We start from the raw sequence: 72089 nt of genomic DNA on the forward strand, positions 1-72089 counted from the left end.
CATAGCAAGAGTGTGGCGGTGGTGGCACACGCCTTTAATCCCATAGATATCTGTGTGTTCAGGGTCAGAGCTATTAGAGCCATAGCAAGAGTGTGGCGGTGGTGGCACACGCCTTTAATCCCATAAGATCTCTGTGTGTTCAGGGATACAGCCAGCATTGGAGACATATGCCTTTAAGACCTAGGGGGCTGTACATTCAGACAGTGACGAGGCAGTCATGTGTTTGGGTTTACAACCAATGAGAAGGCAGAACAACATACTTTAAAAATACGAACCGAGAGGAAGTAGGTCTCTTTTCGCGAAGCTGGGACAGCAGGAGGAAGGGTGAGATTTTAGCTCTGAGCTCTGACTTCTTGGCTTTCTCTTTTACATTGTTTCTGTGTTTCTTATTTAATAAGACGGTTGGTTACATCTACAGGCTTACAGAATGGATAGGAAAGCAGGACCCATCTTTCTGCTGCATACAAGAAATACATCTCAAATTCAAAGACAGACACTACCTATGAATAAAAGGCTGGGAAAAGACTTTCCAATCAAATAGTCTTAAGAAACAATCGGGTGTACCCATCCTGATATCCAACAAAATAGACTTCAAACTAAAATCAATCAAAAGAGATCAAGAAGGGCATTACATCCTCATCACAGGAATGATCCACCAAGATGAAGTTTCAATCCTGAACATTTATGCCCCAAACACAAGGGCACCCACATATGTAAAAGAAACATTACTAAAGCTTCAACTACATCTAAAACCCCACACATAAATAGTGGGAGATCTCAACACCCCACTTTCACCACTGGACAGATCTCCCAAATCGAAACTTAACAGAGAAGTAAAGGACTTAACTGATGTCATGACCCAATTGGACCTGATAGATATCTACAGAACATTCCATCCTAACAAGAAAGAATATATCTTCTTCTCACCACCCCATGGAACTTTCTCTAAAATTGACCACATACTTGGCCACAAAGCAAATCTCAACAGATACAAAACAATTGGAATAACCTCCTGTGTTCTATCAGACCACCATGGTTTAAAGTTAGATTCCAACAACAACAAAAACTACAGAAACCTACAATCTCATGGAAACTGAATAATGCTCAACTGAATCACCAATGGGTTAAGGAAGAAATAAAGAAAGAAATTAAAGACTTCCTAGAGATCAATGAAAATGAAGACACCACATACCCAAACTTATGGGACACTATGAAAGCAGTGCTAAGAGGGAAATTCATAGCACTAAATGCCCACATAAAGAAGTTGGAGAAATCCCACACTAGTGACTTAACAGCACACCTGAAAGCTCTAGAACAAGAAGAAGCAAAGTCTCCCAGGAAGAATAGATGCCAGGAAATTATCAAAGTGAGAGGTGAAATTAATAAATTGGAAGCTAAGAGAAAAATACAAAAATTTAATGAAACAAAGAGTTGGTTCTTTGAGAAAATACAAAAGATAGACAAGCCCTTATCCAAACTAACCAAAAGACAGAGAGAGAGAATCCAAATCAACAAAATCAGAAATGAAAAGGGGGACATAACAACAGACATTGAGGAAATCCAGAGAATTATAAGGTCATATTTTAAAAACCTCTACTCCACAAAACTGGAAAACCTAAAAGAAAGGGACATTTTTCTGGATAGGTACCACATACCTAAGTTAAATCAAGACCAGATTAACTATTTAAATAGTCCAATAACCCCTAAGGAAATAGAAACAGTCATTAAGAGTCTCCCAACCAAAAAAAGCCCAGGACCAGATGGTTTCAGCGCAGAATTCTACCAGATCTTCAAAGAAGAGTTAATACCAATACTCTCTAAATTGTTCCACATAATAGAAACAGAAGGAACATTACCTGACTCCTTCTATGAGGCTACAATTACCCTGATTCCTAAACCAAACAAAGATACAACAAAGAAAGAGTACTACAGACCGATCTCCCTCATGAACATTGATGCAAAAATACTCAATAAAATACTGGCAAACAGACTCCAAGAACACATCAGAACAATTATCCACCATGATCAAGTAGGCTTCATCCCAGGGATGCAAGGGTGGTTCAACATATGAAAGTCCATCAATGTAATACACCATATAAATAAACTCAAAGAAAAGAACACATGATCATCTCACTAGATGCAGAAAAGGCATTTGACAAAATCCAACACCCCTTCATGATAAAAGTCTTGGAGCCATCAGGAATACAGGGAACATACCTAAACATAATAAAGGCAATTTACAGCAAGCCAACAGCCAACATCAAATTAAATGGTGAGAAACTCAAAGCAATTCCACAAAAATCAGGAATGAGGCAAGGCTGTCTACTCTCCCCATACTTATTCAATATAGTACTTGAAGTTCTAGCCAGAGCTATAAGACAACATAAGGAGATTAAGGGGATACAAATTGGAAAGGAAGAAGTCAAGCTTTCCCTCTTTGCAGATGACATGATAGTATAATTGAGTGACCCCAAAGATTCCACCCAGGAACTGATAAAGCTTATAAACACCTTCAGCAACATAGCAGGATACAAGATAACTCAAAAAAATCAGTAGCCCTCCTATATACAATGGACAAAAAAGCTGAGAGGGCAATTAGAGATACATCACCCTTTACAATAGCCACAAATGACATAAAATACCTCGGGGTAACACTAACCAAGCAAGTGAAGGACCTATATGACAAGAACTTTAAGTCCCGGAAAAAAGAAATTGAAGAAGATGTCAGAAAATGGAAAGATCTCCCATGCTCATGGATAGGCAGGGTTAACATAGTAAAAATGGCAATCTTACCAAAAGTAATCTACAGATTCAATGCAATCCCCATCAAAATACCAACACAATTCTTCACAGACCTGGAAAACAAAAAACCAAGGATAGCCAAAAGAATCCTGTACAATAAAACAACCTCTGGAGGCATCACAATCCCTGACTTCAAGCTCTACTATAGAGCTACAGTAATAAAAACAGCTTGGTATTGGCATGAGAACAGACATGTGGACCAATGGAATGGAATTGAAGACCCTGACCTTAACCCACACACCTATGAACATATAATTTTTGACAAAGAAGCCAAAAGTGTACAATGGAAAAGAGAAAGCATCTTCAACAAATGGTGCTGGCATAACTGGATATCAATGTGTAGAAGGCTGCAAATAGATCCATATCTGTCACCGTGCACAAAACTTAAGTCCAAGTGGATCAAGGACCTCAACATAAATCCAGCTACTCTGAACCTGCTAGAAGAGAAAGCAGGAAGTACTCTTGAACGCATTGGCATAGGAGATCACTTCCTAAATATAACACCAGTAGCACAGACACTGAGACAAACAATCAATTAATGGGACCTCTTGAAACTGAGAAGTTTTTGTAGAGCAAAGGATATGGTCAACAAGGCAAAGCGACAGCCTACAGAATGGGAAAAGATCTTCACCAACCCCACATGTGACAGAGGACTGATATCCAGAATATATAAGGAACTCAAGAAATTAGACATCAAAACGACCAACAGTCCAATTGAGAAATGGGCTTTAGAACTAAACAGAGAATTCTCAACAGAGGAAACTCAAATGGCTGAAAGACATTTAAGGAATTGCTCAACATCCCTAATCATCAGGGAAATGCAAATCAAAATAACTCTGAGATACCACCTTACGCCTGTCAGAATGGCTAAGATCAAAAACACTGAAGACACTTTATGCTGGAGAGGATGTGGAACTAGGGGAACTCTCCTCCACTGCTGGTGGAAATGCAAGCTTGTACAACCACTTTGGAAATCAATATGGCGCTTTCTTAGAAAATTGGGAATCAATCTCCCCCAAGATCCAGCTATACCACTCCTGGGCATATACCCAAGAAATGCTCAATCATACCACAAGAGCACTTGCTCAGCTATGTTCATATCAGCATTGTTTGTAATAGCCAAAACCTGGAAACAACCTAGATGCCCTTCAACTGAAGAATGGATAAATAAATTGTGGCACATATACACAATGGAATATTACTCAGCAGAGAAAAACAATGACATCATGAGGTTTGCAGGTAAATGGATGGATCTAGAAAAAATCATCCTGAGTGAGGTAACCCAGACTCAGAAAGACAAATATGGTATGTACTCACTCATAGGAAGATGCTAGATGTGGAACAAGGATGATTGGACTGCTACTCACATCACCAGTGAGGCTACCTGGAAAACAGGACCCCAAGAAAGACACGGAGAAATGGATGAGATCTACATGAACAGCCTGGACATGAGTGGGAGCAATGAAGGGCGAGGGTCGAGGGAAAGAGAGCGGGAGATCCTAGCTGGATCAAGAAAAGAGAGGGAGAACAAGGAATAGGAGACCATGGTAAATGAAGACCACATGAGAAAAGGAAGAAGCAAAGAGCTGAAGTGGCCCAAAGAAATCCACAGGGATACCCCCACAAAGGACTGCTGGCAGTGGTTGAGAGACAGCCGGGACTGACCTACTCTGGTGATGGGATGGCCAAACACCCTAATGGTTGTGCCATAAACCCCATCCAAGGACTGAGGAACCTGGATTCAGACATCCACGGCTAGGCCCCGGGTGGAGCGCTGGGAGTCTAATTAGTAAGAAAGAGGAGGGTTTATATGAGTGAGAATTGTTGAAACCAGGGTTAGATAAAGCACAGGGACAGATAACCAAATGAATGGAAACACATGAACTATGAACCAAAGACTGAGGGGCCCCCAACTGGATCAGGCCCTCTGAATAGGTGAGACAGTTGATTGACTTGATCTGTTTGGGAGGCATCTAGGCAGTGGTACCAGGTCCTGTGCTCATTACATGAGTTAGCTGTTTGAAACCTGGGACTTATGCAGGGATGCTTGGCTCAATCTGGGAGGAGGGGACTGGACCTGCATGGAATGAGTCTGTCGGGTCGATCTCAGTCCTCGGGGGAGGCTTTGCCCTGGAGGAGGAGGGAATGGGGGGTGGGCTGGGGGAAGGGGAGGGGTGGGGGGGGAGAGAGCAAGGGAATCTGTGGCTATTTTCTGGAACTGAATAGTATTGTAAAATAAATAATAATAATAAAAAAGGGAGGTATATCAAGTTTTTGCTAAATGCTTTTAACTAAAGAAAGTAAATATTATTAAAGTTAATTTTATTCAAATATGTACATATCAAGTAGTAAATATTTATCTGCAAAACTTTCAGAAGAAAGCATTCAAGTAAAAATAACAATCAATGTACTCAGAAGGATAAAGAAAGCTATGACATCTATTACACAAGAATAGAATGCTATATAAAGAAATATAAGAAACAGAACTTGAAAATTAAAACTACATAGCTGAAATAAATAATACCAGTTGACTACAAAACAGTCATTCACTCCTTAAGTACCAATTGTTTTAGGAAATAAAGGGATATCAGTAGTACTTTGTGTCTCTAAATTAGTTATTGTGGTTATAAGTTGAAAAGATAAAGAAAAGGAAGAAATCACAGTGAGATTACTAATTAGTATTATTAGGTTATTATGTAAGAAATAGAAGAGTGGGGCATACATAGAATAGGGAAAGGTAAGGACAGATAGAGGTGGGTCAATGGTGGGGTGCACACTTTGATCTGGAGAGCTTATATGCAAATTCCCTTGGCCTTCTTTCCAAACTCTGATCTCACTTCAGGACCACAAAACTAATTTGGACTTCTTTATTCCTCTTCCCATAGTAGCCACATTAAATAAATCTTTTTTCTTTGATTTCTGCTTTTATTACTTTTGATTGTTCTATTTCATATGTGTGGGTGTCTTGTCTGCATGTATGTCTGTGTACCACATGAGTGCCTAATGACCACAGAGGCCAGAAGAGGATGTTGGATACCTGTAATTGGAGTTACAGACAGTTGTGAGTTGCCATGCGTGTGCTGCAAATCAAATCCAAGTCCTCTGGAAGGGCAGCCACTTCTCTTAAAGTCTCGGCCATCTTTCCACCCTTTGTTTTCCACATTTTTTTAAATTGACGAATGCGAATTGTTATAATTCTCTTTTTTTCAATGAAAATGATTTTTTTCATGAAATATATTCTGATTATGTTTTCCCCTATCTCAATTTCTCTGCGATCCTTCTCACCTCCCCTCCCATACAAATCCTCACCCTTTTCTGTCTCTCATTAGAAAACATACAGGCATCTAAGGAATAATAGTAAGATAAAAACAAACAAATGAAAATATGACAAAACAAAAAGAAATGAGTCAAAGACAAAGCACAAGAAACACTTTCAGTTTGGCTCTTTAATTGCCTTGTTGAGGATAGGTGACCAGACAAGTTATGACAGCCAAATTTCATGACAAACTCAGGTGTGCCAGAAAGTCTTAACAAACTAATCCAAACACAAAGATCTCAAAGAGGATATGAAAAGCATATGAAATGATTCAAACAGGATACAAATAATTGCCTAAATGAATTCTCATAAAATACCAACAGCTCAATGAAATAGGAACGCCAATTCAGGATATGAAAATGAAGTTTGTGCGACTGATATTGATGGAAGTGATGTGAAAATAAAAGAAAGAATGCAGGGATCTCCGGAAGCAGATTGTCCTTTAGTCAGAACAGTGAAGGACAATGGTCTTTTTAGGGAACTAGAGACTGTACATAGGGGTTTGGGATTTTATGGGGCAGATAAAGGGAATTTAGGGGTGGAAGATTCCATCTGCAGGTAAGTTCCCCTGCAGTCTGAAATTGCTAGATAGCAAGAGAAGGCTGTTATGCTGATCCTCCCTTTTTAGAAGCTACCTGGATCCTAACAGTCCAGTATTATCAGTCAAGTGAACTTTCCTGTCAGTAGTTTCTCAGCTTACCTGAGGATTTTAGGTCATTAAGCCTTAACAGTTCAACAAAGAGATATAATATGAAAAAAAAACTGAAATTATATTGGAAATGAAAAAAATCAATGAGCCAAATAAAAATTTCAGTGAAAAATCTCACGAAAAGAATAGTCTATGAAGAACAGAATATCAGGACTTAAGGATAATATAGAGGAATTAGATCATTTAATTACCAGTCAGTGACCATTATTTAAAGTATATGAATAGAACATAACAAATTTGGGGACTCTATGAAAAGACCAGATTTGCAAATTGTGAACAAAGAAGACTCCTAGGCCAGATGTTACAGAGAGCTCACCAGGGAAGACTACTCAGATACAGTTTATAGTCAATTGAAAGTCTGCATTTTAGCCAGCTGAGACTACACTAATGTATAAGTGTAGCACTGAGTGTTTAGAGTAAGGGACTTTTAAAGGCAAAAGCTACATGCTGTTATCTCTCTCCTGCTACAGGGGAAGGTTTCTCAAAAGCAAGCAGTTTAACAGAAGCTAAGGTAAGTAGTTAGTTGGAGAGGTTTTTCACAAGCAGGCAGTTTAACAGGAGCCAAGGTAAGTTAGCTGGGGCATCTTGACCTTGGGTTCCTAGAACAGAGATGGGCAATTTTCCACAGTGCTTTCTATCAAGTTAATCAAATTCTACTCAAACTGAAAATGGCCTTAGCAAGAATAAAAGACGGAGAAAGCTCTTCACTCTCTTGTCCTGTCACGCAAAGGCTTAATATATAACATTTTCAATAAAGTCATAGAAGATAATTTCTCAAATCTAGAGAAAGAGACACCCATCCAGGTACAGGAGACCTGCAGAACACAAAAAAAGACAGGACCAGAAAAGAAATATTCCAGATCATATTACAGTTAAAATACTAAATATACATAATTAAGAAAGGGTATTGAAAGCTGCAGGAGTTAGAAGGCTCAAGTCACATACAAAAGCAAGCTGGTCAGAATAATTCTCAACAGAAACTTTAAAAGAAAATAAAACTTAGAGCAATGTGCTTCCTATTAATTTTCTTCCATGAAAAAAAAATTGAAGAAACAGAAAACTTCCTACTCTTTAATGTTTGCAGGTCCTAATAATGTGTTGTTCAAGATAATCACAAAGCACCAGTCAGGTGTTTCCTTAAGGAAACTAATCTGTAGATAGCCTTCAAGAAGGTATAATTTTAATTGTCTTTGGAAAAATAAATGTCCCTTACTTTGGTCAATTAATGATGATGGTTTAATAATTATCATCCTAACTGGCATTTATTTAAAAAGGTGATTTGCAGTAGAGAAAAGGTGATTTTAAAGTTCTTTCTCCTTAGCAAGACAACAGTAATTTGTTATAAAGCAAAAGGTTTCATTGTCTGAAAATAAAATTACATTCCTCTGTGCCATGCTTTTAACAATGAAATAGAAAGACATTGATTTTGAGTATTTTTAAAGCATTATGCAAGTCTAATAAGGTATTAATATTATAATGTTCTTTTGTTTTTACATTTAATAAATTTCTTTATAGATCAGATGCAGCTAGAAATAGTGATTAATTAGTTACATAATCATGTACACAAAACAGGTAGAGAAATAGAGTAAATGTCAGTAATTAAGCAACTTGTGTTGTGGTAATGGTGGTGGTGGTGGTGGTGGTGGTGGTGGTGGTAGTGGTGTGTATTTCCAATAATATTTTATGCATTATAAAACTAATACAAAATACTTAATTAAAACCAGATGCCTGTAATCACAGAACAAAGAACTAAGAGACAGGAGTTGAAAAGTTATCCTCTGCTATATAGTGAGTTCAAGGCCAGCCTTGGTACATGATACTCTGTCTCAAAATACCAAGGAAGTGAAAGAAAAAAATAAAATCTTAGTAATCCTTTACATTTATTTAAAAGCACATTCAGAAGAAATTGGGGAATCAGATAAACAAATAATAAATATAAATCAATGTTTACATGGATGACCATTTACATGTATTCAGTGTATGTCAAATTCTGATAGTTTTTCAAGTAAACTTTTAATGTAGAAAAGTTTAAAGTTTTCAGAAAATCACTAAGATTGTACAAACTTTCTACATATCTTATCCCGACTTTCTTCTATTACCATCTTACACTACTATAGTCTATTTGTTACAATAAATCAGCCAATATTTTCAACTGCTGTTTTCTATGGAGGCAATTCTATTAATTAAGCTAAACACAAATTTGTCCACGTGACTCTTAAGTTTTTCTCATTACCATATTCTCATCAGTGTACTTCTCCTACTGTAATTGCTGGTTTATGATTTTGATCACCAGTGGGGGAAAATTTGTCTCTCAACAATCATTTATTTACTTAATTATTCAATTCCAGTACATATAGGTAACAGTATCATAACTGTTCATCTAATACCCAGTATCTCAACTAGAGTAAAATGTATAGGCTAAAGTTTCTGTCCTATCCACCAGCTCTGAAATAACTGGCATGGAGACTTAATATTACTTACAAATGCTCAGTTGATAGCTCAGGCTTATTACTAACTAGCTCTCACAACTTAAATTAACCCATTTTTATTAATCTATGTTTTGCCACATGGCCCGTGGCTTTACCTGTCCTATAGCATGTCTTGCTCCCTCTGTGTCTCCTGGTGACTTCAGATTCTGTCCTTTTTCCTCCCAATATTCTCAGTTTGGCTCTCCCACCGAACTTTACCCTGTTCAGCTACTGGCCAGTCAGCTTCTTTATTAAACCAATCTGTGTGACAAATTTTCACAGTGTACAAAAGGATTATTCCACAGCAAAAATGCATATTATACCATTGCTTTTAGTTTTGTAGACTTTAATGATTTCTGAAGTTATCAGTTTTCATATTTCATACCAAATTCAAGGTATTAGTTAACTCCAGATGACTTTATCAAAACAGGGGACATAACATGGACTGTAGATTTAGCTCAAAGACTGAGTGCTTGCCCAACATTCATGGAGACCTGAATTCCATTCCCAGCACTAGAAAACTGCACATAAAATTTTCCTTCTGTGAGCTGGAGGGAAGCGTCAGTAGTCAAGAGTACTTGCATAGAATCTGGTTTGGTTCCCAGCACCCACACAGTGGCTCATAACCATATGCAACTCCTGTTCTAGGGGATCCTATGGTCACACCTGTGGTGTACCGAAATGTATGAAGACAAACATGTTCATGTACATAAAGTTAATCTAAAAACATGTTTTTAATTCTTGTTTTGTATTCTTAATGTAGATGGAATCACTAGTATGATACCTTGCCTTTATTTCTGTTGTTGATAGTTTATATCTCTTTTTTAGGTTAGATAGAATTTTATTTTTTCACTTTTTCACAAAACTAATTTGTAGTTTCATTTATTTCTCTATTGTTTTAAAATTTTTAACATGTACCTCAAAATACAGTTTGTCTTTAAATCTGAGATGATTTTGATGATATTCTGTTATAATTGAGATTAATACATATTTTTCTAGAAATGAATGGAGTGCTCCATAAAGTCAATGAGATATATATGTTTACTTATAATATTTTTAAGTCTGCTACATCCTTACTTTCTACTCAATTTGGCTATCAATTGCTGAAAGAGGGTTGCAGAAAACTACAATTAACTTGCCTATTCTTTCCTTCCATTTTATCTACTTCATGTATTTTCATATCTCATTAGACACACACACAAACACACACACACACACACACACACACACACACACACACACACACATATATATATTCATATTTACCCAAGATACTTTTCATTTGCTGTGAGGTGAACTGTGTATGATTTTTTTTATAATTTTTTTTTTTTGGTTTTTCGAGACAGGGTTTCTCTGTGTAGCTTTGCTCCTTTCCTGGAACTCGCTTTGGAGATCAGGCTGGCCTCGAACTCACAGAGATCCGCCTGCCTCTGCCTCCCGAGTGCTGGGATTAAAGGCATGCGCCGCCGCCACTACCGCCCAGCGATTTTTTTTTATAATTTATCATATTATTTTGTTTAGTGTTACCATGATATACCTTGTTCCATCGTTTTACATTTAATCTGTCAGATTCTTGATATTTAACATGAATTTCTATACACAAGCATGTAAATAATCCTCTCTTTTGATTAGATCTTTAAATAATCACATGTTCAGTACATTAACAATTCACTTTTGAGGTAATCATTTATACAGAAGGACTGACAGCTACCACAGTTCTTCTGGTGTTTTTTCCTTCTTTCACTGCATTCTCTTTTAAAAGATTTATTTGTTTGTTCATTTGATATGCATGTGCATGTACCTGGATAAGTTTGTGTGTACCATGTGCATTCAGGAGCCCATGGAGGCCCAGAAGAGGGTGATGGTTCCATGGAACTGGACCAGCAGGCAGTTCTGATCTGCTATGTGGGTGTGGGGAACTGAACCTGTCCTCTGAAGGAGCAGCCAGTGCTCTAACACGCAAGACATCTCTCCAGTACCCTGCATTCTCTTTTATAATGAAAATTTTATGTGATCCTATTTTCTTTTCTTGTGACATATAAATTAATTATACCTCTGAAACAAAACAAAACAAAACAGTGTGGATTGTAGGCTCAGCAAGGAAGACTGACATATTCTTCCAGAAGACTACAGTCCAGTTCCCAGTACTCATGATGGATAGCTTATTGCTACCTGTAACTCCAGGTCCAGAAAGCCAGACACCCTCTTCTTGCGTCTGTAAGCACCTGGTCACATGTGACACACACTTAAACAAACCTATACATAGATATAAATAAAAAAAAAAACTAAATAGTAGTTTTATTAGAGTTTACAACATACATTTTAACAAATATCAGTGTGCCCTCAAGTAATAGTATAGCAGTTTATATGCAATGAAGGTAACATAACTGAATATTTCCTTTCCTCCCTTTTGGTCTTATCACCTTGACACACTTCAATAAAGAATTTTATTTTACCGTCATTTTTGTCTTCACCATACAATGTTGTTTTTTTTTTTTTTTTGTATGTGGGTTTCAGTTTCTGACCTACATAACTTTCATTCTCCCTAGAGAACATTTCTTAACATTTCTTGGAGGTCAATTCTGCTGAATTTTATCAATTTTTTTCCTTGAGTAAGTCCATATTTCTTTTAATTTTGAAGAGTAATTCATTAGATATAGAATTCTAGGATGAATTTTTCTTTCAAAACCCAGCATTTATGCAGCATTTTCTTGTTATTTTATGATCTCTCATGAGCAGGCCTGTATAGTCATATTTGTCTATAGTTAATTTGTACCCACACACACCCACTTATAATCTGACTTCATTCAGGATTGATTTGGCTGCTTTCTTGTGAATTTTCTTTACCACTATTGTGTGTGTGTGTGTGTGTGTGTGTGTGTGTGTGTGTGTGTGTGTGTGTGTGTGTGATGGGGAGGTTTGCACATGCCATGATGTCATGATGTACAGTTTTGGAGGTTAGAGGACATTTCTGTGGAGGAGATCAATTTTTACCTTACACATTTACATTGATACCACAAACCAAATTAAGGCTGTCAGCAGACTTGCATAGCAAGCCTTTTTTTTCCAGAGCCATTTTACTAGCCCAGTATTTTCTTTTCTTAAACATTATTTTAGCCTACTTTGTTGCTTTCTTCCTTTTTTTTTTTTTACAAAATAGTAGATTTCATTATGAAAGCACATGTGCAAAATGTACATTAATCATATTCACCTTTATTATGCTCTCTTGCCTTCTTTGTCCCTCCAAATTTTCTCCCATCCTTCAAATGGTCACTCTACTATTTCAACGTCTTTTTTTTTTTTAATAAATCAAGATACATATAAGAGAAATGTGTATTTGTCTTTCTGTATTTGGTTTATTCTGCTCAATATGACTTTTTCCAATTTTATCTATTTTCCTGAAAATGACATGTTTTCTTTTTTCCTTTATGGCTGACAAAAACTGTATTGGATGTATAGAACAAATTTTCTTCATCAGTTCTTCAGTTGATAAGTACACAGGCTGATTTTATGTCTTTGCTATTATGAATAGTGATGGGAAGAAAGTAAATACACAGGTATCTCTCTTGTATGGTGACTTTAATTCTTTGAGTATGTGAATTAGAACTCTTGAAAAAGAGTTGTATCTGCTGAAACTGATTGGCTGATTAAAACCAGTTCTGTGAAAAGACTGAACTAACATTCTAATACTAATAGATAAAACTATTGGAATTTATTAACTTAGCAAACCCACTTATCTTAGTTCAGGTTTGTTATTGCTGTGAAGAAACACCATGACTATCACAACTCTTATAAATTGAAACATATAATTAAGATGGCTCACTTACAGTTTCAGAGGTTCAGTTCATTATTATTAGGATGGGGAGAATGGTACCATGCAGGCAGACATGGAGCCAGAGCTGAGAGTCCCACATCTTGTCTTAGTGGCAACAGGAAGTTGACTGACTCACTGGATGGTATCCTGAGCATATGAAACTTCAAAGCCTACCTCCTCAGTGACATATTTCCTCCAACAGAGACACACCTCCTAATAGTGCCACTCTATTTGGAGGCCATTTTCTTTTTTTATATGCATCTTAGGCATATATAAAAGCCTCTTCTATCTTCTGTAACAACCTTTCTGATGTACTGACAATTGTATTTTAAACTTGCCTTGATTTATAACTTTTCTTTGTCCTGTATAACTATAAAACATCATGAAGAAACTGCTTCTTCATTGGAACGTGGAATTTGGGGTAATCAAAATCTGTGTTCCTGGGTCATGGTCACCCAAGACAGCCCCAGAAAAAAACTATCTCTTCTTCCTTTAAGATGAGAGCTGTGATGGTTTTGTTGTTTGTTTTTGTTTTCATTTTGCATTGTCAGTTATATTTCCAGGAGAGGTATTTCTAGATCACATACTAGTACTGTTTTTAGTTTTTGAGGAAACTCTACACTGTATTTTTTTTTTACAGTAGCTGTTATAATTTATAATCCCACAAATAGTGTATAAGTGTTTCTTTACCCCCTTATCCTCACCAGCATTATTCTTGTTTGTTTTCTTGGAGATAGTCATTCTGCATACACTGAGATGAAGCTTTATCCCTTAAGGATAATGATAATAAGAACTTTTAATGTAAGTACTGACCATTTGTGTTTCCTTTGAAAACTATCTTTTGAATTCATTTGCTCATTTATTGATGCCATTTTGCATTCTTTTGAAATTTAGTTGTTAAATTTGAAACTCAGGGCAAACTCTTCCATATCTGAGCAGTCATACCATTTCCTTTCCTTTTTATTTCTTTTTATTTTATTAATTAAATATTCATTAATTTTGAGATCTTTATGAATTTTTGATATTGGTTCTTTGTCAAGTGAACAGCTAACAAATTTTCTATTGTGTAGCTTGCAGCTTTGCTCTACTAATTAATCTTTTTAAAAGAAACCTTTGTTATTTGACTCAATACCATTTGTGAATTTTCATTATTAGAATCTTTCTTTATTCCCTCTTCTATGATTTAATACTACATCTAATATACTTTCTTTGTTCATTTTCTTTCTCTTTTGGGGTGGGTGGAGGACTGTTCATTGAATTATGTTTCTGCTGATTACCTCCTTGAATCTGGTTTGATGAGCCATTAATTTTGCAGTGTTCTATCTAGAATTTCATAAGTTCATTGTATTTGTTCATTTTCTAACAACTGATATTGCAATTATGCATGTTACTTCTTTTGAAACAGTCCCATACTTCTTGGATATTCTTTTCTGCTCCCTTCCTGTCAATCTTTTTGCTCTTCACATTTCAGTTTGAAAGTTTCTATTTATATATTTTCAAGTTCAATGACTCTTTCCTTGGTCATATCCAGCCTACTATTGAGTCCATGAAAGAGAATCTTCGTTTCTATCATAGTGTGTTCTGATATTTACAGTTCCTTTTGATCTTTTTGTTAGCATTAAAATTGTACTCTGTGTATACTACTCATCCCTTTTGCCTGGCACCAACTTTTTCCATTTCTCTCAAATGAAAGCAATCATAGCTACTTTAAATTTGCTCTTCTATTGTTCCAATGTCAGTGTCACATAGAAGTCTGATTCTGAGCATTGCTCTATCTTTTCAAACTATATTTTATACTTGCTGAGACCCAGACATAAAATATTAGGTAAAAGGCATTGCCATAAATAGGCTTGTTGGGATGTTTTATACTAATCAGGTAGAAATGGACTGCTTCTGTTTATTATATCTGCGTGTGCTAAAGGCTTCAAATTCCTCTTATGTCTCTTTTTTACCCCCCTCTTTAGACTACCACAAGTGCTATTCAGAGAGAATCTGCATCTTCAAGCTCTTCCAACTGCAATTCATTGTTACTATATTGAAGTCCTGCTGGCAGGATGCAGAGAAAGGAAGTGTTTTATAATCTTATCACAACTCAAAGACTTTTAACAAGCCTTTTTCCTTGGGCTATTCAAAATGTTTTTAGTTATCTCCACTTAGGAAGCCTAGAGGGAATTGGGTGAGAGTAGGGGGATGTACTTCTTTCAGCTAGAGTAAGGCTCTGAGAAAGTATTATTCCCTGCTGAGTGTAACTTTATTACAGGGAACACTCTGGACACATTTCTCAATATTAATCTTTCTCTGTCCCTAGGAAATGAAAAAAGCCACAGCAGGATCTTTCTTGACACTTCAGTATGAGAAATTGTGATGTTCCTAAAGGTAAAATGCATTTAAATATTGAACCAGGGGAGTTTTACATTCCTATGTTATTCCACAGTGATAGTTACCAAACTCATCATTAGTTTGTTCATATCACTTTTTCTCTGTGATCTTAGCTCTATGAAAGATTTAAGAAAAGTTCCTTATTTTGATTTTCTCATTTGTTCAGCTTTTTTGTAAGATGGGAATGTTGTTCTCCAAGCTTTTTATGTCATGATACTAATTCCTTAAGTCAGACTTTGTGGAAACAGAGCTTTTTACATTATTTTAAAAAACTTTAATTTTACTGGGCAGTAGTGGTGCATGCCTTTAAACCCAGCACTCAGGAGGCAGAGTCAAGTGGATCTATGGGAATTTGAGGCCACCTTGGGCTGCAAAGTGAGTTCTAGGAAAAGGCTCCAAAGCTACACAGAGAACCCTGTCTCAAAAAAACAAAACAAAACAAAAACAAATAAATCAAACAAACAAACAACAAAAAACTTTAATTTTGTGTAACGTAAGTTACAATCAATTCTAAATATATTTATTCGTCTACATTTATATATGTATATACTAAAATGAATTCCACATGTATGGTCCTATATCCTCATAATTTAGATTTAGCTCTAAAATGGGTGGAACTTTTTCAAATATTGTTATCTGCCTGATCATGACTATTGCATTGCTTATGAATTTATGTTCAGAAAGCAGCTGGTCAAAATGCTGGTTTGTGGTGATATTTTATTTGTGCTTTAATAAAGTTTGCCTGGAGATAAGAGGAAATAGCAAGCCATTTTAAGTAAACAAAGAAGTCAGGCAATGGTAGCACATGCCCTTAATCCTATTACTTAGGAGGCAGGGTCTCTTTGTGTTCAAGACCACACTAGGGAACAGAGCCAAGCGTGGAAACACACCAGTCCCAACCGTACATACAGATAGAAAGTGACAAAGCTGTGTAGTAAGAGGAAGTGAGGTATATGGGCTAAGATAGCCAATAAGAGGGCAGAACAGCAAGGCAATAAAAGTGTAGGTAGACAGGAAGTAACACGTATTTGGATGCTGCAGAGCTGGTGAGGTAAGGTTGACTGGTAGCTTCCCCTATTTCTCTGATCTAAGGCTTTGACTCCTATATTTGGCTCCGTGTTTTTTATTTAATAAGACCTTTTAAGACTCATGTTACACTGGTTTCATTAATAAATATGTGCACTTCTACTACCAATCTTTGCAAACTGTTTTTTGAACTAGGGTGTCCTGTCATAATTATTATTGAGGTACTTCTGTAGTCTCAGCAATCCTAGACTCATTTGGTAAATGAGTCTTTGTCTTTGGTAAAAATTCACCAGTGAAATGCTATCATTTGTTATATATATATATATATATATATATATATATATATATATATATATATACACACACACACACATATATATATATATATATATATATATATATATATATATATATATATGATATGATAGAATGCTTCAGTCAGAAGAGAGGATTCCTACAAATGACCTTGGTGGTTCAGCCCAAAGTAGTCATTCCTGTAAGAAAAATGAGTACTGAAACTGCCCTAGCCCCCTATGTCTGCAAATAATGCCCTCAACTCCCTTATATAAAGGGTTACAGCCAGCTTTTCCCCACCAGAGTCACTCTCTTTCTCCCCCAGAAGAGTTTCTGCCCTTCCCTGTTTGAAATAAACGGATCAGTCTATTGAGGTCAGATTCCTTTTTATGTCTTTTGTTCCTTTACACTACCTCAAAAATCTAATAAATACTTTTTTTCTATTTATTTATTTATTTATTTATTTATTTATTTATTTATTTATTTATTTATTTATTTATTTATATTTTACAACACCATTCAGTTCCACATAATAGCCACAGATTCCCTTGCTCTCCCACCGCCCCTTCCCCCTCCCCCCAGCCCACCCTCCATTCCCACCTCCTCCAGATCAAGGTCTCCCCCGAGGACTGGGATTGACCTGATAGACTCAGTCCAGGCAGGTCCAGTCCCCCCCCCTCCCAGACTGAGCCAAGCATCCCTGCATAAGTCCCAGGATTCAAACAGCCAACGCATGCAACGAGCCCAGGACCTGGCACCACCGCCCAGCTGCCTCCCAAACAGATTAAGCCAAATGACTGTCTCACCCATTCAGAGGGCCTGATCCAGTTGGGGGCCCCTCAGCCTTTGGTTCATAGTTCATGTGCTTCCATTCATTTGGTTATTTGTCCCTGTGCTTTATCCAACCTTGGCTTCAACAATTCTCGCTCATATAAACCCTCCTCTTTCTCACTAATTAGACTCCCAACGCTCCACCAGGGGCCCAGCCGTGGATGTCTGCATCCAGATTCCTCAGTCCTTGGATGGGGTTTATGGCACAACTATCAGGGTGTTTGGCCATCCCATCACCAGAGTAAATACTTTTTTTTCTATAGAGTATGAAAAATAAACACACACACACACACACACACACACACACACACACACACACACACCATATATATGTAGTGTATGTATTTGATTATTAGATGGGCATATATTTGTGTAGGTATTGAGATCATATTAAACATTAACAAAATTAATTTTAGTTCATAATTGTTGGAAAGCATGGATTAATTACATTTAGTGAAAAGTCCATTTAGCCATTCAATATGCCAAAATACTACTACTAATAATAATACTAAGAATGTGAACTTTTAAGTACAAAGATATTAATAAAGAAAAAATCAAAACCAAGAAATTCAACAGTCAACATTATCAGGGATTCTGAACCTTCCTCAGTCCACTCACCCCCACATGAAGAATCTTATAAAAGGTGAAATAAAGTCTTTCTATACTCTGTAATATTCAAAGGCATCTATGATAACACAAAGTAATAGAAACTGTCAAAGTACAATTCAGTAGAACTATAAAGGGAAATATGTCAGATATTGAAAAGGTATTTTCTCAATGTTTTGGAGACAAGTTGTCAAGCATCTTTTCATTTTATTGTGTACCATTTCTCTCTTTCCATTCCATTTTGCACATCATATTGGGCAAATTTGTGATTGAAGACAGCCATTTATAAAACTGACCATCTTAGCAGTGAGCTAAGTGGAGATAAAAAGACTTCTATTGCTTACCTATCTTAAGTAAAGAATTTTGAACTCCTTTAAATCTTTTTTTGATAGGTAATGTTCAAGTTATTTGAGGCTCAACAGGAAATATTTCTGCCTTCTGAAGAAAAACTCAATAGTCTAGTAGAGGAAAATTTGATTTTGTCTTAATCAAGTAACCACAATAAAGATGAATAATGCTGTTATTTCAAAAGCTAGGATCATATTCAACAAGGGTCTAGACCAAATAAAAACTGGATGAATATCTATCTTCTCTTTGTCAAGCTCAGGATATTAAGCAATCAATTTAGAACAAAGGTTATTGACCTATAACGATATTGAGACCTGAAACTAGGAAAGTATAAGGCCTTGAGTAGTAGATATATAAAGAACTGCAATATGGAAATGGAGTCATTTACAGAAAAGCTCACAGCAAATTGGTATAGAATTATGGTACAGTTAGAATTTTCCTCTTTAGGTGATAAACAGAATCTGGGGAGATGAATGCAGCAAATAAAAATGTATCTAAATTGGAAATTCAGCAATTGTTCATGTATCTAAACACATTTTTCTGGTTCATAATAGATTTGAAGATGAAGGCTGGAGAGATGGGTTAGTAGATCTTTCAAAGGGTCCAGGTTCAATTCTCAGCACCCACATAGCAGATTACAATGGGCTAAAATTTTAGTTTCAGGGAATCACAAACCCTTTTTCTGGCCTCCACAAGCACTGTGCATGCATGTGGTATATAGATATGTAGACAAAATACCAATACACAGAAAATAAATGTATTTTTAAAAGAAAGGTCCAAAGAACTCAGGCAGAAATAGCAGGCTGAATGAGTTCAAGAGACAAGAAAATATTAAGTGCTATTGAGACAGCTGGGATAGGGTGAACAGATAAACATGCAAGAGCTAATTTTAGGAAAGAACACTGAAAATACATGTAGAGATTTCATGTTGGGTTCTTGGCCAATTCCTAAATTAAACAGATACTCCATGAGATTCTGAGAGGCTAAACAAATAACTATATGAAGAAACTTAAGACACAGGCAGAGATTCCATAGGTGACTTGTTTCTGAGGAAAGAGGGGATTCTGGACCCATGTGAAAGACCTTGAGGAACAAGTCAGACGTTTAGTTGACACACTAGAAAGGACAATCCCTAGGCACACAGTAGCAAGGATTAAAACTAATACTTGATATTACTGAGGCAATCTCCCCCTAAGAGAAAAATAACATAAGAAAAAAGCCTCTAAAAACCTCTATCTTATTCCAAATTCTATTGAAAAAATGACTAGACATGTAAAGGAAAGTATGTGAAAGATATGGATAAAATACATTGCAAAGAGAGATTTGAACAAGAAAGACTTCAAAGTAGCTACAATTATTGTTATCTCTCAGTCAAAGTTGTGGAAAAGATTAAGTAAAATTATGTACAAACAAATGTTTACTGCTCAGGTATTTTCTATGCTCTTAGGTATTGCTAGAAAAACACTTCAACCTTTAATCAGCAAGTACAGAGCTTTTATGTAGTATAGAATAATAATCTCAGAAATAATTATCCAAAATTTTCAACTAGGACAATTATAGTTTTAATTCATATGAATTCTCCTAAAAATTTGTCTTCCTATGAATTTAGCTTGGGTGCTTTGATTGATTGGAATTCAGGCCTAATTATCAGTATAGTATGATATATTAAGAATATGTTCTGCAAAACACATCTAATTTTAATTATAATAGATCTCTTCTATTCATTAACTTTTCATGAAATTTGCTCACTTATGCACATGAGTTCCAGTTAGCTACCACTTAGTAATTAAAATACTAGACACTGAGGAGACCTAACTGTTAGATCACCTCATTGTTAAGCTAAAAGTTCAAATAGTTCTTATGAATTATAAACTATACAATAGTTCAAACTGAGAAAATAGAACATTACAAGTGGCAAAATACAGCAAGAATTAAAGACAACATGTGTGCTGAGACTTTACAGGGAGAAAGTTATTATATAAGAAATTTCAGTAATTATCATCATCATCAAAAAGCACTTAAGGGCCCACCTGCATCTGGAAAAGTTTTACAAATTGAACAAAGCAAATTAAATGATATGTTGCATTTTGTATAAAAATGTATGTTTATATGTTTTTATAAATAAATAGTTTAGAATTTACATTTAGAATAATGAGAAAAGAAGTAATCATATTATCTGGGTTTTTAATATAGCATATAATCATTAGATAGACTTCTGTACCTTTGAAGTTTCAGCAATAACACAGAAGTGTAACAGAAGTCTGAACATAAACACAAAAACAGTAATTTAATGTGGTGTGTTTTGGAATAAATACTTTGGACAATCCACTAATACTTTCATTCTCAATACCCTTTCATAGTGTTTTCAATTTTAGAGGGTGAAAGAAAAACATAATTGATAATATTATTTTCTTCTTAAAGTAGATCCATAATCACTTAACATTTAATGTATTCCCTGGTACTATCTTTACTTCCTTATTCATTACTCATTTACACATAAATTTCTTCGTGTTCAAATTACTTGTTTAACATCTATCTATCAGTAAAGTTTACATTTAGGAAATGGGGATAAGTACAGCATGAGACACTACAAGTTTCTGTAACTATGGATAATGTATTCTTTTTTTTTTTTTCTGGTTTTTCGAGACAGGGTTTCTCTGTGTAGCTTTGCGCCTTTCGTGGGACTCACTTGGTAGTCCAGGCTGGCCTCGAACTCACAGAGATCCACCTGGCTCTGCCTCCCGAGTGCTGGGATTAAAGGCGTGCACCACCACCGCCCGGCGGATAATGTATTCTAACAAGAGGAAGTAAATACATACATTAATTTTAGGCTTAAAAATTACATTGAGGCTCAAATACTGCTGTAGCTCAAGTTTTCCTGTGTCACACCTGGCCCATGGTCAGGACAAATCTCTCTCATCTGCCAGTCCTGCAGCTGCTTGGACTCAAGTAAACACACAGAGGCTCATATTAACTAAAACTGCTCAACCATCAGCTCAAGCCTACTACTGACTAGCTCTTACACTTAAAGTAACCCATCTTATTTATGGTTAGCCATGTGGCTTGGTACCTTTTCTCATTTCTACTTTTACATCTTGCTTCTTCTGTGTCTGGCTGGCAACTCCTCACTCAGTCTTCCTCTTTCCAAAATTCTCCTCTCTGTTTATCCTGCCTATACTATACTTCCTGCCTGGCTACTGGCTAATCAGCATTTTATTTATCAACCAAATCAGAACAACACATATTCACAGCATACAGAAAGACATCCCCAGCATGTCCCCTTTTCTTTTTTTCAGAAAGGAAGGTTTTTCTTTAACATAGTAAAATTACATATAACAAAACAATTATCAAGCAAGAATTATAATATCTAGTCTATTTATCTGTTGCAAAATTAAAGAAGATATTCTATCTATTCTATATTTGTGAGTCTAAGGTTTTATATCTAACTTATTTTTTATCATAACTAAAGAATATATATATATATATATATATATATATATATATATATATATATATATATCCCCAGCACACTGCAGACTTCTCATAAAAGTAACGGAAAAACTGTTTTGGGGTTTGAGAAAAGGCATAGACCTGAATTCCAAGGAACAAAATGACTAGTTGAAAGATTTAGATAAAAAACAAATAGTGCCCAGACAGAAAACTGAAAGTGAAAAAGTTTATGAAGGAATTGTTTTATTCGATGTTCAAGGAAGAAAGAAGAGGCTAATGTGGTTTGACCCTAGGGAGTAATTCAGGAATGAAAATATATGAGGCAATAGGCATAAGGACTTGGGATTTGATTGAAAATTATGGAAAAATAATTTTTTTTGGAAACCACACCTAATGATGCACACCTTTAATCTCAACACTTGAGAAACAGAAAGACTGATCTCTGTGAGTTGAAGGCCAGCCTAATCTATATAGTAAATTCAAGGCCACCCGGGGCTACATAGTAAGACTCTGCCTTAGAAAACAAAAAGAAGTTATCAGAGAATTTAAGAACAATAGGACCTGATTTTTACAATGTAAACATTTTAAGTTTTATACATCAATATCTATGTATGTATATGTATACCAAAATTATAAAAATCATTGACTTTTAAAATTAATACACCTTAATAGCAAATAGACCAAATGTAGAATATTGCCAACATCCCAGGAAACCACTACACTGCTTGAAAGTAGCTAGAGTTGTGACTACTATCACTCTGTCTGGCTCTGCTTTGTCTGTTTTGGATTTTTTGTTTTTGAAATTTAGTTTCTCTATATAGCCTAGCCTCAAACATATTATCCACTTTTGCCTATCTCCAGAGTGCTGAGCTTACAAGGACGCAATATAACATCAGGATCCTTTTTTAGACTTTGTTAAATGGAATACTGTAATTTTTACTTAACTTCTTCTCTTGTTCAAAATTTTATTTGTAACATCCAATCATGCCCTTGTAAATACTAATATGTTCACAACTTATGTTTCTGCCATTTATCAACTCATGTATAAATCACATTTACTAGAGATATATATTATGCATAAAGCATAAAAATATTCTTAGATATCTTCACAGGTAAACAGCTTACTTTGTCTTGGATATAAAATTTTAGTTAGATAACAGGTAAGCAGATGCCCATAATTCTTAGGAAATACCAGCAAAAAGTTTTCAAAAATAAATTACCAATCTGTTACATGAGTAGGAAATGTGTATTTTAGTCACTTCTCTCTGGCATTATATAATACTAAATTTTTAAAAAAATTATTCTTATTTAAAATGTCATGATTTTAATATATACTAGTAGGTGTGACTTTTCATAATTTAATATATTCAACATTTCTTAAATGCTTCATTTTAAGCTTATATCTTAATGAGCTTTCAAAAATGGAAACATTCACAAAGCCATCAGCACAATCAAGACAGATGGCATTTATGTCAAGCAAATATTCCTTGCTACATTCAACTGGCATTCTGAGAACTTGAATAATGCTGAATTAAAAAGCAGTGGACTCATTTTTTTTGGTAGAAGAAATTTTAAGACAGGAGAGCATTCAGGCTATAGTATGGTTGTTACTTACTACTCTTACCTAGGTCTATACTAAAAGAGAGAAGGGAGCAAGTTGAGGAGAAGATTTTAATAAATGTGTGCCCTTTGGAAGACAAAAGAGGGAATTTGAAGCTACAAACAAGAATGCTACTGAGAAAGCAGCTGTAACTGTAAAAAAAAAAAAAACTTAAAGAAAACTAACAAAACAAAATGAAAACAAAAACAAGTCATATGCTTGAAACTTACATTGTCATGAAAAGTAAACATTCTCTTTCCAAAAGGGAGGAATTGATGAATAACCAGCTATGATGGTGCCAAATAAAATCAAAGCCTTGCCATGCAAACATTTACTCCTGCAGCCGTGTATCTGGCCTCTTGTGTTCATGCTAAAAACATCTGGGCTCCAGAGGGCATGGAACTCCTGTCTCTTAGCTTTGTCAATCACTGCACGTACAGTCTTTTTCTTGTGTTAGCTCCACTCCATACTTGTTACCTGCCCCCAGTAGACAAAGTTCTCATGACCTGGCATCTTCAACATCCCAGGATATCCATTTCAAATTAACTCTCACCTTCATGTCTTTACATATTATCCCCTTAGTGTTTCCTTCCAAGTATTTTGACACGGTCATAAAGTGTCTGGCCTCTGGGGCCCTTTGAACTTAGGCAGAAGTCTCCATGAGCCCCTCAATCTTGTATCTTTCATGTCTGCAAAACTAGTTCCTTATAGCTGTTGCTGCCAAGTTCTGCTGCAAGTTCAGGATGGAGCCTGGCTTCCTTGGAGCAAAGCTATAATGGCATCTCTGTGTAGGAAGTTGTTTTCAAACAAAGAGACCCTTCAGTTGCATTCTTGATTTAAGGTCTCTACTTTGAAATGAATTATGGTTTTTATAAGCTGGATCCTCATATTGATGAGTTCTTGTTTTTTCATGTATCTTTCTTATTTTCTTAGTGTAGAGTAGGGGATTTCTTTGTAACAATTACAACCTATTTTTCAGCATGTACCTTGACTGTGACTTTAAATTCCCTTGAGCTCTTCTTCTTGAAAAATTCCATTTTAAGTATTTTTCTTGTCCTCTTGATGCTCTTTTTCACATAGACCTGAGTAAGAGTAGTGAGTAATCAACATACCATAGCCTGAATTCTCTCCTACCTTAAAATTTCTTCTACTAAACACAGTAGTCCACTACATTTTAATTTAGCCTCATTTGAGCTCTCAAGATAAGAATGCAGTTATTCTTTGCCAGAATATAACACAAATGGCCTCTAAACAAATTTCCAAGAGAGTCCTTATTTCCCTCTAAAACATTGTAAACTGGGTCTTCAGAATTAATATTTCTTTTGATCTCCTGGTCTTTCAAACACTCACCACAATGTCCCATTAAACTCTCCTGACAGTATTCAACAGATTTTTCTAGCTTGAGTTTTCAAACACTTCTATATTCCTCCTGCAAACCAGTTCCAAAAGCCTAAGAACCACATGAACTGGTTTATTATGAATAGTTAGATATATTAAGCAATCCTCCAATTCCAATAACAATAACATTTTTGCATAATAGTTACTGTCCTCATTGATGGAAGCAGCAGCTTAAGGAAAAGGGTTTATTTTGGCTCATAGTTTGAGAATACAGGCCATCACAGAAAAAAAAAAAAAAGCTCACGGCAGCAAAAGGCTGAAGCAGCTAATCACATAGCATCTACAGCCAGAAAACAGATTTATTAATGCAAGTTTTCAGCTCACTTTCTTCATTTGATTCAGTCCATGACTCTTGCCCATGGACGGGTACCAAAAATAATTATGGTGGGTCTTTTTCACAGCAATGAGAATGGTAGCTAATATATAACTGTCACACTTAAGATTAAAGATCTAATTTACATGTAACACCTGCCCTAGTTATAGGTACTATTGCTGAGATGAAACATCATACCAAAAGCAAGTTGGGGAGGTAAGGGTTTATTTGACTTATACTTCCACATCACAGCCCATCATTGAAGGAAGTCAGGACTGGAACTCAAACTGGGCAGGATCCTGGGGGCAGGAGCTGATGCAGAGGCTACAGAGGAGTGTTGCTTATTGGCTTGCTCCTCATGGTTTGCACAGCCTTCTTTCTTATAGAACCCAGGACCACCAGCCCAGGGAAGGCACCATCACCAATTGGCCAAGCCCTCCCCCATCAATCGATAATTAAGAAAATGCCTTACACCTGGATCTTATGAAAGCATTTTCTCAACTGAGGTTACATCCTTTCAGATGACTCTAGCTTGCATCAAGTTGACATAAAATGAGCCAACAAAGCTTCTATTCCAAAGCCCAGGAATCAGGTATGTATCATCTCTGTTAGATTGGTATTCATGGTGGTGATATGAAAATTAAAGAAAGAATACAGGGATCTTTAGAAGTAGAATGTCCTTTAATCAGAACAGTGGAGGGCATTGGTCTCTTTAGGGATCTAGAGACTGTACACAGGGGTTTAGGGTTTTATAGGGAAGATAAAGGGAATTTGGGGTGAGTTCCCCTGCAGTCTCGAATTGGTAGACAGCAGAGGAGGCTGTTATGCTGATGCTCTCTTCTGGAAAATTTCTGGATCCTAAACAGTCCAGTGTCATCCATCAAATCAACTCTCCTGTGAGGAGTTTCTCAGCCTACCTGAGAATTTTAGGCCATTAAGCCTTCAATTTCCTCTTTCAGATATGATCATCACACCTTGTGGTCTACAGACATAAGAAATCCAAGGATAAGTTATATTTCATTGTTTTCAAAGCCACAATAAAATTGCAAGCAGTAAGAAGAAAAAGCATAATGAAACATAGATGAGCCAGATGGTGGTGACCACACCTTTAATCCTAGCACTTGGGAGGCAGAGGCAGGTGTTTCTCTGTGAGTTCTAGGCCAGCCTGGTCTATAGAGCGAGCTCCAGGACAGCTAGGGCTGTTATACAGAGAAACCTTGTTTCAAAAAACAAACAAACAAAAAAGAAACATAGATGAGAGTGGTGTAAACAAACTTAAGCATGTAATGCCAGCATGGTAAATGAGGCAAATATTATGAAGAATCCAATCTGTGAATACCTTTGATTAGATTTCAATTGTGTTTTGCACATGAAACTTCTCTTAACATTAGATTCTATGTCCAGATCATCAGTGCAGACTAGGCAGTGAGCTTTTTAAGCCACCTCAGCATATGGAAGTTTGTAATACAAAGGACAGTGCTTTACAAAGTTATTCTGCCTAAAAACTTGGTTCACTTTTGTATTTGATACAAAAAAAAACCCATAAAATTCTAAGGATTTTAAGCCTGTTTTTGTTTTATTTTGTCTTGTTTTTCTTCTTCCTGCCTCGAACACCTCTTTCTGGCAGATCTTCAGCTGATGAACCAGCCTAGCTCCCACTTGGGTTTCAAAGCCATCTTATAGTAAAAACAAACTAGGTTCATTCCCATTTATGATTAAACTGCTGTTTCTCAAGGATTGGGGTATGCCCAAACTATAATCTTAACTAGAAATGGTTCTGTATTGTTTTTTCCAAGAAATGACACCAATACCTTTGTTTTGATAGTTTATTATGACTACCCTGTTATGACCACCTTGCAGGCATGCCTAGGTTGTTATGACCAACTTGTTATGCTTATATTTCACCTTGTAACCCTACCTATTTGTCTACCCAATCCCCTGTTTGGAAACCCCCTACCCCAAGCCATTAAAACCTTTATCTTTCCTGTGTCCAATGATGACTTCTTGAACCCTGCCTTAGGGGAAGGCAGTCCCTGTACATGAATACAAAAGCTTGCTTTAATTAATTTGGCCATGATGATTTCAGTCAATGATCTTTCTCCTTGCATCTTTGGGATTACACAACCTTCCTTCCTCACCTTGTCCCCTATTCTCACTGCCAATACTGCAGTCACTCTCTCCATGGAAACTGGTTTGCTCATGCTAGACAGGGAATCACGTAGGTGATTTTCACTTTCCTTTCCATTTTCCATTCCAGTTCCCCAGTCTTATGCCCAGCTTAGTAGCAGACCACCTGCTGTGCCATCTCCCTCCTTTCTACCTCCATTCCAAAGGGATTAAACAGATGTTCTCCTGTAGCTATCCTTCATTACCCTATCCCTTTGTCTTGACCACAAACACTGGAGATAGTCTACGTCTGGAAACCCACTGGCCGTGCCTGAATGAGGTAATCTAGACCCCAAAGACAATTATAGTATGTATTTGCTTATATGTGAATATTGGCTGCTAAATCTTTGATAAGCAGGATACAACTCATATAACCACAGAGGGTAGATAGAGAGTAAGTGATTTAGTGGTGGATTGGATCACCATAGGAAGGAAACCAGACTAGATAGTTATGGTTGGTGGGAGTGGGGCATAGTACTGTAATAATAAGAGGATCAAACATGGAGGGAGCAAAGAGACAGGTGAGGGAGGGAATATGTGAAGGGCCAGCTAAAAATAAGAGCCATTTGAGAGGTTGTATGGAAACCTAACACAGTAGAAGCTCCTATGATATATACATGTATGAAGGTGATCTAAACGATATCGCCAAATAATACAGGAGACAGAGCTTTAACTGGCCATCACTTGTCACCAAATGAAACTTCTGGTACCATGAATGGATTAAATATAATTGAGTTGTTGGCCAAAGGGATCTCATGAGAATCCCCAAACACCTCAAGCTGTTGCCAATGCCATTGCTGGCTCTACACAAACTGACTGCAAAGCCCTATTGCTGAAGATAATACCTATGCAACTCATTGAAGGTGGAGAAGTTGAGCTGGTGGCTACATAGATCCTTCACCCTTGCTGACTAGTGTGCATGGTACTTAATGGTACTCTGCACATTACCATAGAGAAAGGTAAACACCAACCCAGCTATAAACACATCAATCTACAATGGTGACCTTCATGTAAGATGTGTGAGTGCAATAGTGGAACAAAGCTTGTGGAGGTGGGTAAGCAATCAATATCTGATATGAGTTAAGGCCTACTCTGAGATGTAACCCATCCCTGACACTGTTCAGGTGGCCAAGAACCTAAAACTAGACAGACCAGAGGTCTGGGGGAAAACCAAATACTACTACTCTGCTAAAGGAACATAGCAATAAAATGACTCATTATGATATTATGCTATACTCATAGATCCATGCCTTGCTCAGCCATCATCAGAGCTGCTTCCTCTTTTAGCAGATGGGAATAAATACACAGACCCACAGCTTGACAATGTGCAGAGAGTGAGAGACCTTGGAACACTCTGTTCTAAATGGATCTTCCATCAATTCCCTTCCCTGAAAACCCAGAGATCACTTTGGAAAAGGAGGCAGAAAGATTATAAGAGCCAGAGAAGATGGAGAACACCAAAAAAAAAATCTAAGCCTTCTAAACACAGCAGGACTGATGCACATAAGAATTCACAGAAACTGTGGCAGCATGCTCAGGTCCTGCACATGTCTGGGCCTGATTGATTAGGTGCCAGTGCTGAGAGTAGTAGTAGACATAAGGCCCCATTCCTAACCCAGAAGCTATCTCCAATTGATAACCACTCTCAAATTAAAACTTGGTTTTCTCCTAGGGAGTCTAACTAGATAAACAAACCACTCTTAAGGCTTGGCTCCATGACCAGAATAGATGGTCAACATAAAGCAAAATCAGTGCTACTTTTGGAGGCTTTATTTTTTGTCTCATAATGCTTTATCTGGATGTTTTTCCATTAATACCCTACAGTTATTTTGCTTATATATTATCATTTTTAATTTTGTGTTTTTAGGAGATTTCTGTGTGTGCCAGTGAGAATGCCTCTACCATTATGAGCTGCTTGTAATTTCTTTTTGGCTACTTGTTTTTCTGCTCATTTGTTTCTTTTGTCCTATTCAGGTTTGTTTGTCTTTATTTAATCATATTTTTAATCATGCTTGTTTGTTTTCTATTGAGAAATAGCAAAAAAGAGTGTGGATTTGGGTCAGTGGGAAGGTGTGGTAGGATCTTGGGGGAGTTGGGGGAGGGGAAACAATAATCAGAATATATTTTATAAAAAACTATTTTTAATTAAAAAAGAAAACCCCCTTCTAGTTCTGATTGAAGACTGGTTTCTTTTTAAATAGACCAAAGTCTCATTTTCTAATTCATTACACTTTTTAAGCATGCAACAAAACAGTGTACTCAAATGACCTAGTTACTTTCAATACCCTTTCAATATTGGGTAAAGAAGTGCTAAATTCATGTAAGCAAGTTGAAAATTCTACCCTTGGATTTTATGCATGAGGTGTATCTAAAATGGATGTGTAAGGCTTGAGTGATTGAAAGACACAGAACTATCAGTCATTCTCAATTCTAAATCTATTGTTCTTATAAAGAAATTACACACTATTCTAAAAGTTGTCTTTAAGAAGCTTTTAATTTGTTTCAGTATAATTTTTATTATTACTATGACTGAATATTTGACACTTACTAAAGGAAATTTTATTTTGATTCTCAAAACATTAGGGTGAAATCTCACCTTACAATTGTTTACTCTTGTGCTAATTCTATGCTTTGGTAGTAAGAGCTAACTTAGTTCCCTGAGAATTGTCCAGGTCTCATACCTTCATGAACCAAATATATCTCAATGCATACTTCCTTTCTCAACATTGCTTCATTTAGATTCTAATTTCAACTGGAATTTTGGAGAAACACACAATTTTCACACTATCCCACAATATTAAATGAAAGAAACCATGTATGTCACCAAAAGAATTGTCACAGTATCTCAGGTTCAATTATTTTTTTCTTCCAGCAAAAGAAAAGGTATTTCACATGCTATTTTTCATTCAAGAGCTAAAAAAGTCTTTGGTAAAGCACCATTCTATCAACAGTCAAGGCCAAATGCATACTATAATATGGAGTAGAAGCAGAAGCACACACAAGTAAAATGCAGTTTCATAAGGTAATGAAAAGTATATATGTTAGAATCAAGATAACAACATATTTTGCAGTCACAATTGTTACAAAAGCAGTCTTTATTGAGCAGGCTTATATGAATGAATATGTATGTCCAGGAGTGAGTGAGTTTATAGGAAAATCATTATCATTTTAATATGTAATTTAATATGCACATATATAATTTTTATTTACATCTTTTATGCATGTATACTGTATTAGAGAATATGACACACATACATTTATATTTTATCACTTTGAATAAAATGTTCATTTTTTTTATAGAAGGAAGCAATAAATTGATAAAATGTGAGTAAAATTAGATTCTTTGGAATTAATAAAAATAGTGATAGGCTAGAAAGACGGATCAGTGATTGAGAATACTAGCTAACTACTCTTCCAATGGATCCAGGTTAAATTCCCATAACCCACATGGTAGCTAACAATCATCTGTAAGTCCAGTTTTGGGGGTTCTAACCATTACGTCTTCTTGCTTCTAAGGCATTGCACACACATGGTGCACAGACATACATGCAGGAAAAACACTCACACATAAAATAAGACAAGAAAACACTTTAAATTTTTTCTATGTAGCTCAGTGATAGACTTCTTACACAAAATGTGTGAGACCCTTGGTTCAATTCCTAGTCCCACAGAAGGAGACAGTCTTTAGTTAAAAGTCTTTCATTTCATTCCTACATTTTGTTCCTATAAAATGTCCATTCAATAATTGATTTATTTAAAAGGTCATTATGTGTTATAACATAGAAGTACTGTTCAAGCTTCTGTGAAAGAAGGAAAAATCATATGCTTAAATGAAATAGCAATTTGGGGAATATTATAGATGCATTCAATTGATAAATACCTTTTACATAAATGAACTTCAGCTTGAGGTATATTATTTTTATTTCTGATAACAAAAAGTTTGAAGACAATAATTTTTTTCTTCAATATACTGATTTTGTAAAGCTAGTGATTTAGTTATTTTGCTATACATCAGATCATACATATATATGAACTTGTATACATATTAGATATTTTATTATAAAGACAAGTTTAAGCCATCTTTAAGTTCTTTTAGTTTACATAGCTAATATATTGAGACAACTTCAGAGTCATCATTCTCCCTTTCCCACACATGTGGTTTTTACAATTATAACTATATTGGACATGAAAAAATATTTTATTAGTACATAATTGATTCATATTTCTTTACATGCCATATTTCTTTCGCAGAATTATAGAGTAGAAGCCTTTGTATTTTGCTGATTAGTTCATATTTCTCAAATGCATGATTCCACTCTTTAGCATTTGGAAAACACAGAATGCTGGATTTGTTTTAATTGAAGTCTCCAAATAAATCCATTTGTATTTCTTAATATTTTTACTGACAGACATCTTTATTAAGCTACCTTTTTACCATTATATGTAATCACCTTAATATAGAAGAAATGATCTTATGGTGTTCAACACTTTTTAAAATTAAAACTGGAAAAACAATCTGCTATTTAATTACTATAATAGATGATTCTATGCATCCATTAAACATTTAAACAGCAATGTAAAAGTTACTGAGAGTAATTCACAGAAAAATTAAGATCAGAAGCAATTAGTTTGAACCATTAGTGCAAAACATTTTTTCTCCTCTCTGTAACTCAAGTCTCAAAGAGGAGATATTTATAGTAAGATATTCCAAATGACTTCTTATTTTACCTGTTTAGCTTCTACCTAACTGAAACAAGAAGATTCTTGTCAAATACTTTGTGGAATACAGGCTTCCAGATATTTTCAAGAAGCATGAATCATATTCTACTATCTCCAGCAGTGACATTTCTAAACCTTGGTACCATATGAGCAGGTTAACCAAATAAAAGGCCATGAATATATAAATATGTAGTTTAGGCATGGTAATGTAGCCTATAATCTCAGATTTCAGAAGGCTGCGGAAAGAGAAGTATGAGTTCAATGATTGTCTGTGCTACGAGGTGAGACCTTGTCTCCTCAGACCAAAACAAATAAAGGGGCTAGTGGAGAGAGGAAAACTAAATATAACTACATTTTTAAAACAACAATTATCATGAAAATTAATGAAATAATATTCAATTCTCAGATAAAATTCTGAGAATAAAAAATTAAATTTGATACATGAATGCATTGCTTTGTATATTAAATATATGTGATTTATGTTTGTTTCATGATTTAAGGAAATACTTTAGAAATTCATGTTAAAATATTCATATTTTTAATTATAACATTAACTTATAAAATTGTCACTATATTCTATGGAGATAAAATTAATGATAGCATGGAAGGGGTGAGTTCATTTATTATTAAGGGTATTTCCAAAATATATATTGGTGTCTACTAAGTAACCTTTTAAAAACACATTTAAATTTGAAAACTCTTAAAATGTTTATTTCATGTTCTTTACCTATGGAAACAAGAACATGTCTATAGAGGCTATAACTTGATGTAAAAATAAGGAATCATGCCGTAGGAAACACAGGCAGAGAAATGGCTCCAAGAGTAAGAGCACTGGTTGCTCTTGCCTAGGTTCAGTTCTGGGTACTCATATGATAAATCAGAACCATCCATAACTCTAATCCCAGGGAATTCCCTGTTCTGACCACCAAGAGCACCAGGCACACATGTAGGCAAAACACCCATATAATTTGAAAATAATAAATAAATCAATAGATAAATAAACAAATAAATAAAATTTAAAAATATATAGGCAAGATACCAATCAAAAACAGAAACCAGATATAGAAGGATATTTGGGTGATCTACAGCATGAAGGAAAGGCTAAAGGATAAGACTAGAAAAAAAAATAGATATGAGTAAGACAGAAAAAACGATAGCCATGAGTAAGACAGGCAGTTATGTATTCAACAAGTTCAAGTCTGGTTAGGTTAGGACATGGTTGCAACCATACCAAATCATTTCTCAAATTTCATGGCATTTTTGTTATGCCATCATGTTTAAGAAAATCATGTCAGACCACTCCAGTTGGTAAACTTATATTATAGCTCACCTAATGTCTTCTTCAAAGAAAATAGAAAAATTATTGATCATAATGACTTCTGTAATGGAAAACGATACTCTCTGCCCATCATGAGATTCACTCATTTGGGAACTTTGACAAATACTCTAAAAAAATGAAATGAAAAATAGAGGCAGTGACGTTTGTTAAGCACAAAACAATAAAATGTTTCTTCTATAAGTTTCCTAATATGTACATTCATTTTTTATGTCAGTGTTCAAAAACAATGGGCTACATTTAGTCACTTTCAGCTGCAACAAATCTCAATCATTAGGTGATGCCTCAAAGAGACAAGAATGAAACTCTGCTCAGCCTGATTTGTTGTAACTGGTGCTGGACCAGGATTTACAGAGTCTGGCCCAGATTATTTTACTTTTGCCATATTTAAGCACAACACAATTTTTGAAAAAAGTATTCAGATAACAATTAACTCAGTCCCAAGTACACAAGAATTTAAGACATGTTTATACTGAGATTCCTTGCAAAGTAATCTGGCTTCTTTTACAAGAATGGGTACTGTTGACTTAGAGATAATTCCCAAGATTTAGGTTCTAGGGAGTTTGACTGAGGTGAACATGATGCCTGTGTGTGTCAGGATTGGCCTGGCCCTAAGATAACATAGAAGTCACTTAGGCTGTTGTAAAGCACAAATGACCTCAATAACAAGAGTGGGTTATGGTCTGAAAACAGTGCTCATGATTTAGGGGAAAGTCTTGGGTAAGTAAAAAGACAAATTCTGGGAGATATGGCAGAGTCTCTCTCTCTCTCTCTCTCTCTCTCTCTCTCTCTCTCTCTCTCTCTCTCTCTCTCTCTCTCTCTCTCTCTCTCTCTGAATTTATTGGAATGACTTACAGGCTTCAGTCCAACAATGGCTAGTTGTGAATGAAAGGTCCAAAAATCTAGTTGCTGCTCAGTCCCACAAGGTTGAGTGTCTCAGCTGGTCTTCTGTATATGCTGGCATCTGGAAAAATTAGGCTCCAAAGCCAGTGAAGGAATGGATGTGCTGACTAGCCTAAGGCGAGCAAGTGAAGAAGAAACCTTTCCTTCTTCCATTGTCCTTAAATAGGTTTCCAGCAGAAGGTGCAGCCCAGATTAAAGGTGTGCCTTCAAGCCTCAAGCTCTGGATGAAAGGCATGTGTTTTCCAGCCTCAAGACCCATATCAAATGCATGTTGTCTCCTTGTCTCAAGATCTGGATCACAGGTGTACCCTCCATTTCTGGATTATAGTTCATTCCAGCTATCATCATGAGGACAACCAAAAATAGCCATCACATATAGTGATTATTTTTTATTGGAATTTTTCAAGTGCACCACTGTTACACATCTTACTGATAGCAATAGTAGAAGAAAGAAGTAAAATTACTTAAAATATCTTTCTATATATAGGACAGTAAATTGGGTGGGAAACATTGATAATCCTTCTCTAGATTGTAAGGCTTTATAGTGTTTTTTTTCTTATTTTGTTTGAGATGGAGTCTCATCATGTAGTCCTATTTGGCCTGGAACACAAGATACAGAGCAGAATGACCTGAAACCCATAAAGATACGCTTGCCTATGTTTCCAAGTGCAAGCATTAAAGGTTTGTGTCACCACACCTGACTTTCAGTGTCTTTCTTTATCTATTATATGTATTCATTTTGTTCCAGCCACTTTCTGAGTGGATTGATGTTGGGGACCTGCTCCCACATTTTCCCCAGGGTACTCTTGAGAAGGGAGAAGTGAGAAATATTTAGATAGAAATACAGAGGGGAGAGAGCCAGTTAGAAACACAAGATAGCCTTGGGAGGGCCTGGGATCAAAACCCACCACTCCCTTCTATCTCTTCTGTGCACTTACAGATTGGTGCTTTGGTGCCAGAAGCAAAATTCCCATAGGGCTTCTTCCTCCATCTTACCTGGTCAGTGAAAGAAAATGGAAGCTCTTGAATAAGAGCTTTTTCAGAAAGATTTCCTCCCCAATAGATCTTCGTCCCTGCTTGTCCCCTCCCCCAAGATGGAGAGTCCCTGATGCTGCTGCCACAGCTCAGGACCCACACTCTTCTCCTGAAGCCTGGCCCAACCAAGCATCCTGCAACAGCCAGGCCTCCTCTGTGCCTCTGCAAATGCACTGTCCCTAGATTCTTTTTTTTTAAGTACTGGCTTGAGGAGGAGATAGGACTAGCAGAGAGGATTTGTCATATTCCAAGAGATTTTTTTCCTTAGAGCAATTAGAGGTGATTTCCCCATACTTATAGATGTTATTTCCAGGTGAGTTAACTTTTTACCCTTACAGAAACAGAGAAAATATAAGAAAGAAAAGGTCTGAATAGCTTTAAGTTTTTTAGAGAGAGATTACTAAGAATTTCCTAAGACCTCTTTGCTCTTTGGCTTCATGGCCAAATGAAAACTAATTTTAATTGTGTGATGTTTTCATACAGTGGCAGTTTCAGTGGAGTGAAAAGTTTTATTTCATCAATATCTGCCTCAGGAAAATTCTTTTCTCTGCCACTCAGGACTCAGAATTCAAGCTGTTCACAGGCCAAAAGCTTCCACAGGAATCATTTCTGCCTATTTTTCTCATCTTTGATAAATTTTTCTTATTCTTCCCCGGGATTTTGCATTCATAGCCCCATAGTTGGAAAATCAAGGACATAGTTCCTCTGTCTTGTTGCTTACCTTATCCTAATTTTTTTCTTAAACTATATTCCTAACCAAATATTTCTATATTCTACCTTACTCTAAATTTTTCTTCAGTTTTATAGATAGAAATTAAGAGAGAGAGAGAAAAAGGAAAGAAACCTAGATAGAGAGAAATATATGCTGCAGCCTCATTGTCCAACTTCAACATTCCACCCCTTAACTTGACTCCTGAGAATAAAATACCCCTACCTTCATTATACTACAAAACCACACATCTCCAACTGCTTCCCATGGGGCCCTCTCCCCACTTTCACCAAGTCCATATTCATGGTACCATCTGTGTGAGACCCACTCCCACTTTCCCACCAGGGTACTCTTGAGTAGGGAGAAGTAAGAAATATTTAGACAGAAATATAGAGGGGAGAGAGAAACACAAGATAGAATCAGGAAAGCCTGGATCAAAACCCACCAGCCCCTTCTATCTCATCTAAAGGACTTTTTAAAGGAATGCTAAGGAGTGGATCAAAAGACCTTTCCCTAGCACAGCCAAGGGAATACCCTGGCAAATACCTGGTAACCATGCACGTGGTCAAGCAATCCTCTAATGCAGCTCTGCTGGGTAAAGCAAGCTCAGATATCACTAGGAAACTTTGTGGGCCTCCACAGATTTACAATTCACAGTTTTATTTATTTCTAAGCTGCCTGAGCCCTCAGTGCTTTTTTGTTCATAAAGCTGCATTAGTGTGTCATTGTCAATTACCTGCAGATAATGCAGTATGAAGAGTGATCCCAGTGAATAATTTGAGTTTCATAAGTAATATTTCCTGCCTTTCTTATGCACAAGCAAATTTATTTTCCTCTTAATAATTCACATTAATGATTTCAATCGACACTATACTCTCCCTCTCTTCTCTATTATTTTCCTTGTTTATATAATTATAACAAAATAAAATTGCATGTGTTAATTACTTATATTTCAAGAGGAATTTTATATTCCACAGTGGAAGTACATATTTTAGCATTCTCAGTTGAATGCTTAGATGTGTGAAGATCTGAAGTAAAATAGTCTCTAGGTGTAACCACAAAAGTTACCATCTTCATTTTCTCATGTTTATTACTTATTGCATCAATGTGTCTAGGGATTATCAACACTTTTTATTATGCACGAATTTAGTGCATAAAAATCTGTTGTATGTGCTATCCTGTATGGTGATGGAGTCTTCAGCCTGTTTGAGTCTCCGATCATCTAATTAAACTCTCTACCATTACCTTAGTATCTGTTGTAAAATGATACTCTGATGTACTTCAGGCCATCTTTTTCTTTTTCTTTTTCTTTCTTTCTTTCTTTCTTTCTTTCTTTCTTTCTTTCTTTCTTTCTTTCTTTCTTTCTCTCTCTCTCTCTCTCTCTCTTTTTCTTTTTTCTTTCTCTATCTATCTATCTATTTATTTATTTATTTATTTATTTATTTATTTATTTATTTACTTATTTATTTATCTTGAGACATGGTCATTCTACATAGCCTGGCTGACCAGAAACTCAGTATGTAGACAAGGTTGGCCTTGAACTCTGAGATCCACCTGCCTCTGCTTATTGAAATTTGAAATTAAACATGTGCACCACCTTGCCCAGCTGTGGGCCATCTTTTTGAAAGAAAGATGAAATATTAAATGCTTGTCCATTGAGAAGATTTTGTCTTTTGTTAGTGTCCATCAAGGCTATATCTATCAAATATAACATGAACAATGAACTTCTGTTGTAGTTTCAGTAAGTGATGTAAAATCATCTATAATTAACCTTCAAATAAGCCACTGAATTCACTGAGTATAGGAAATTCCCCAAAAATGACACATGGTGATATATTCCTATAATCCTACTACTGGAATATCAGAGGCAAGAGGATTGTAAATTTTTCAGTCTAGAGTAAATAGTGAGACCCTTTCTCAAAATGTTGACAAAATAAACTACACATTAAACTATATGAACAGATGAAGGGATTCTGGTGGCCATGTCAGAGGAGCAGCAGGTGACAAGTGAGGTTCAAGGTGTCATGCCATCAGGAGGAAACTCTCTAATGGGTCAGTCTCAGCTAGGCAAGGCCACAAGACCACCGACCATGGAAAGTCTTTTGTTTCTGCTGTCCATTTACATGTTTACTATTGCTATCTTCCTCTGGTATTTGGCATGGTGTGAATGGGTGCTGGGAAATCACAACTGCCTGTGATGTGGTGTGTTTATCCCATGGATACATCTTGTTCTACTGGATATTTTTATCTGTGTATTGTTATGAAAATGATTTCTTCCAAAGCTGTACTAACTGATAATAATAATGAGAGTTTATACAGAGTTTTGATGAATAATTATAAATACAAGAAAATGTTACACAGCTAGAGCCTATGAGTTCAACCTAAGAAAGTGCATTAGATCACACCACCCAGCACATGGAAAACTACAGGCTCACTGGAGACCCCAGGCCCAGAGGCCCTTCTCTTTTACAAAGGCCAAAGGCTCCTTCTCCTCTTTCCTTGGCTGGGACTCAATCAGGTGGAACACTGCCCCGCCTTCCACAGTCCGATTCCAGCAGTCACAGTTCAGGTTAATGATTAAGGAAAATAATTGAGTCCCCATGAGCCAGGCTGGCTCTAATTCTCTTAATGTTTAAAGATGCAGTCACGGGATTCTGTGTGCACCATTAGCTGAAACAAAGACTTAAAGTTACTCCAGGTTAGATCAGATAATTTAATAATAGTTTTTAAGATGAATACACTCAGAAAACAATCTAAAGTTTACAAGGACATGTAGCTGAGTTATAGATTCATTAGATTAGAGTAAAAAATACAAAGCAGCCCAAGAGTTGCTAGCTGATATACTTTCTTTGCTAGGTTTAGTTGGTGATCAAAGGTGATGATTAATTCCTTGTGAACATTTTTTACCTCAATCTCCTCATATAAGAAACTATTTATGAGTGTGTATGCACCCCAAAGATTTAAAGTAGAGCTGACTGATTCTTTTTCATATACAGAAGTTTAGGTTTGTGATTACTTTTCAAGATAAGTAATATAGTAATTGGCCCTTTCTTTGTAACTACAAAAAATGCAGCCTGCCAGTAAAAGACCTGACTTGCCCACACAGTTAATCTATAACCAATTTCTTGGGTATAAATGTACATGGGTTCTTGGGATAATTTGTTTTTCACCTATAATACATAAAATGTTTAATCATGTAAGGGAGCTGAAAAACATATTTTACATGTATTCATTATAAGCATTCACTTGAAACATAGAATGTAACCATACTGTAATTTCTATATTACCTGAAAAACTTTGTTGGGGTGTATATATGCTGTAGAGAAAAAGTATACAAGAGAAAGGAGACAGAAAGAATGCAGAAGAACAGAGAAGATGAAGAAGGAAACCATGAAGAGGACGTGTGTCTTTTTCTCTAACTCCCTCAGATTAAAAAAAAGTGTAATTTGAGCCCACTCTGTAGATTTCCCTTTGAGTCCTGTGCTGCTTGGACGCTGGTCCTCTAGGCAATGATAAAGGAGGGCTAGCATACAACAGAAATGAGCATGCCCAGTTCTTTAAATCATCTTGCCCATAATTCTAGATATTTTAGCTCTCCTGAACACATCTGATCACATAGCTAATTTTGCTAGGACTGAAATAAACACTTTATTCTGAGCAGATAAATTTACACGACGATCTGCTAGTCTATTGACAGTCATATAGAAACCACGAAGGTTCCATAGAGGAAGATGCCAATTTCTTATGATTATGTTGTGTATATCCATATCATGAATCACAACAAATGCAGGACATTTCTAGAAAATTTTATATTTTGATTATAAAGCCTTGTTATATGCTCAATATACCTAACATTTATTTAAGGTAGCATTTAGTCTTATTAGACACATTGCCCAAATGAAAAATTTACTATTTATGTATCTTGAAATTAGTTGCTAAGCATTTTCTGGAATTAACTAACTGCCTTTTGCACATATTCAAATACTGTTGAAATCAAAATCAAAGGCATTTTCTTAATTATGACATTTGCTTCTTAATATTAGCAGTTAGACTGTGCTTCCTGCTTTGTAATGAACATTTCAGCTTATTTCTGAAAACTGCATATTTAAAAATATTTAAGTTGCATTTTTACTAAATTTCTCTCTGTGTTTGTCTCTCATTATGGCTACCATCAGAATACAAGGTTTTTAGTAACCTTGGATTTTATTAATATGATCATATAACTGTTCTGATTCATTTTGGTTTACAATCCATGGGTATGAGCAAGATGAATATTCTGTTCAGATAAATGATAGCAAACAGCATATATTTATTTCCCCAGCTCATTGCCAATGTTGTCTATGTGTTTTCAGGTAGATAGTTGTGACTATGTGAAGAATGACACAGACTGATCTTGCAAGACAATTTGATGTGGAGAAATCACTTACTGAGTGCATTTATGATAACCTACTGTTATTCTCTGAGAAATATCTATTTATTTTGTGATGTGGTCTGAGTTTTTAAATTGAAATAAGACAGCTGTCTCCATTCCTATTTTTCAATTCTTCAAACTAGTCTTTGTAGTTTTCCAAAGATACTGGATTCCTTTCTGTTTATTGTTGAAGTACAAGGAAATGATTTCTGACATACACACTTGTTTCCATGTAATAAAATTGCCAATAGTCTTCAAGTCAGAAAGCCCCAGCAGGAATTGCCATTTTCTGGAAACATTTATAAACTGTACAATCAGATAGAAATGAAAGTAGATTACCATGGTTCTACTATCAGGTGCATTGGAAAATAACTCAAAATAAAATTGGACCTTTTCAAGCTTCTATTTTGACTTGGAAAGTGAATGATGTTCTCAATCCAAACAACATAGTATTACCTCAAAGTTAGTTCAAAGAAGGACTTTGAATGTCTTGGAAATTTCATTTCACAACTTTATATTTGTCCCAGTAAAGGCCACAGGTCCTACACTAGAAGACTAGAAAAAACAGACAAAATGTACTTCATGCCATCATAGGGATCTCCATCAAGACTTCAGTTCATCAAAAGCAGACCTAATGACAACTACAATATCACATCTTCAAAACAGCAATGAGGGAATAATGGTATATGTATGACATGACGGCGTAAGGGGACAATTTGGAGAAGGGAAGGAGGGCAGAAGGATGTAGGAGGGCAGTGGAGAATGAATAAGAATAAAGTATAATAACAAATATATGAAAATTCCACAAGGAAATCCAACATGTTGTATACTAACAACAAATAAACTTTATAGGGAACTAATGTTAATGTGATTTATTAAGGACATATAATCAGGAGAAGGTCCTAAAGAAATGGAGGTATTTTGAAAGGGAAGATAAATAACTGAACAATTATGCACATTTGGGGTAATGTCAGTCTTTGTTTTGTAAATTGCATTTCAAAATTGTCACTAGAGATGATAGAACAAGAGTTTTATATTTTCCCTACTAGACATTATTAGCATACTCCCAATCCTCTCCTTACATGATCAAGACGGATCCACTAGCACAAAATTAGTTCTCAAGAGCAAAATGAGAAGAAAAGTGTGTCACTCAGTCATGGCTGTGCACACTTATCATGCCTGTGTTTGATACTCTGAGGCAGGAGCAGTTCCCCTAGTCCAAGTACAGAGCCTACATGGGGTGCAAGGTGGTTTCCCTGGCTGACTTAGGCTATAGAAAGGGGAGTGGGGGAGAAACATGAAAGGTGCAAGGAATTTCTGGAAAAAGCAAAAGGTGGGATCTTAGGGACTATGAGCATCTACATGAAAAGTGTATGAAATGTACTAATGTATCTCTTAATTCAAAGATCATCAGAATTCTGAGAGAAGTTGCAGTGATTGCAATTCAGATTATACTGATACTGACTGTAGTTTAGATTCTAAATTTAGACAAATAAAACAGGACTTTAACGATCAATATATATTGGTCAGAGTTCTCTAAAGGAACAGAACTGATATCATTACTATGTATTAAAAGGGGATTTATTAGATTGGATTATAGGATACAGTCCAGATAGTTCAACAATAGCTCTGTCTCACACTGGAGAGGATGAATGAAAGGTGGTGGAAATGAGGAATCTCTCCCTCCCCCTAATCAAAACATTTGACCCTCCTGATAAGGAAGTCCACTCCAAGCTAAACCTTACATTCTCAAATAGCTACATGTGTCCATCCAACCACTCACTCTCAGAAAAAGCACAAAAATCCTTTGCCCCAATCCACATTCTTGTCTTCTATAAAACCCTGGCTTCCCCATCCCCACAAGACAAGATCTTCATTCCCTCAGGAAGGTTGCTTGCCCCTCATAATGATAAAAATGATATTTGTTTCATTGAGGTCAGTTTCTGTTTTTTTTTTTTCATTTTCATGTGGCTTCAGTCTCTATCTAAAATTGATAATCTGTCTCAGTCCATAAGACTGGATGGCTCAGCAGTCCCAATCTGGTGCTGTATGCCTGGAAGATTCCTGGATAACTGATATTCTTTGGTGTATGTTGGAATCATGAAGAAGTAGGATTTTAATACCAATAAAGTAATGCCTCAGCAACAGGACAGATGAACTCGTCACTGATGATGAGGGCAAACAGACAAAATACAAAAGCTTCCTTCTTCCATGTCCTTTTATGTGAGCTGCCAACAGAGGGTGTGGCCCAGATTTAAGGTGAGTCTTCTTGCTTGAAATAATATGATTGAGAAAATCCTCACAGGAGTGGTCATACTTGGGATTTAGTTTTTCCAGATGCAGTCCAATTGACAACCAAGATTAATCATAACATGATTTATGCATCTAATTTACTCTTTGCAATCCTATTATTAAATACTGCTAAAGACAACTGTAGATCAACTATAATAACTTGTTCTTGTTTTTCTAAATATGTTACTTTGGTCATGGTTTGGGCTCATTATTAAAGAATTCCCAAGAAATTTGTCCTTTTATGAATATCAAGTCATTTTCAACTTTAAAAATTCTGCACCAATAATTCAAAACGAGATAAAACATTTACCAAAACACTTTTTAAAGGTCAATGTGTCTGTCATCAATTAATTCTAAATCAATATTAAGTTTTGGGCCTTTTGAGTGATGGCTTCAAACATAATAAAAATACTAAAACATTCTGATAGCAAAAGTATTCAAATTCGTGACAATCATCATCTTAACATCTCATATTTATTTATTGTAATGATGATGGTATTGAGGTTTCCATGTAGTGCCTATGTCCTACCTGCCAGAGGATTATGAACATGTTTTTTACCCAGAGCTTATTCCAATCACATTACTTCATAAGACAATCACAGATTTATTCAGATAGCCATTTTCCCACAACCATAATACTCAGCAAAATAGAGGCCAATTTGTTTACAAATTATTAGATGACCTAATATAACCATTAAGACATAGTGGAAAGTCAGATTTTCAACAAAAATCTTTGTCTTTCCTTCTCTGCTGGATAGTTTTATGTTAACACAATCTGTCATAAAACTGAGAGGAGGGAACTTCAATTAAGAAAATACTTCCAAATTTAATACCTTTATGGTACTCCTGAATGTGTAAATGACTGGGTCTCTGATTTTTCTGCCTTCTCATGAGGATCTTTTTCTTCTGCCAGTTTGCCTTGTCCAACTTCAATGTGATGGTCTTTGTTTTATCATATTATATTTTATTTTGTTATTTTAAAAAGAATAGGAGGAAAAGATTTAAAAAAAATAAGAATATACCTCCAAAAGATTGGGTTGCAGGCAGGCTTGTAGTGAATTTTCTTAATTGATGATTGATGTGGGAGGGCCCATCCCATTGAGGGTAGCGTCATCCCTGGGCATGTGGTCTTGGGCTATAAGAAAGCAGGATATACAAGCTCTGTAAATTAAGCCAGTAAGCAGCACCCCTCCATGGCCTCTGCATCAGTTCCTGCCTCCAGGATCCTGCCCTCTTTAAGTTCCTGTCCTGACTTCCTTCAGTGCAATTAAATAGAAGTATAAGCCAAATAAACATCTTCCCAAAGTAGTTTTTGTCATAGTTTTTCAACATAGCAATGGTAACCATAACTAAGACACTCTCCTAGAACAGCAAGAAAAGCATCTCTTCTTTCACTGGATATTGTGTTGTCTAGATTATTATAACTACATATCTCAAAATGTCACCAACTTTGTAGGATGCATGTAAAAAAATTTTTAAGGAGCTCAGTTTCTGAGGACATCACTCAACTATTTAAACTCATAACTCAAAACTCTCCTTTATTTTTCTACTTTGTGATATTTAAAAACATACATGCATTTATATTCTAATCCAATGTGAGTCAGAGATTGTCTCACTGTGTATGAAAGCATTTACCTGATAGACTACTGGATCCCATAAGTAGAGATAGATCTTTGTTCACAAGACATACCTCACAAAGTCAGTGGAGATGCTTTTCAGTATCGTTCAATTATTTAGTCAGGGGAAAGGAAAGTATCCTGAAAGCTGTTATATAACCAGTTTAACTCTGCTTATTTCTATTTTGTAACAACTTTCAGGTGTTATTTCTGATGCTGTCTTTTGAAATATATTATGTCATTCTTCTCCTTCCTTTAGAACTTCTGAATTGATTTATAATTGTCATGTTTAGTTAGTTCAGTACGGAATGAGCAGATAGAGTGTAAATAATAAATACTCACTACCATTATGTATACTCTAATCTTGTGCTTAATTTATATTAACATGTGTCAAACATAATTTTCAAACAAAAACTTCAAAAGTTTATATATATATATATATATATATATATATATATATATATATATATTTCAAAAGTTAAGCCTATGTTGTATAAGTAACCTAGAATTTTTAGGAGAAATGGATATTGAGTATCTCAAGACAAAGGGAAATCCATTTCTTGGTTCTATTCCCATTAAATGTGGGTAGGAGCCTCTTTGAAACTCTTGGCTCAATATATGACATGATAGGATTTTATTAGGTAATACTAGTAATGAGTAAGTAGATAATTAGAAATTGAATTTAAAGAAAAATAATTGTGTTTTAAAATTAATGTAGTGTTATTTGTTAAGTCAACAACTTTAGTTAATTAGTAAACATCAAACAGTGTAATCAAGATTGTGTTATAGGAGCTGGAGACATTGCTTAGTAGTTAAGAGCATATACTGCCTTTGTAGAGGACACAAGTTTGGCTTCAGCACCCACATGAGGTGGTTCATAATCGCCTGTAAGTGCATCTCTACAGAATCCACTACCCTATTCTCCTCAGGCCTCATTGGGCACCTGAAATCACATGCATATACTCATACAATGTACACACATGCACATAGACACACATATACACATCATTGAAAATAAAATAAATACTTTTAAAGGCTATCTCATAATTTTCCATGGAAAGCCATAGAGATATATCAAATCAAAGAAAACATGTGAACAAGATATTGGATATGGGACTGGAGATATTGTTCAGTGGTTAAGAACACAGGCTGTTCTTCCAGACTACCTTTGTTCAGTTCCCAGAACCCACATGGTAGCTCACAAATACATATAAAACCACTTCCAGAGGATTGGATACATACTTCTCTTCTCTGCTGGTGCCAGGCATGTTTGTGGTATACAGACATACATGCAAGCAAAAAGCACCCATAACATAAAACAATAAAAAAGTAAAGATATTGGACATGCATATTACTTTCTTTTTTGTTATTGGTTTTGTTTTTCTGGGACAAAGGTTTCATAATGTTGTCTTGTCTGTCCTGGAACTCACTTTGTAGACCAGGCTGACCTTGATCTCATAGAGATCTACCTGCCTCTGCCTTGTGAGTGCTGGGACCAAAGGTGTGCACCACCACATCTAGTGCATATTTCTTTGATAAACTACTTGATACCATTACCATTAAATTAAGCACTCATTTTCTAGTCACGGAAGAATAGAAAAAAACAGTAACTATAAAACTGTTTAAAATAAAATTATATTACATTGCTTCAAATAGTTATGAAATTTTTTATCAATTTAAAGTTTGTAAATTAGAATTATCCTAATATATCAGATATTGGTAGCATATATACAATTTTATGAATCTAAGATAGTTGCAATTTTGAAGACAGAATGTTTTTTTGTTTTTTTTTAATGGAATAAAAACCGTATTTACACGAACACATCATTATACAAGGGTTTTAAAAGAAAAAGGTAGTGTTAAGAGCTGGTAATCAGGAGGGTACAGAGTGCTGGCCTTCAGGAAAGACTCCACCTGCTTTCCAGAAATGCCTTCCACCTGTTCCAAGTCCTCCACCTTGCTGAAGGGGCCATGGATCTCCCTCCAGACCATGATGAGTTGGGCCTTCTTCTGGCCAATGAGCTGCAGGCTGCGAAGATCTCGGGCTGAGCCTTCATTCAGCAGATCCAATAATTTTTTGCTCCCAGCAGTCCTCAGCCTTTTCCACAGGACACATGTGATGGCTCCAGCTTTCTTTTGTGGTCTTTCTTCAGAATATGGATCTTTGACTCTGCCTGCTTCTGAATTATCTCCAGAGGCATCACCACAGCCCTTTTCAGGGGCTTTGGGGTTGGGCCTGGACAAGAAGCGAGGGGCTGGGGAGTTGCTAGGAAGTTCTCTTTCTCCTTTGGATCCAGCACCTCCTGGGCCAGAACCTTGGCCTCTAGCTCTTTTTGTTTCATTTTAAGCCTCTCAATCTCCAAGTCCTTTTCCTCCTCTTTCTTAATGAGTACCATTCACTATCACTTTGGGGTATTCAGTAGAGGTTCCCTTGGCTCCACTGGGAGCCCAGCAAACGATCCAAGCTCAGGAGGTTCTCCAACATGGCTGGGTCCATATTACTTAGTTTCTGTAAGAAGCTTAGTTTCTGGGAGGCAGAAGCTGGAGCTGCTATAGACTCAGGGCTCTCAGTTGATTCTTCTTCAGGGCCTTTGGCTTTCTTTGCCTCTGATGGGCCTAACAGTTCTTTCTGCAGCAGCTTAACAGGTGCCAAGGTATGAGGCTGTAGACTCTCATTGGTGAAAGGCCGGTTAATCACCTCCTTGGACCTAGCAGTGAAGTTCAATGCTGAGACTGTATCCTAGTAAAAATGTCTTTCAGGAGCAATGTTGGCAATAATGATGCTGTGAGCTGAGCCACCCAGAGAGTCCTGCAATAAGCGAGTGAGCTTGCTGTCCCGGTATGGTATGCGAGGGAGGCCCTGGTTTAATGCATACACCACTTTGCCCAGTACAAAGAGGGAGGTGTTGATGGCTCCACTCTCTTTGAGCCGAATGCCCTGGTTGCCTGTGTGACGGTTGTCCTCGGAACCAGCCAAATCAATAAGGTAGAGTTTTCCTTCCCTCTGGCGAAATGGAGCCAAACATTCCCGCTGACCCACCTTGACCAGGAGTACTGCATGACTACACAAAGAGCGCTGGTTAATCTGGGTGGCTCCTACAACACGATTTTTTACTGGCTGAGAGGAAGTGCTGCTCAAAGTCCAAGAGTAGGTTTCGTACAGCCCATCCTAAGGCACTTGCTGGAAGGGCAGAATGCCAGTGTGCTTGTCTATGAGCCTTTTGGGGTAGGGAAGACACACACAATGCTAGGCAGCCCAGAAAAACCTGGAGTGATTCCCAGAGCTCTCATAGACCTCCTGCAGCTTACAAGGGAAGACAATGCAGGGGGCTGGCCATGGGACCTTTCTGTCACTATGTCCTTTTTAGAGAGCTAACAGGAAAAGGTATTAGACCTCTTGGATCCCGCATCAGGAGACCTAGCGATCCAAGAAGACTGTCGAGGAAACATCCTGATTCCCAGCCTCACAGAATTTCTTTTGTAGGCAGAAGCTTTGTGTAAATAAAAACAAAAAAGTGATGTGACTATATATCAATAATGGCACATATGTAGAGTTGATAAATGTTTATCCAAACAAAAATAAAGTCTTATATACAACTACAATGATTGTAATATCAGTAGAAAATTAAATTTATATGAATAGTTTTCAAATTTTTATGTAACTATGTTCATATTGTGAATGAAAATTATTTTTTATTTTATTCTAATATGTATAGCTATTACATTAATTTTTTCGTTTTTAAAAACTTTTCTATTTTTTATTTCATACAATAAAATGCTATTCTACCAAAGAGAAACAAGACTCAATATAATTATTTTGATATCTGTTCTAGTTACTTTCATTGTTGTTGATCAAAAGTTAATAAATTGTACACTTAATGCATAGATCTTAGGAAGGATGATTTGATTTTGGCTCACAGTTTTAGGGCACAGTCCATGATGGTTAGGAAGTCATGAAGAACAGAGCATGAGGCAGCTGGTCACAATGCATCCAAAGTCAGGCATAAAAGAGCAATGAATGCTGAGGGTTCAGCTGCTTTCTCCTTTTTATTCAGTGTACGGTTTCAGCCCATGGAAAGGTACAAAATATATTTGTGATAGATCTCCCTACTTCAGTTAGTCCAATCTGGAAACACCTTTACAGGTATACTCAAAGCTATGCCTCCTAGGTGATTCTAAACCTTGCTAAGTTGACAACCAGCATTAACAATCATACTGTCCAAGTCTAAAATAGGCATATTCTTGTCACTGTGACAGAACCAGCATAGTCTATAAACCAACACTATTGTCACAAGTGTGAGAACTACCTTCTCATCCATTAATTTAATCAATATACAAGTCTTGACATTTCCATGCAACTGTAGGTACCACTTTCTATGCTATTCTCTTCTTCCAGAGGACATTATTTCTTAAGTCATCATATTAGTTTTACCATTTAAGGATATCTGTAAATATGCCAATACATCATGACTTTGTTTATGCTTCAATCTTCTGGCCGAAACTCTTCTCAATGTAATTTTGTAAACTAAATCTGATCCATTTCACTGAAATTATCAGACTGATTGCTGTGACCGGTTCTGACCTCAGTAAGAGGCTATAGAAGTTTTCAGTGTTGGATTCAATTACTTAGGAGCTCTGATTTCAGCCACCTAAGGAAAGCAGATCCCAGGGAATCGCTTATGATTACCCCCTTCCTTTCTCATAGCTAATTGCTCCTCATCACTTTTATTCTCTATTTTCCCTGCTGTTTTTAAATTGTAGAGATCATGCACCATTAAGCCAGGAAATTTTAAATTATTCTTAGAATTTTTTTCCTGAAAATGTATAGGAAGTTTTAAATACTTGAAGGCTATAATCTTTCAAAAGAATCAAACTATCAAGAAAATAAACAGTTGTCAAAAACCCTGTCTAGGCAGACCAATTTAGTAAGTTTTTCAGTTCTATCAATGTAAGCATCATGTGTGTTTTATGGATGTTTATTCTTTCTTTGTTTATAAAAATGTCAGCCATAAAGGTGCCAATAATTTTTAATGAATTGGGGCATAAATAAATCTTAGTACATTCACCCGCATAACACTTGGTTGTTGCCTCAGTCTGATCTGTTAGACTTAGTATGAAATTATCTCCAGTTTTTAATTATTTCCTAGGCATAATAGAAGCTGTTTTTTTTTTCTGATTTCTTACTGTGTTTAAGGACTCTTAAGTTAATTTGACTGCTGTCATATCAAGGGAGCAACAAATGGCCCTACCGAAATCCAAAGAATGGACTCGGAAATGTGGAGTACATCAGAAATGAGACTTAGTGATGGTGCAGTCAGTGAGCTCCTGTGAGTCCAAGTTTGTTATTTCTCTGGGTTCCCTCATGATGATCTAGAACGCCCTTTCTCTCTTCAACAGGATTCCCTGTGCTTGGCCCAGTGCTTGGTTATGGATCGCTGCATCTGCTTCTATCAGTTACTGGATGAAGGCTCTCTGATGACATTCAGGGTAATCACCGATCTGATTACCTGGGTAGGCCAGTTCAGACATCCTCTGCGCTATTGCTAAGGAGTCTTACCTGGGGTCATCCTTGTGGATTCCCGGAAGCTTCCCTGATATCAGGTTTTCCCCTAACCCAGTATTGTCACCCCTCTCAAGACATCTCTTTCCTTACGCTTCTCCTCCATCTAGCTTCCAACCCTCCCAACCTGATACCTCATGTTCCCATGCCCACCCCTTAGCCCTAGTTTACCCAGGAGATCTCTTCTATTTCCCCTTCACACCAGTAGCACAGACAGTGAAATTGAAATTAATAAATGGGACCTCATGAAGATAAGAAGACAAAATGGTAGCATAGGGAAAGATCTTTACCAACCCACTATCTGATAGAGGGCTGATCTCCAAATATATATAAAGAACTCAAGAAACTAGGCAGCAAAATACCAAACAATCCAATAAAAAAATGGGATAAAGATCTAAACAGAGAATTCTTGGCAGAAGAATCCCAAATGGCTGAAAGACATTTAAAGAATTTTCAACATCCTTAGTCATCAGGGAAATTCAAATCAAAATGACTCTGAGATACCATCTTACACATGTCAAAATGACTAAGATAAAACACTGCTTACAGCTTATGTTAGAGAGGATGAGGAGCAAGGGGAACACTCCTCCACTGTTGGTGGGAGTGCAAACTTGTACAGCTACTTTGGAAATCAGTATTGTGACTTCTCAAAAAATTGAGAATTATTCTACATCAAAACCCAATGATACCACTCCTGGGCATATACTCAAGGGATGCTCAATCATACCACAAGGAAACTTGTTCAGTTATGTTCATAGTAGCATTATTCATAACAGCCATAACCTGGAAACAACCTAGATGCCCCTCAACTGAATAATGGAAAAAGAAAAGGTGGTACATATGCACAATAGAGTATTACTCAGCTGTAAAAAAAAAACAATGACATCATGAAATTTACAGGCAGTGGATAGAACTAGAAAATATCATCCTGAGTGAGGTAACCCAGACTCAGAAGGACAAACATGGTGTGTACTCATTCAAAAGTGGATACTAGATGTAAAGCAAAGGATAATCAAAAACTAGTTGTTAATAAAACTTAATGACTATATGGTATCTCTCAGTGGTTGAATATTGATTCTGAGCTTATTCTTAGCTCTATCTTCTCTATCTTTTTCTTCTCTATTCTTTGTCCCCTGTTTATAGACTTTGATTGATATATTGAATTTGATTAAAAGCATCATAACAGAGTTTAAGACACGCTACTTTTAAGAAAATTTTCCATTTTAAGTATACTAACATGGATAGATAATTTGCTCTCAAGGGACAATAACTTCATTTCAGAGGATCCAACACCCTCTTCTGGCCTCTGTGGGCACCCTTACACATGCAATATACACTCATACACACACACACACACACACACACACACACACACACACACACACAGAAAGAGAGAGAGAGAGAGAGAGAGAGAGAGAGAGAGAGAGAGAGAGAGAGAGAGAATAAAAATAAAGTCTTAAGAAAAATAAATTCCTAAATAATTGTGAAGTCTCAGGACTATCAAACAAATTAAGATAGATAAAAATGTCACTCATATGTCTAAGAATGTACTGAAAAGTAAAAATCTGTGGTATTTTCTTTGTTCAGGTTTCTATTGCTGTGAAGAGAAACCACAACCAAGAAAACTCTTATAAAAATCATTTAATTTGGGTAGGAGGAGCTAACAATTTCAGAGGTTTTGTCCATTATTTCCATGGCAGGACATGGCAGCCAGCAGGCAGACATGGTGCTGGAGAAGGAACTAAGAGTTCTACATCTTGATCCACAGGAAACAAGAAGCAACTGTCTGTGACACTAACCATATCTCAAGCATAGGAGATCTCAAAGCCTACCTCCACAGTGACACAATTCCTCCAACAAGACCACTCCTAACCCAATAAAGACTCATGTCCTAATAGTTCCACTCCCTTTGCAGGCTATTTTCAAACCACCATAAACATATTTTGATAGGGACAATAAAATCTCAGCTTTTACTGTAAAACAATCATTCCCAAACTTCTTAATGCTGCAATCTTTTAATACAGTTCTTCATGTTGTGGTGACCCCCAACCATAAATTATTTTATTGCTAATACATAATGGTAATTTTGTCACTGTTATGAAATATAATGTAAATATCTGATATTCAGGTAATCTGATATATGACCCCCAAAGGGGTCACAACCCACAGATTGAGAATTGCTGTTCTAAAATGATGTGAACTTATACTAAATAACATTTTTTAAAAAACTGATGGCTTTACTGGTCATGAGTGGGAACAATGAAGGGCGACAGTCGAGGGAAAGAGTGGGAGATACTAGCTGGATCAAGAAAAGAGAGGGAGAACAAGGAATAGGAGACCATGGTAAATGAAGACCACATGAGAAGGTGAGAAGGGGAGGAAGCAGAGAGTTAGGGAGGCCCACGGAGATCCACAAAGATACCCCCTCAAAAGACTGCTGGCAATGGTCGCGAGACGGCAGGAACTGACCTACTCTGGTGATGGGATGGCCAGACACCCAGATAGTGGTGCCATAAACCCCATCCAAGGACTGGGGAATCTGAAGGCAGACATCCACGGCTGGGCCCCTGGTGGAGCACTGGGAGTCTAATTAGTGAGTAAGAAGAGGGTTTATATGAGCGAGAATTGTTGAAGCCAAGGTTGGATAAAGCACCGGGACAAATAACCAAATGAATGGAAGCACAGGATCTATGAACCAAAGGCTGAGGGGCCCCCAACTGGATCAGGCCACCTGAACGGGTGAGACAGTCATTTGGCTTGATCTGTTTGGGAGGCAGCTGTGCATTGGTGCCAGGTCCTGGGCTCGTTGCATGAGCTGGCTGTTTGAATCCTGGGACTTATGCAGGGACACTTGGCTCGGTCTGGGAGGGGGGAATGGACCTACCTGGACTGAGTCTACCAGGTCAACCCCGGTCCTCGGGGGAGACCTTGATCTGGAGGAGGTGGGAATGGGGGGTGGGCTGGGGGAGGGGTGGGCGAGAGGGGGAGAACAGGGGATTCTGTGGCTATTATGTTGAACTGAATGGTGTTGTAAAATAATAATAATAATAATAAAAAAAAACCAAAAAAAAAAACCCAAAAAAAAAACAAAAAAAAACTGATGGCTTTAAAGATGTTATTAACAATTCTTAGTTTTTGCTATGAGAAAATGCTTATAAAAATACATATATATATAGTTATATTATATACTTTTCTTTGGTGGATATGGTTTACAACTTCAGAGGTAGAGCCTATAACAGTGAGAGAGTCATGGCAGTGTCCTGCTAAGATTGCGGAGACCCCCAAAAGGCCACCCTGGAGACAAAATACCATATGGAAAAGCAAAGTGCCTTTAGTCAAGCAAGCCAGAGCTTGGACCCTTCATGTGTTGTATGCAGTCTTATGATTGGAGAGTGCTAAGCCCTGTAAGGGTGGGGATTTTATCATAGTAGAAGTTGGGGGTGAGAGGATTACCAGGGTTCAAGACCCTGATTGCCTAGGGATTTCTTGGGAAAGGGGAAATTGGTGTGTGCTTTGTCTAAAGGACACCTGGTGATATTTTATAATGGTTGAAACAGAACATTTGAAATGTTGGGTATTTCCCCTTAGATGCTGGCTCTTCCTGGGTGGGTCAGCTTATAGCTTTTCCTGGGGACTGAGTGGAACCTGTCAGTAAGTCTGTCATGACAGTTATGTGGTCAAGCTGTTTTGGGCCCCCACAGCAAGCAGCAGCAGATAACCAGAGCTGGAAGCTAAACAATCACATTTTCATCCACATTCAGGAGACAGAGAATGAACTGACAATGATGTGAGGCTATAAACTTTGAATGCCTCTCTATAGTTGTTTGAATAAGAATATCATCCATAGGCTCATAGATTTGAATGCTTAATCATTGGGGAGTGGAATTATTTGTAAGGAATAGGAAGTGTGGCCTTGTTGAATGAAGTGTGTCACAGGAGGTGGTCACCCATGCCAATCCCAGAGTAACTCTCTTGGTCGGGATCAGGATATAGCTCTCAGCTACTTTTACAGCACCTTTTTTTGCCTGTGTGTATCCATGCTTACTACTATGATGATAACAGACTAAACCTCTGAAACTGTAAACAATTCCTCAATTAAATGCTTTGTTTTATAGGAGTTTTGGTGTCTCTTCACAGCAATAGAACACTAAGACACTTCCCCAATGACATACTTCCTCAAGCAAGGCTATACCTCTCAAAAGTTCTATAACTTCCCAAAACAGAACCATCAGCTAGGGAACACATGTTGCAATACATAAGCCTATGGGGGGGAGTATTGATACTAATTCCAAAATGAGGGCATCAACAGGTAAGGAGCACTGAAAAAAATGAATAAAGTTAATTTCTCTACAAATTCTTTGCTAATGCACTACTAAATGTAATATAGAAAGCAAAATCCATTAGTTTATAAGCCAAAATATCTAACAAAAGGAGAAATGGCACAGTGTAATTTTAAAAAGTCTAGCTCTATTTAAAAATTATATAGTTATTGTATTGCTCTATGAAATGCAATGGTCTAATCAGCCAAAAATTTTATTTTAACTATATGGACAGTATGCCTCTTTATATTTTATTATGGTCATCTGAAAAACATAAAGTTTTAGCCTACTTTGAGTATAAGAGAATTAAATACCACAGTGCGAGTGTAGCTTGTTTTATGTATCTAACACTGAAGATTGTGATCAGCTCTGGCATTTGTGTTTTTGATCTTAGCCATTCTGACAGGTATAAGATAGAATCTCAGAATCATTTCAATTTGCATTTCTCTGATGGCTAAGGATGTTGAATATTTGTCTTTCTTTTTCAGCCATCTGAGATTCCTCTATTAAGAATTATCTGTTTATATTTGTACCCCATTTTTAAATTGGATTATTTGGTTTGTTGAAGTCTCATTTCTGAGTTCTTTATATATTTTGAATATTAGCCCTTTATCAGAGGTAGAGTTGGTGAAAATCTTTTCCCATTCTGTAGGCTGCAATTTTGTCTTATTGACAATTTTGTTTGCTTTACAAATGCTGTTACAGAAACACTCCATGTTCTATCAGTATAAGTTTTCTATCTAAATAATTTTTTCACTCTCATCAATAAGGAAAATTTAGGTGAAACTAAACATAGCAAAGATCATAGGAGCATGTAGCCCAGGCGTTGATCGTATGAAAATCTGCCAGTTCTCTCATTTTGTCCTCGAATATGCTGTGATTGGAAGCGTGAGCTGCCTTGCCTGGCTCCCATGAGTGTTAGTTAACAGAATTCAGCCAACAAGAACCTGTGTGAATTCAATCCAATGCTTTAAAAAGGATGAGGGCTTCGTGCCTTTGAACTCTTAGAAAACTGGAGCCAATTCACAAAATAACTGATCATCCTGATGAAGTGACCAGAAGAGAGTTTGAGCTCTAGGCCACTTAACTAACCCCTGGTACGCTAACAGAGATAGAGCAGGAGAACCCGACTGCAGTCATAAGCCTACAGAGTTCTGACTGAACAGAACTGTTTCTTGTCTGCTCTTTTGTGTCCAGAAGCCATCGTTTTTTGGAAGTAATTTCTTATTTATCAATCACACCTTTTAAGGGATTCTATCAGCAAGTAAGAACAGCAACCGATTAATGGAACCTTGTAAAATTAAAAAAAAAAAAAGTTTCTATATAGCAAAGGAATCAGTTATCATGTAGAAAAACAACTCATAGAGAGGGAGAGAACTTTCGCCAGTTTATACATTTGACAAAGGATTAATATCCAGAATATAAAAAAAAAAACCACACAACACTGATTAAAAAACCAAAGAACCAAGTGGTTAAGTACACTTACTGCTCTTGCAGAGGTCCAAGGTTTAATTCCCAGCACCCACAGGGCGGCTTGCAGCCATCTGTAACTCCAATTCCAAGGGGACTCAATGCCTTCCTCTGACCTCTGAGGGCACTGGGCATGGTGCTGTCTTCTGACCTCTGTGGCAACAGTCACTGTACATGGCATGCACACAGATGCAGCCAAATATACTCATTCATATGAAATAATAAAACAAATAAATCTTAAAAAAACAAAAAACAGAAAACAAAGGTCTCAGTGAAAGAATGGGCTAAAGAACTTAACAGAAAGTTTCCAAACAAAGAAATACAAAACGTCTAATAATTATTTTTTTAAAGTGTTCAACAACCTTAGCCATCACAGAAGGGCAAAATAAAACTACATTGAAATTTCAAAAAACAAAAACAAAAACCAAAAAACTGTCACAAAGACTATGTTGGTCAGGAAAAGCTTTAATTGATCGACAGTTACAGTCTGTCATTGGGAACCCAGGGCATGAACTCAGGCAGGAGCAAAGGCAGAGACAATGAAAAAGCAGTGCCCACTGGCTTACTTCCTCTGGATTGCACATCTAGATTTTTGGTACAGTCAATAGAAACATATGGATTGCAATGGGTTGGACCCTTCTACATAAAATTGTGATCAAGAAAATGCCCCACAGACACGCCCAGAGACCAATCTGATGGGCAATTCCTCAGTTGATGTTTCCTCTTCCCAGGTGTGTCAACTTGATAACTGAAGCTAATTATGACAGTAGACTAGCATGTTAGTGTTTTTATTTTGGCCTTAGATGGTATAGGTGAGAAATTGTTTTTGTTTGAAGCAAAGGAATACTGTAACCAGACAGCCTAAAAATGAATAAAGCACAAAATAGGAAAACAATTGATACAGTGGGGGTTTGTTGTTCTCAGTAACTTTAAGTTCCAATTCAGTGGGTTCATTTTTACATGGTTTTGGCATCCAGTAAATATTAGGCCTTAATGATTATACCGTCTTGAAATTCCATCCATTACTAACTGCTATAGCCATTATATCCTCCTGATTTTCTAATTGACTTTTCATCTATAGATTTTTGTATGTTTTTCTCCTTGTGTTAAGGAAAATAATGATATATAAAGCTCTTATGGAATACTGTTTTTCCTTTCTCAGTATCTCCATGGGATATTGCATTCCTTTTGGGGCTGTCTAGAAACTCAGTCCTTGTCAGTGTTTCTTTGGCTGTGTCTGTGTGCATTTCTCTGAATTTCTCACCACTTACAATCAGCATCTGTAGAAACCATAGAGTTAACAATGGTCCTGGGACATTTTAAATCCTAAACCTCATGGTCCCTAAAGCAATCCCTGTATAAAGGGCATTGAATTAAGTGTCTGGAAACTCCCATTTGTTTGAAGTGCTCTCCAGGGAGTCAGTTACATTACAGCCTGGAAATGAGATTTGGCAGGTAGTTGCTGAGCAACAAGGCCAGGCATCAGCTGTAGATGAGAGAAAACTTCCACAAAACTTTAATATATGCTTCCTTGGAATATAAAATATATTTATCATAAGATCAGATTCTAATATCAAAAAAATGCTAGCAGTTAGATCACACTGCCTTTACAAGTTACATTTTTATATTTGGAGAAACACTCTTTTAAAAGATTTAGTATTATTTTTAATGATGTTTATGAGTTTGTGTTTGTGTGTGGGTATGTGGCCTGTAGAGGCCTGAAAAGGGCATTGGATCACATAGAACTGAAGTTATGGGTAAATTTGAGCCACCTGACGTGGGTGCTGGGAACTAATTTTAGAGACTCTGCAACAGTGGTATGCATTCCTAACCACTGAGCAATGCCACCATTCCCTTAAGTATCCTTTTGATTATATATTCATTCCTCACCCAAAGTATTTGAGTACTGCATGTTGAAATCAGATGTAAGATATCTACCTGAGGATATGCGTTCAAGGGTCCAATATGAATTGAATCATTTGAATTCTATAGAAGTATAGGTTAATTGAGGACATAAAATCAATTGATTTTTCATAGTGCCACAAAAAATAAGGTTTAGATTTTTTAAAGCTCATGGTGTCTTTTAAATGAATAACTAAGTATGAGAATGATTCTTAGGTTATAAGCAGTAAGTGTTACACAGCTCAATATTCTGTCAAATTTTTGTTAAGGTTTTCCACAATTCTGATACCCAAGGACCTTAACAATCTGAGATCAGTAGTTATTCTTCCATATAAGGATTAAAAGGTAATGAATTGAGATCACTACATTTTATTTCCTAAGAACATTTTTTTCTTCAGTCATGCTTTGATATGATCAAAAACCACTGGCTAGACCCTATATTCTTACAAGTTTTCTAAATATAAATTTTCTCATGAAGTCGTATAACATTTACATGACCAATAACACAGAACAATAGACAACACAAAAAAATGAAGCAATGGTTATCAGAGGTGTTCTACTGTTGTGGAACAATTCTTTTCTACACTACGAATATGCATTACTCTCATTTGCTAATAAAAAGCGGATTGGCCATAGCTGTGTAGGAAGAGACTGAGCTCAAGCTCCACCTAGGAGAATTCTGGGAAGGGGAAAGGTAGAGTCAGGAGTTGCCATCCAGATGCAGAGGGATCAGGAGAAGAACATGCCATGCTAACAAAGGTATCACCACATGGCAGAGCATAAATAAAGAATATGAATTAACTTAAAATGTAAGAGCTAATTAGTAATAAGCTTGAACTATAGGTCAAGCACTTATAATTTATATTAAGCCTCTGAGTGATTATTTGAGAGTGGCTATGAGACCCAGGAAAACTTCCATTTACATATGGTGCCCAAATGTTTGGCTAGAATTTCCACATAAAACCTGAGAAAGCTCTAAAAAAGCATTCTTTTTTTATTCATTTTTGCATACAATCCGTAGTTTTCTCTCCCACCCCACCCCCCATTCCCCACACTTACTTCCCCTCCCTAACCCCCAACCCCTCCTCTAATAGGGTAAGGCCTCCCATGGGGAGTCAACATAGCCTGGTACATTCTGTTGAGGCAGGACCAAATCCCTCCCCACTGCATCAAGGCTGAGCAAGGCATCCCACCCTAGGAAATGGGCTCCAAAGCCAGCTCATGCACCAGGGATAGATTCTGGTACCACTGCCAGGGGCCCCTCAAACAGACATATACAAGTGTCTCCCACATGCAGAGGGCTTAGCTTGGTCCCATGCAGGCTCCACAGCTATTAGTCTAGAGTTCATGAATTCCTAAGAACTTGGTTCAGTTGTCTGTAGATTTCCCCATCATGATCTTGATCCTCCTTTGCTCATATGATCCCTCCTCCCTCTCTTTGACTGGACTCCTGGAGCTCGGCCTAGTGCTTGACTATGGATCTCTGCATCTGTTTCCATCAGTTACTGGATGAAGGCTTTTTGGTAGTAGCATTTTCCTGGGTGGACTTTGTTTGCTGTTGGTAAGCAGAGGCACAACTCCTTTAAGATGCAGCTCCTTGGTTCATGCTGGAAGCATGGAGGGCTCTTTTGGGAGGTCATGCTCCTGAACACTTAAATGGGGTTTTTAAGCAGTAAGCAGAGCTCTACATGGTGACAACATGGATCCAAACACTCCCCAGAGTTGGGGCAGTAAACATGGCTCCTGCCAGTGTTGGCATTCTGGTCTGCCCCTTGGTGATCTGACCTGAGTCCTGACATAAATCCTTCCTCCCTTCCTCCCTTCCGTGCCATGAGGTATGCACATCCCTACTTACCCTCTCTTTCTCTTCCTCTTTCCTTCTTTTCCTTTCTTCCTCTCTCTCTCTATATATATCTCTCTATAATAAACTCTTTCTACATGGATGCTGTGCCTGGGGTGTGAGTGACTTTCCAATGTGCCACCTTTCCAAAGCAACATATCCTTAGAGCCAAATTTTGAAGTCAAGATACCTTTAAGTTAGCAGCCTTTACAATCAAATGTTTTCCTGCAGTTAGCTCATTAACAGTCAAAAAATTTAAGGAAAACACAATATACATAATCCAGGCTCCTTGTGTATTTTCCATCTTTATGTGGATATTTCTTTTATATTACTTTTATTGTCTCTTTAAAGACTTTATTTTTTAAAACTATTTACTTCCTTATATCACTGCCTATACTCATTTTCTTCTCTCTTCCAAGCCTAGGTAGACTTTTACACACACTGTAAATTGTTTAGAGTTTTATTTTTTTCTGAATCTGTCTTATTGTGTATCTATAATCTTTTTCTGACCAGGAGAGATTTTAACCTGCTAAGCTGCACAGTGGCTTTGGCTGTTGACTCTGCCCTATTCGGTTTCCCAACATGGCAGAGATGTGTTTACTGCCAGCTCTGGGAGCCAAGCTCACCACCAACTTTGGGAAGCAGTGGGTCTATGCCTCCATCAAGCAGAGTGTAGCCCAGAAACCTTTTTTTTTTGTCTTCACTAGTAAAAGCTAAATCCACCACACAGCATGCAATGTGGCTTGGAGACGCCTCTGTGTATTTCAATAAGAATCATCCATGCTGTGCCCAAGCTCAAATGCTGCAGTACTTCTGTGCTATGGCCCACATGAGAGACACAAACTAGGAAGATGCTCTTGGCTCCATTTGAGAACCCTTTTTAAAGCTTTCTCAGGTTTTAGGTAGAAATTCTTGCCCCACATTGGAATGCCAGATGTAGTCAGAAGTTGTCCTGTGTCTCACCTGGTTCCTCAGCCACTTGGGCCCAAGTAAACACACAGAGGCTTTTATTAATTACAAACTGTATGGCCTATGCTCAGGCTTCTTGCTAGCTACCTCTTTCATCTAAAATAACCCATTTCTATTAATCTATGTGTTGCCATGTGGCTGTGGCATTACTGGTCTTCAGGCATCTGCTTCTTGCTCCTTGGGTGATGGCTGGTGGCTCTTCTGACTCCACCCTTCTTTGTCTCTGTCTTCAGTTTGAATGTACTGCCTAACCTTATTCTGCCTTGCCATTGGCCAGAGAGATTTATTTATCAACTGATGAGTGAAACACATATTCACAGCATACAGAAAGATATTCCACAGCAGTTATTAGTCAGATAGTTCAGGTACTGTGAGTTACCATTATTAGCTCATAGAATGGCTAACATGTCATCATCTCATCAGCATTTCTAGCAATATTATCAAAGGCTTTGTGATAGAAACACTCCCTACCTAGATAGCTGGACACAGGGAAGAGCACTGACTATCCCAACACTTCTACCCTTTTCTTGGAATTCACAGCAATTACGGGGAAGGCACTGTGGCAAGATGGATTTCAGAAAGGATGAATCTCGTGTGAAGCTCTACCAGACACCTGACACCCATGCAAAAGAGACCATGTTCCAGAAGTCATCAGATCTTAGTGTTTACAAAATAGAGAACAACTCAAGAAAAGAAAGCATGAAGCACAAAAGATGCAAATGTTACAATGGGACCTTGGAGAACAGAAGAAATGTAAGAGGCAGAGATCAAGGAAAGTAAATTGAAGAGGTCAAAAGAGATAACAAGCTGCATAACAAAAGGCTGAGCCTCTATTACAAGTAGAAAAAGAAACCCAGGTGATACCTGCCCAGAAAGAAATCCAGCACTCTGGAATGGAAGTCCTTATATATTTAACCTCATCTCCAAAAGATGTGTCTGAAGAATATTGTTTGGAAATACATGAAGAAAGCTTTACCTATGAGGAGAATTCTGCTGGCTATTGAAACACATAAGAACATTTATGGAACTAATGACTGCCTCCTAGAACAAAGTCAAGAAACAATATAGCAGTATCGAATGGCGTTTCTGAAACAGGCTAATATTTGGCTAGAGACTTTTATCTTAAAATATGCCGAGAAATAGTGTACTTCAAGAGTGCTCTTCAAAAATATGTTGTGATGTGACTGAACCTGAAGCCTTCTCTCCTAAAACATGTGAAGAGACAATGTTTACCAAAACTCTACCATGTACAATATCTTAAGATACAACTGAAAGGCATCAATGCTCAGCATCTCCTAAATCAGATGTACCTGAAGACTGTCCTCTCAACACATGCCCAAAATCACCAGGACCAGATGAGTCCACGTTTGAGCCAGATTCAGATACAAGTATGACTGAAGGATTCTTTCCCCATCTGGAAGAAATAGCTGTGTCTAAAGATGTTCCTCCCAAAATACAAGAATCATTTGAACCAGAATATCCTTTACATGAGATATAAAAGAAATTACTGCACCTACTGCTTCTTATAGAATGATCTAAGAAATACCTGGGACTGAAGAGCATTCATTTGAAGCATATCAAGACATATGTGGAGCCGAGAAATATTCACCTGAAGCCTACCAGAAAATGCCTGGTACTGAAGACCTCTCTGTTGAAACACCTAAGAGCATTGATGGAACTAAAGACTGCCTCCTAGAACAAAGTCAAGAAACAAGTGTATCCCAAGACCAGGCCCCTAGTGCACACCAGGAAGTTAAAGAACACTTAGACTTTCAAGAAATGAAGGAAAAAGCCAAAATAGAACCAGAAATACAATGAATTCCATTTATTCCTCAAGAAATTTGTTCAGAAAATGATATCTAGAGTTATGCTTTGTTTTTACAATATTCAACCATAAAATTATATTCCAACAGAATAGATATTTTAATATTTTTATGTGTATGTTGCAGCAATCTCTGCAACTGGTATTAGTATTTTAACTTAGTCTTTTTGCCATTTATAGAACAAGTCTGAGAAAACTACATTTTAAGTTCCTAAAACATAAACAATATTTTGTTAATGTGTTTCTATGCAGGTGTAGGTGCTATGTTGTGCTCAAGAATGTATATGTGTACATGGCAGAGAAAAATGGATGGGTAACACATAAGGAGTCTCTTCTCCTGAAGTGCCAGTAAAGAGCAGGTTTAATATACTTAGTATTCACCTAACTTTATGCATCACTGTTCATATCTGAACCCTATACTTTAATTAAGCAAGTCTATAACAAACTTTACCACTGAGCATATTGAATAAGATGCTAAAACATACCCTATGAAAGACATTCCACTGATGAGAATACATGGGATTGACTATTTTCTCATGCACGGACCATCCTCTACTTGCATTCTGCCATTTACTGCAACAATCACAGCCAAAGTTACAGCAAAGACCTCTGCTACTTGATTTGGACAATTGGTAAAAATTAAGGATTGGATCATGATAACTGAAAGGGCAAGTATACAAAGTACTCATGAAGCGATTGATAATATATCCAACTTATAATCTGTAGGATATATTGCTTAATTTCAAAAATAATACCTCTATGAAATTTTAAAATGTTCTATTCCACTGTCAGTGAAATCTGTAAACAAAAAACATTGATTGTAGTGTGATCCATCTTACAACTGAGAATTCTATGTATTTTTAAAATGTGTTTATGTTTGTGTATGTTTTTAAAAGTTACCTCTAGAGAATGATATTTTATTGCATTGATTCATTTTTTATTTCTGTCATTATGCACATTTGAAACTCATAAATAAATGATAATATATATGAAACTCCAAGGATTCATTATGGTTATGCCTACAACTCATACATAGCTAAATTTTACATACAAGTATCTAATATATGTCTTAAGAGTACAGTAATCACTTTATAATTACATTATTTATCCAAATACTGTAATGGATATACTTTAAAAGCAAATACTGTATAGTGCCAGACACTGTACTAGGCTCTCGTCATGTAATAGTATGTAGATTAGATCAATAAATATCATTTCATTAGTGTGAGAGTGAAAAAAAATTACCTTCTATTTCTGTACTGGGTTCTTTGTCCACCTTTTGTTGCTAATAACAGCACCACAGAATGGTAAGTTATTTTTAAATAAGATTTATTTTGGCTTACTGTGATCCACTGTGGAGAGGCCCATATGTGGTGATTGCCTCTTGCTGAGAGGTCTTAAAGAAGCCCAAAATGAGCGACAAGGAATTCATGAGAGCATTGAATTTTTTTCCTTCTCCTATAAAAGCACCAAATAGTCAATGATGTGAACCATACCCTGAGGATTTTGTTTAATTCTGATCACCTCCCAGAAACAACTTAATTCATTAAAAGAATATTTGCATATAATATATTATGATCTTGCCTTTCCCTTCTCCAAACTATTCTCATATCCTCCAGCCTCCCACCCAACTCCATTCGCATTCTCTCTTCTTAAAACACAAACAAACAAAAATAAAAACAAACAAACCAGAAGCACACACAACACCCCTGAAATAAACCACAGAAATGAGAAGTAAAATACACAAGCAAAATACCAGTAGGATAAAAAAAATGCCCAAACAATGCAAAATTAGATAAAAAGTCTACCAACAGCTGGGCAGCAGTCATACATGCCTTTAATCACAGCATTCAGGAGGCAGAGCCAGACAGATCTCTGTGAGTTCGAAGCCAGCCTGGTCTGCAGAGTGAGATATAGGACAGGCACCAAAACTACACAGAAAAAGCCTGTCTTGAACACAACAACAACAACAAAAGTCTACCAAAATACCATTGAGTTAATTTTGTGTTGGCCAAGTACTCCTGGGCGTGAGGCCTATCTAGAAATGTAGTTAATATACCCAGTGAGACTCCATTGCCAGTGGATATCAATTACAGATAGTCAACTTTCCCCTCTCAGTGCTGGGACCCATTCTAGCTCGAGCCTGTGCAGGACCAGTGAATACATAAGATCACCTATTAGGAAAGCTGATATACCTGTGGACATGTTAAATGACCTGAGGAATAATTATTCCCTTAGTAAAATAATGAATCTATATACCCCAGAAGCTCAATAGCCTTGCTCTACAAAGGACAGGCGATTTTTTCATAAGCTTTTTTTGGTCATTTGCAGTGTCAATTTTCTCCCCAGGGTTAGGTCACATGTGGTTCTACATAAAACTTCATGCATACCATGTCTAATTAGCACCTTAAGTTTTCCACACAAGAGCGTGAATTTTAGTAGTATAGTAAACCATAGGCCACTTCCAGAATTTTTAATTATTTTAACTTTTATTGATTCTTTGTGGTTTTAACATCTGCATCCTGGTTCTACTTATCTCCCAGTTCCCCTGCATCTGTCCTCTGCCCTTGCACCCTCCCCTCCAAAAACAAAACAAAATTTAAAAGAAAAACCAAAAAACAAAATAAAAAAACCAAAAATAAAAAAGATCGTGTCATGGAAGCTTTTGGCCCATTGAGTCACACAGGTTACTCTTCAGTCTTTACTTGCAAGTGTTCATTGCTATGAGTCATTGGTCTGGTTCAAGGTCTCTGGCTTCTGCTACACCACCAATAATGGTTATGTGTGCGTGTGTGTGTGTGTGTGTGTGTGTGTGTGTGTGTGTGTGTGTGTGTGTGTGTGTGTTTGTGTGTGTGTTTGTGTGTGTGTGCAGGTGCCAATGAAGGCCAGAAGAGACAATCTGATCCCCTGGAGCTAGAGTTGTAGGCAATTTTAAGCAGCCCAACTTGAGTGCTAAGAACTGAACTTGGGTGTTTGGTCATTCGATCATCAGAGTTGGTCATCTCAGGCTTTCTCTCGACCATTGCCAGTAGTCTATTGTGGAGGTATCTTTGTGGATTTCTGAGGACCTCTCTAGCACTCTGCTTCTTCCTATTCTCATGGGGTCTTCATTTATCATGGTGTTTCTTTCCTTGTTCTCCCACTCTGTAACTGATCCAGCTGGGATCTCCCACTCCCCTAAGCTCACTTTCCTGACCCTTGCCCTCCATAACTCCCCCTCACCCCCAGTTTGCTCATGTAGAGCTCATCCATTTCTCTGATCCCTGTGTCTTTCTCAGGGTCCTCTTTACTATGTAAGCCTCCCTGGGGTTTTGAGTTGCAGTCTGGTTATCCTTTGCTTTACATCTAGTATCCACTTATGAGTGAGTACATACCGTGTTTGTCTTTCTGAGTCTGGGTTACATCACTAAGGATGATATTGATAGAACTCTCATCCAGTGACTGGTGGAAGCAGATGCAGAGATCCAAGGCCAAACCCCAGGTGGAGCTCCAGGAGTCCAATGGTTGAGAGAGAAGGGGGATGATATGAGCAAGAGATATCGAGACCATGATTGAAAAAAGCACAGGGACAAATAGCCAAACTAGTGGAAACACATGAACTGTGAACCAATAGCTGAGGAGCCCCCATGGAACTTGACCAGGCCCTCTGGATAAGTGAGACAGTTGATGAGTCTGAACTGTTTAGGAGGCCCCCAGGCAGTGGGACCGGGACCTGTCCTTGGTGCATGAGCTGGCTGTTTGGAACCTGGGGCCTATGCTGAGACACTTTGCTCAGCCTTGGTGTAGGGAGGAGGGGACTGGACCTGCCTCAACTGAACCTACTAGGCTGGGCTGAATCCCCAGGGGAGAACTTGCCTTGGAGGAGGTAGGAATGGGGGGTGGATTGAGGAGTAAGGCTGGGGAGTGGGAGGTGGGAAGACGGGAATCTGTGACTGATATTTAAAATTAAATTAATTATAAAATAAAAATATTTATTAAAAAATGAATTGAACTTGGGTTCTATAAAAGCAGCAGGAAAACATAATCATTGATCTATCTCCCCAGTCCCATGTTCTGCTTTTTAATCATTATTTTGCATAATGTGGCAAGTGGGTCCTAAAATGAACTTAGGGATTCTCCTAGAGTCATGAGTCTCTGCCACATTGTGGCAATAAGTGATTTTTTTGTATGTGTGTGGGTGTCCTGACAGTCTTTTCAGATTCTTAAGGAAGAAATACTTGGTCTCCACTCACTAAAGTAACTTGGGAGTTAAAAGAACCATATTACACCAATTCTCAGGAAATATGTAAATCCTGGCATCTGCCAGCTAGGAAATTTGGTTTCTGAAGATTAAAATAACTCCAGAGTTGAATGAAGCATGCCATCCCAATTTCCAGTAAGCTTGTAAACTTTGGCCATTATGGACCAAAGTAACTGAGACAAAGCAAAGCTTGCTACTCCTGATTTTCAGGCAAGCTGACCTCTGATGGTCAATTTAATTATTGAGTCAGATGGGGCATGCTACTAGTCATCTCCCAGCTCCCGAGCAAACACTGCTTTGCTTGCTACTGATTTACCTCTCAGTTGTATTTTACATAACTGGGATGAAATTTAATGCCCAAATCTTAAAACAAACAAAAAGTGTTATTCAAATAAGGACAGATAATACAAGTCAAATGCTAGAAAAGATGTTTAAATTGATTAGTATCCACACCATGGACCTAATGATAACCTTATTGCCTTTTTTGAGTGCTTTAAGAAGACCATGCAAAAGTATATGCTAGCTGATTGCTCCTCCTATGAAGGCAAAATTATTCTCCTAGACAAATTCTTTTCTCAATCCCCTCCTAATATCAGAAAGAAATTTAAACTGTTATTGAGAATGAAGACTACCATTGTTAACCTATTAACTTTCTGTCTTCTGTAGGTAGAACCTAGAGGAGAAACAGAACAGATCAAAGTTTTCTGAATCTAACTGGCAAATAAATGCTGCCATATAGGTCACTGGAAGAAAATGGCATGAATATCAGGCAGGTCTGCTCTTCAAAGTTATTGTCCTAGTGTGGCAGTGTACTACACTGGAAAGCTAACTGCACACAAGGACTGAAGGACCCCTGGATCAGGGCCCCAAATGTTGTCCCTGGAATGAGGAAGCCATTAGCTCAAATTGGACTCTGACATAGCATTCATTATGGCATGGGGCCTTAGTTAAATCTTAAAGTTGCAAGTAGGATCATAAGTTTTCTTCTTCATAGGAAAACTTCTTACTTTATTGGTACCTCACATTCCAGACAACTGGCCCCTTGCTCTTGTCAGGTAGTAAGCATCAATGATACTCTGTAACCAATGTTTCACTCTGTTAATCCCAAGTATGACTGCTGACATTCCAGGTAGGACTATCATGGCTATTATAACTAGATTGAAATACTAATGCTTTCCCTAAATGTAAACAATATTTATCTCCTGTAATCTATTGAAGGTAGTAACATCCCTTCCTTTATTTCCCACATCAGTCTGTAAACAAGTCTCTGGAAATAAGATAGTACATTCATCCCTCTTGGAACCTTTACCTCTCCCCTCAAATGGTAGGATTAGATATCTATTATAATCCTAGTAATTATTCTATCAGTTTTCTCAATTTTGTGGACTTCATTGCTGTTTTAATTTAATATCTTCTCAAAGTTGATCCATCCTTATATGGTCCTGTGACAATCTAACTCAATCTTTATGAATTTTCTTGATTGTTTTCCAAGAACTGAAAACTGGCAATAGTGGCAACACCCAATAGTTCACAACCCATTTCAGATGAGAATAGCCATATCAACTTTAACAGTCAATTCCTAAGTGATCATAGAGATTCAGATTTTGAGGGAAAATTGTTAGGTAGCTAGTCAGACAGGAGCAGACTTAAAGGTCATCATTTTTTTTTCCGGGTAACAATTGTCAGAAAGAGAAAGAATCACAATTGCCCCCTGTGGTGGTTTGAATAAGAATGGCACCCATAGGTTCATATATTTGATTGCTTATTAACTAGGGAGCGGCACTACATGACAGAGATTAAGAGGTGTGGCTTTCTTGGAGTAAGTGTAGCTTTGTTGGAGGAAGTGTGTCACTAGGGGTGGGCTTTGGAGTTTCAAAAGCTTATGCCAAGCCTATAGTCTCTCTATCTTCCTGCTCTCTTCGGATTCCATAAGGAGAACTCTCAGCTACTTTTCCAGGACCATTTTGCCTGCATACCACCATGCTCCCCACCATGAGGATAATGACTAAGCCTCTGAAACTATAAGCAAGCCCCAATTAAATATTTTTGTTTATAAGAGTTAATGTGATCATAGTGTCTCTTCACAGCAATAGAGAATTAACTTTAAGACACCTCCTTAGAATAAGACACTACTTTAGAATTTGAAAACATCACACTTTTCCCCTGCTTTAAGGATTTAAAATATCACATAAAAGAAGATGAAGGTAGTAGGGATTCATTGAAGCCAGTTATTGTTATGTTTTGAATTGCTTGTGAGAGAGAGTCTCATTATGTAGCTATGGCTGGATTGAAATTTACTATGTAGACAAGGCTGGCCTCCAACTAACAGAGATTAACCTGCCTATGCCTCCCCAGTGCTGGGATTTAAGGCATGTACCACCACAACCAGCTTTTCTTAATTCTTTTAATATACTTAGTTAGTTTGGGTCAAATGATTAGGATCTGAGTTATGTTTTTGGCCCTGAGTGAAGATAACATTCTACATTGCATGAAAGGTTTAAATATTAGAAAGATATTTTGTTACCCACTCCCTTAAGAGTTGGTCCAAATGGACTGACAATCAGCTGGGCAGGAAACCAACACTCTATTGAGTCATCTATTTCAGAAACTTGGAGAAACATAATACACCTGAAAACACTGAAAAGATGGGAGAGATAATTATCTTCTTAATATGATATATAATTTATATTTGAGAGACCACTCTTCCAATTAGGTTATTTACAAACTTATTTTTTCCTTCTCCTGTCTACCATTTTTAAAAACCAGCCAGAATCCTAAGCCTGTTTGCCCTGATGTTTTGGATATTCTCGGGGCTACTTCTCTGAACACCTTAACCCACACTAGGCAGTTGCTCAGACCTACAGTGCTGAGCTTGCCTGCATCCTTGAATTCTAACTCAAAAAAAAAATAACCTTTATCTATTTCTTTCTTCGTAGCAACTGCCAAGATCTCTAGCTTTCTTGTCCTGTTATTTTTCTCTCTTTCAGACTCTAATAAAATTCCCAAGTTACCTTTTGAGTCCATTTTTAAATTCTTTTATCCATTAGATGAAGAACCTGCAAAAAGAAGCTCATGTTCCCTGGAAACAATGTGAGCATTATACATTTTAGTTTGTTGATTTATACGAATCCTAATATGAACTAGCAGGACCTAATTATAGTTTGTAAGTTATACCACCTTTAGTGTCTTCACTGACTTTAATAATATCAATTTCATAGAAGGTATAGTTATCCATAGACACATGTCTATTTACTTCTTTATTTGCAGGGGCGGGGGATCTTTCAAGACTGGATTTCTCTGTGTAGCCCTGGCTGTCCTGAAACTTTTGCTATAGACCAGGTTGGCCTCAAACTCAGAGATCCTCCTGCCTCTGCCTCCCAAGAGTTGGGGTTAAAGGTGTGTGTGTGCTACCACTGCCTGGCTTGTCTACCTACTTCTTTCTCTATTTCATTTTTTTTCTATCCTCTCTTAAGGAATCTGTATGATATCATTATCTATCTAACCTCACAAACCTGGGATCAGTGATTATTCTTTAAAACTATAAGTTAGTCATATATGATTGTGAATATGCAAAGTTAAGTTTAGTAGAAATCTCCTCATTTCTCTTTGTCTTTTTTCATTTTATTCCCTCTAGGTTATAATTTCCATTTGTAACCTGGTTGTCAACTACTGTATTTTCTGTGTAGAAACTGATCAAGTGCTGTTGGTTTTTAAAATTCCTTTCAAAGCTGCTCACCCAAACCTTCTATTTGCCCAGAAATACAAGCAGTGCCCTGTATATACTTTCATACTTAAAATAATTGGCTTTTATATTAATCTAAGATTTGTTAACATTTAATAATAGAAAACTGTCATTGTTCTACATGGCTACCACCTAAACTCTGGAGAGTCACACTTTTATAGCACAGCAGGCTGATAATGAAAATCATTTGCAATGACTTTTTAAATGCTTTCCTAAATCAGGCTTTTTTTATGAAAAAAAAACATTTTGGTTATGTAAGTGGCTCAGCTATGTGACATTATTTAGTTACAGAGGGGCTTATTTTTTTAACATGCAGCAATTACATCCTAAAATAACTATTATTCAATCCATTTTGCCAGCTTTGGAAGACTAAGCAGATGTCAGATATTCTAAAATATCTGACTTTAGGTGAGCCTGGAATGTTACTGTGAAAGAAACATTTTCAGATCTGTTTCTAGAGAAGGATGCCAGTAAACTATGTACTTACATAATGATGGCAGCAGCTCTCAGAGGGTCTCATTTGAAGCACAATTGTTACATCTTGAAATAATACCATTTTACAGCTAGAAAAGGAAAATTTAGAATGCATTTCTCTATTCCACTTTCAGTAGATGAGGAATAAAAATTATCCAAATAACTAGAAACTTTATCTGAAATTGTACATCTAATTCAATGCATACCACAAGAAGACCTCTGGACTTGAAATTTAGCATTCTGTTTCTGAGTGTTCTCCCCCTTCAGCTCCCCTGTCCTTCTCCTCTCTCTCTCCTCTTCTGTACCCTGCAGCAAACCAACTATAATCTTCATTCAAAAATTCAGAGGAAACAGGCACAGGTAGAGTAGAGACCCTATAAATGATGAGTGTGGACAATGATCAAAGCTACCATTGCAGAGGAAAAGCTTCAAGGAGTGATACTGGACAGTGTCCAAAGGGTATTATTGTGCCAACATACATTTTTACATTTTTGGTTAGACATTATACTGTATCTTAAAGTCTCTAGAACATGTTATATCCTAAGGGGGGAATTTTCTTCTCCTGGTAATTGACATGTTGTATGAACTCTTAAGGGAGGAAAAATGGTACATCCTTATTCCTTACTATAAATCCTCTAGCTATTTAGTAATTTATACTCAGAACCAGGGATAAGGATAAAGTCCATTTACCTGACTAGGAACTGAAGACCTGCAGTTTTAGTTCTTGGCTATACAAGCTACTGATTATAAAAGAAGGACCCATCTTCAATGGCCTTCAAGCCAGCAAATACCTGACTACTTACTAATTCCAGTAAAATGACCTTACTGTATATCTCCCCAGTCCCAATCCATAGTTACTTATTTGAAAGACAAAGCATCTTGACTGCATATTTCCATAGAAACAGCATGGATTGTCACATCTAAACAACCCGAATTTGAACTTTACCCAAGCCAAATTTGTCACTTATACACATTGTGTCTTCTAGAATAATTACAATAATGCTTTGTCTTCTTTTGTGTTTGACTCAACTTTTTTAACCTATTTTCCACATTTAACCTTAAAAATAATCCTGTTTTTGTGCATTGAGGATTGGAGTACAATGTTCTAATTCCAATATACTAGGCCTTTCTCTAAGCATTTTCATCAGTGACCTAATCCATAGCAATAGCTTTTAACTAGTCTCTATTATCCACATCCCACTAAGTACAG

General features: G+C 36.9%; 1 pseudogene; it reads right to left on the reverse strand.

Moving 5' to 3' along the window:
• Positions 1 to 46368: 46368 nt before the first annotated feature.
• On the reverse strand, positions 46369 to 50108 carry LOC102918206 (kinesin-like protein KIF22 pseudogene; annotated as a pseudogene).
• Between the last annotated feature and the right edge of the window lie 21981 nt (positions 50109 to 72089).

This window comes from Peromyscus maniculatus, chromosome X (genome assembly GCF_049852395.1).
Source record: "Peromyscus maniculatus bairdii isolate BWxNUB_F1_BW_parent chromosome X, HU_Pman_BW_mat_3.1, whole genome shotgun sequence".
Lineage (NCBI taxonomy): Eukaryota > Metazoa > Chordata > Mammalia > Rodentia > Cricetidae > Peromyscus > Peromyscus maniculatus.